The sequence below is a fragment of the Coptis chinensis genome, chromosome 1 (genome assembly GCF_015680905.1).
Source record: "Coptis chinensis isolate HL-2020 chromosome 1, ASM1568090v1, whole genome shotgun sequence".
NCBI lineage: Eukaryota > Viridiplantae > Streptophyta > Magnoliopsida > Ranunculales > Ranunculaceae > Coptis > Coptis chinensis.
Genome location: NC_141456.1, coordinates 11,093,536 through 11,164,807, shown reverse-complemented (window position 1 = coordinate 11,164,807; position 71,272 = coordinate 11,093,536). Strand labels below are relative to the sequence as shown.

The following is a 71,272-nucleotide window of genomic DNA, read 5'->3' as shown; positions in this document are numbered from 1 at the left end:
GCCTATAAGCGAATGCCTTTTGGCCTTTGTAATGCTCTGGAACCTTCCGGTGGTGTATGCTTCATATATTTAGTGACATGGTAGAAGCTTTATGGAAGTTTTCATGGATGATTTTTCTATCTATGGAGACTCCTTCACGATTTGTTTGTCTAACCTATCTAAGGTTTTGACACGGTGTGAAGAAAAGAGCCTTGTTTTAAAGCTGGGAAAAGTGTCATTTCATGGTGCAAAAGGGCATAGTACTAGGTCACATTGTATCTAGTGATGGCATCGAAGTAGATAAGGCCAAACTAGATAAGATAGCGACTCTACCTAAACCACGGATTTGTCAGGTGATATTAGAACCTTTCTAGGCCATGCGAGGTTTTATAGGCGATTTATTAAAGACTTCGAAAATAGCTAGGCCTTTAACTAATCTGCTTTTGAAAGATGCAATCTTTGATTTTAATTTTAAGCGTAAGCGGGCTTTTGAAACTTTAAAAGCGCCTAACCTCTGCACCAATTATACTGACCTCGATTGGTCTAAACCTTTTGAACTCATGTGTGATGCTAGTGACTATGCGGTTAGTGCGATCTTTGGGACAAAAACTAGATAATAAGTCCAATGTTATTTATTATGCTAGTAAAACATTAAGCGATGCTCAATGGAATTATTCAACTACCTAAAAAAGAATTCTTAGCCGTCATTTATGCTTTAGATAAGTTTAGTCCTTATTTGGTTGGTTCTAAAACCTTAGTTTACCGAGACCATGTAGCCACCCTTAAGTACCTTCTTGCAAAGAAGGATGTTAAGCAGATTAATCCAATGGATCCTTCTCCTACAAGAGTTCACATTAGAAATAAAAGGACAAAAAAGGGTTGAAAGCGTAGTTGCCGACCACCTATCTAGACTCACAAACAACGATCGATCGATTCGAGTCCATATCGGACTTTTTTCCGATGAGCATCGTATGCCATTTTTCAAAGCACCATGGTATCGCGACATTGTAAATTATTTAGCGGCTGATGTTATGCCTTATAATTGGTCAAGAAATGAACGTAAGAAGTTTTTAGCCAGAGTTAAGTTATACTAATGGGATGAGCCCTATCTTTTTAAGTATTGTGCGGATCAGATTATTCGTCGTTGTATTCCCCAGTGGGAATACAATGAAGTTCTATCGTTCTGCCATGACAGAGAGTGTGGTGGCCATTTTAGTGGGATGAAAACAGCCGCTAAAGTTCTTCAATGTGGATTTTATTGGCCTACCCTTTTTAAGGATGCCCAAGTGCATATATTGCAAGACGTGTATTTGTTGCCAACAACTTGGGCGAATCACGAAGCGTAATATGATGCCATTAAATCCAATCTTGATAGTAGAAATTTTTGGCGTTTGGGGCATTGATTTCATGGGTCCTTTCCGGTTTCCCCGGTTTCATTTATATTCTAGTTGCCGTGGACTACGTGTCTAAATGGATAGAGGCCCTAGCTTGTATTGTAGCAATGACCATAAGACCGTTGTATTTTTTATTAAAGAATATATTTTCTGTCGGTTTGGCATTCCTAAAGCCATCATTAGTGATGGTGGAACACATTTCTCGCAAATGAGTTGTTGCATCCCTAGTGAAAAGTATGGAGTTACACACAAAGTAGCAACTCCTTATCATCCACAAACTAGAGGACAAGTAGAAGTTTCTAATAGGAAATCAAAAAAGATTTTAGAAACAAGCTGTAAACCCCGATAGGAAAGATCGGTCAAAGCGTCTATCGGATGCCTTATGGCGTATAGAACTGCTTTCAAAACTCTATATAAGTATGTCTCCCTTTAGACTTGTATTTGGGAAACCATGTCATTTGCGGTTGAATTAGAGCACCGTGCTCTCTGTGGGCTATAAAAGCCTTAACTTCAATTTTGATGAGGCGGTGTCAAGCGAAGTTGCAATTGAATGAGCTTGAAGAAATCCGTGGCGATTAAATGCGATCTCGCGAAGGATTATAAAGCTAACATGAAGCGTGTTCATGATAAACATATCTTGCGCCAAAGAGTTTGTGGTCGGTCAAAAGGTCTTGCTTTATAACTCCGCTTTACATATTTTCCCGGAAAACTAAAAACCCGTTGGTCGGCCCCTTTCAGTTCTTGAAGTCACCCACTACGGGGCAATCACCTTGGTAAATCCAAATGACAACAGTACCTTTCAAGTTAATGGTCAACGGTTAAAACATTTTCACGAAACCGTCACGATGTAGTAGGAAGTCCTTTTACGGACCCCGTCTATGATGAGGGTGACCGTTGTCATTTGGTTTACTTACTTTCAATTCTATATACTAATAAGTACACCATTCAGGTAACGGGCCCTCCCTATGGAGTGTGTGGCTGTAAGTACGGATCCTAAGTCCACGTTTCACATAATTCACGTTTTTCCACTTTTGCATGTTTTCTCGGTTTTGAGTCATCTTCCTCTATGGGGTGAATTATGTATTTATTGTTTTTCGTTTTTTATAATAAACTAATAAAAATAAAAATAAAAAAATAATAATAAAAATAAAAAAAATTCTAAAATTATAGAAATAGCTATCCAACAAGTCTTGGGAATCTGACTTTAAACGACCCACGTTTTAAACAAATTTTGTGTTAAAAATTTGTTTGGGGGTTGGCAGTCGATCTTTCCATCTGGATTGCTCGAACTTTCCATTTGTGTTGCTTAGGCCCATTACTTGTAGTTCAATTGGGTTGACGTAATCTAAACTTAGATTTCCTTCGTTCGCATAACTTACGTCACACACGCACTTCGAGGCGTTCCTCCACCCTCTTATATGCCACCCATGGTTGGAATTGAATATTTTATGGATCATTGGATTGGAAATTCTCTACTGATCATTTCCATAACTCATTAGCCAAAAATCGGACGATGCGAAGCGGCAAATTGAATTTGAAGTTGTGAAAAATCGAAAAATTTCAGAATTCACATTGGGCTTGGGGCCCAAACCGCCGCATACGATCGTCGTCTCCTTCCTTCCCAAAACCGCGCTACAGTGTTTCCCTTTTGAATCCCACCGGTTACCAATTTTAAAGCAAACCTTGAACACCAAAATAAAAATAGAGATAGAGAAGAAAACCTAACTACACCTACACCAAGAAAATCAAATCCACCTAAAATCTTCTCTAAACCATCACCACCACCAACCCAACTCCGAAAAACAGCCACCAATTAAAGTCTCCACCACCGCCATCACCGCCACCAACGTTGTTTTTAGTTGTTTTCTTCAAACTTCGCCTCCCCACGGTCTACAAAACCATTAGTTGTCTAACAAAACTTCAATGGCGCTTCTGACGTAGAATTTTTGCGGGAACACGCGTTTGCTTCGACGGTTTAAGCCATTTTATGGCGTGAAGATGATTAAGAGGCATTGGAATTTGTGGTATTTTTCGTGAGGAGTTCTATCACTATGATTTGGTAGAACAGTTTTATAAAAAGCGAGAATTGGAAGGGATAGGATTTTCATAAAGTTAGCGAGGAGCGAGGAAGGAAGTAACGAGGCGGTTGTTGGTGAACTGTTAGGAATTACACTTGAAAGCAACACAGTAGCGACAATTCGGGAATCGATATACTAGAGTTCTGCTTTGATGAAGGATCTTGTCGTGGAGGGTGAATACAATCCGACATCTCATTCGTCCGCGGACCACCTCGAGAACCAATCAATCAGGCGTAGCCCGGTGGATTGGTAGGAACGCCCTTCGGGAAAGACAAAGTCGGTGATATCGGCCTGCAATGATATGCGCGTTCTGCGGATTTTGCAAACAAATAAGTATAATTTCTGTATCCTCGATTTAATGTTTAATGTGATTCGAGGGGGGAAGAACTTTGGCCTCTGCCCGTATTGATCACTAAGATCATGCTCTCCTTTAGAGCTGTCGCAAGATCTGCTCCTATTAAGATCAAATTGCATTCTAATGCAAGTATCTATCTGGATTGCATCCAAGAGACTTGGCGTTATCGAAGAAAAATGGTTGAGTCGGAGGATGAAAGGGAAGATATGACATGTGCGGATGAAGATGCATTAGATAAGTGTAATTCTAATTTAGAACGCATGCAAGTGTTGCAAACTGCCTTGCGGTGCGTTTATGGTATTTGTGGAGATATCGAGAGATAGGCGGATGGTAGTTCAAAAGAAGCAAAGGGAACCTTCGGGCGAGATTTGAAATGCTCGAAGGGGTTACGGATGATATCTTGTCTAACATGGAGACTATCCACCAAAGATCAACAAACCCGATTATCGCGATTTTCGATGATGAGATGGAAGTCCAGCTTGTTCGAATAGAGATGCTACGACGTATGCCACCCGTGGAGGACTCTGTTTTCAGCCGAGTCCGACGGGCATGAGCGTCGTCGCCAAAGCGACGATGGTTCAAGCCAATCTCCATCCAGGGGCCCATCATCATCATCCGAGAACTAGGTGTTCACCATCGGTTGTGTTATTTGTTATTTCATGATTGTTTTATTAGTTGAATTTTAATTCATGTAGTTAAATTTAAATAGTAATGTGTTTATTTAAGGTTGTTTGGATTTAAATTTTATTTTTAATATAATTGGTTATTTTTGATCTTTGCTTGTTTTATCATAAATCCCACCTTCCGAGCTTGTTTGGGGTGGAAATATTTATATCGAGCATAAGTCGTTATATGATCATCTGCTGTAAAGTTGTATTGGAGGAAAGGTTGATAATTTGGCCGATATCGGCATATCTATGATTTTTGTGGTGGTAGCATGAAATCTAGGAGAGTTTAGAAGTTACTATTCTAAATCAAGTATGAAAGATACCGGGATTTATAGAAAATCATGGAAATGGTTTGTTTCCATTTTCGGGTTTGGAATTTTTCTATTTCGGAAATTGCCTTCAAACAATTTGGAAACTTCCCGATTCGTTTTGGTAGCTCAGAACCTATTTAAACTCTTTTCTTTCTACACTAGCAAACCACACTACATCCCACCATCATCCCGCACCTTCCACTCCAAGTTTTTCTTTCTTTTTGCTCTAAACTCCGGTTCAAAGCCCAGAGCGCTGCGCGCCCTTTACATTTTCGAAAAATTTAGTCGAAAGCGCGACCGCCCTCCTCGAGCTTGACCAGCGCCAAAAACAACTGTAAAAGCATTAGCACACGAAGCGCGACCCATACGCCGCCTTACGTTAACGCGGAAAATTCCAATTTTTCGAGAGAGATCGATCCGAGATTTTTGGAACTGTTCAAAGAGTAGTTAAGATGACATCTCCTATAGTCATACACGAACAGTCTTTTCGAAGATGTGTTGGGGCCGAGACCTATGGACATTGGTTCGAACCACGGGATCCTCGCGATTAGGATGGCGTCATCGCGGTAAGTGATGACAATTCATATTCACCACGACTTATTGCTTATTTCTACGACCATGTTAAATTCTATTATAATCAGGATGGAGAACAAGAATTCTCCGTCGTAGTCGAAAACACGGCACATCAATTCGATAAAAATGTGGTCGCTCTAGTTTCAGGATTACCAATACGATCCTGTTCACACATGGGCATATATGACCGATAATGCATATCTTTATGATTATACATATTTCCATGAGTATTATGGGGGAGGGGTATTTCGAGTAATGGACCGGGGAGATATAGCATTGCCTTGGTAGCCTTTCCTAAGCGTAGGCACCACCATGTTATTCATCCCGATGAATATTTTGGGGAATGGCGGTTCATTTTCGCAAAACATGATCGCTGGTGACATTTTCCTTGCTCTAGCTGAGGGACGTCGCCGATATGACATTCCCCGAGTATTAGTCGCTAGTCTTAAGAGAGCCCAAACCATGAGGCGTAAGTATCTTCTTATGCCTGTGTTAGTAAGCCACATCATGCGTAATTGTTTACCTGTATTCTGTGCACAATTCATAGATTGGAAAAGGGTTGAAGTCATGAGACCCACCAATCGGGTGGTTCGCTCGTTGCGAATAATGACTTTGCCGGGATGGCAGGTGCAGCCTCATTTGGTTGCCCCGTACATCCCATCAGACATGATAACACTTAACAGGTTAGCATTAGTAGATGATAACTGGCGGCAAGCTTGGCAAATTACAATGGACTGGCAAGATGAGAAGGAACCTCGTCTCACTAACGAGGAAGAGGATGCTTAAGCGGGAGATAAGGTAAGTTTTTAGTTTTGTTAGTAATGCGCTTATGTCCCAAGCAATTTAATTCATTAACCCCATAATGGGTGGAACTCTTATAGAGTTCGCGTCGGTTTTATTTCCTATATTAGTATGTTTTAACCTTGTTATGCAGATGTTCTAGAATTTCACGCGTTTTCATGGTATTTTTCTACCCTCTTTATTTAAATGCTTTGAGGACAAAGCATGCTTCTTGTTTGGGGGGGGGGCATAGAAACACGTGTAATTAAGGCATCTGTTAGGATATAGATATGTATAATATGCATTTGTGTTCTAGTTAAAGTTTCAAAAAATTTCAAAAAAATATAAATAAATAAGTTTATGCTATACACTTAGGAATATTGGTATTGTTTTCTTTCTCTATGCTCTTAACAACCTAGAAGTCTCACGTAGTTTTTGCATCAGAATAATTGTTAGAAACTTAGGTTAATATGTAGGTAATAATCTTTGCATCTATCTATAAATATATTACATGAATATCTATGATTGTTAGCGATAAGTTTATGAAATCTAGGCTAGAGTACTTATTCTACAAATCTGTGAGAATATAGCCTAAAAGCCTTATATGAGCGAAACATTTGAGAAATGACACAAGGGAGAAGTAAAATCCGGATAGAGAAATCACACGCCCCACTTGCTTGATCACTATGCCATATCCTAAGCGAGAATTTAGGCCCTCTTTGGATCGATATAGCCGAAATTCAAACCTATGAATTATTTCCGCTAGTTGCCCCCTCGAGCCTTTCTTTAGCCTTTCATAAACCACAAATCCTTTTACCCCCGTTACAAACAAAACAAAATAAAAAATTCAACCTACCCAATTTAGATAAGTCTGAAAATAGAATGAGGAAGAAAGAAGAAGAAAAAACCCTGTATACAAAAGTTAGTTAATTGCTTGAGAAAATAAAGAAAAGAAGTTTTCCATCCAAAGAAAAGAAAAATAAAAATAGAAATAAAATAAAAACTCCAAAAAAATAGAATAAAAGGGAGTCAAAAGCCAAAGAAAAAAAAAAAAATATGGCTAAGGATGGAAACAAAGTATAGAAGCAAAAGTAAATAACAAGGTTTTCTCTAGTTACATAATATGAAGACTCTATTATCTCGGACTTGTCCTTTTGAATATCCATTTCCTTCCTTCTTAAACCATCTCCTAATCCCATGACACCTAATAAAGACCTCTAGCTCAATTAGGAATAAGTTAGTGTGATAGTAAGTGGCGGATGTGTTTGATCGACTCCGCTTCCTTGTTTGTCATTGAGATTGTAAGGTAAAGTGTGCCTTACTGACATGCTTGGAGTAATTAAACTTGAGCGGAAAAATCAAAGTGGTTTTGTCTTGACATTTATGTGAGGACCTACTTAAGGACGCTTATTCGAAGTTTCATAAAAACGAACCGCTAGGCATTTCATAGTATTACTCATAGTATATATATTTGTATCATAGATGATTGATTATTATGCATATATTAGTTTAGGTTTTTAACTTGGTTATTCTTATTCAGTTGCTAGTGAGATGTATAGATAGTTGGGACATGAATGAGGAAACGATAGTTTTATTTCTTAGTCGTTGTAGTATAGTTGAAGTTTGTGAGTACCTTCACTGGAAAACTCTCACGAGGCTATAACTCGTCCCCTAGGGAATTCCTAGTGGTTTAAGGCCTTGTTGCATATAGTCAATGCAATCGCACTCAGCGAAACGAGAGTAGATAGAATTCCATTTTTGGTCACTTATTCTAATTCTCATCTCTGCTTGAGGACAAGCAAAATGCTGTTTGGGGTTGGTTTGATAAGAGCCCAAAACTGTAGTTTTAACCCTATAACAGTCATACTTTTAGACCAATTATATGAGTAATAATTAAGAGTTAACACCGATTACGTTTTTATGCATTTCGGGTTTCAAAGTCCATTATGTGCAGAAATGTGCCACTTTAGCGAGATAAAAGAGCAAAAGGGTCGGTTACTAAGGAGTTCCGTGATTAAAGGCCTAGATTCAAGAAGACAAAGCCTTCCTAAAAGCCGGCCAAAAAGCTGAAAAGTCAACACGCGTAAAACAAAGACACAAGTCATCGAAAACTTTCGATGGCTGTATCTTTGGACTCGGACATCAAAATGGGGCCTACCTTATGTCAAAACAACCGGCTCGGAAAAAGAGTTTTCCAATGGTCCAAGCCTTGGCCCAATCAAAGGAGCAGAAGTGGACGAAAAGTCTGTTGAAGCCAACTGTTTGAAGAGGCCTTTTTGAATTTGAAAATATTGGGTTTTGGGCACGATTCTCACGGCCAAAAACATGGCTCCAAGCCCATGCACGATTTTTGGATCTGGACATATAAAAACAAAAGCTTAGCTCTTTGTTAATGGTAGCTAGTTAGACCTAAAACAATATAGATAATTCTAGATCTAGTTTAATTAATAAAATTAAGTTTAGTTCCATTTTCAATTCTTGTTTTAGATTAAGTCTTTGAATCATTGTTCTTGATTGATTAGATAAATAAAATAGTTATTTTATCAATTTTGAATTGTGTTATTTCAATCTATTAGATCTAGTTTTAATTATTGTTGGTTACCATTTCTTAGTTGTTAATTAGAATTTAATCATTGTTTAATTAGATTAGTAAATTTCGAATCTTGATAATATGTTTAGTTTAGATTCATATGGGAATGATTGCGGAATGATTCAAGGCTAAAACCTCCATTAGAGGGGTTGATGAAGCCTTGATGAAAACTTAGTGGTATAGTGTAGAAGCATTGTAGAGTCTATTCCAATCTAGAAGGTTGTGATTAAGCCATGAGAATGGGTGGGCTGACCTCACATGCTAGTTAGTACTCGGTAGAAATGCCATGAACACTAGGGATTAGAACTTCGAATTTCTTGCCCGTAAGAAGCGTAAGAATCGAGATACAAGAATCTATGCTAGGCTATTAAGTTGGATTCGAGGTGGATTCAATTCCCCCTCTAATCCTTTATCTAGATTAAAATAATCATATTTCCATAGCATTAAGTAGTTAGATTCAACATAATCAATTTCATATAGGTATCGTAGTATAACACACCTTCGTAAAGCTCTCATTGACTTAAAGACCGATTAATTAGATTAGAAAATAATTCCATGCTAGAGCACTAGGAGTGGAACGAACTTCCTACTCCACTATATCTCATAGGATTGAGAGTAGAGAAATCTTTGATAAGCATATAGGATCATAATTAGTTTTAGTTTACTTACGTTTTGAGTTTCATCGTTCATTTCTTAGGTAAGCTATTCAATTTTATCATTTATCACGGGGCCACAAGATTGGATGAGTCATCAATCATGGAGCATGTCAAGACAAAAATAACAAATTATTGGTGCAAAGTTGACACCTTGCATGTAATAAATTAGATTAGGTGTTAATAGTGAAAAAAAGGCAAGGTGTCACTTTGTTTTAATGTGGTGGATAAAAATGAATTAATGTGGTTTGATGATTCACGTGGGAGGAAATGAGATTTCTCTCAAATGGAGAAGAAATTAGACAAGGGTGGGGGACACTCCATTTACTCCCTTGACTTATTTTCCTTACATGGTATTATTTTAGTTCCTTAGTGGAAAAAAAAGGAGTTAGTTAGTTTTTAGTTTTTGGTAAGAAAGCTTGTAATAGTTTTAATGGAGGAAACATTTGTTTTTTCTAGAAAATAAAAAGCAAGTGAGTTTGATTGTTTATCTTCTTCCTTTTTCTCTCTCTTTTTGTTTTTCTAGTTGTAATTTCCTTGTCCCAAGGATCATGAGCTAACTTCCCTTTTGGGGAGTTAATCCAACTCATGTGAGGGAAAAACAATTGTTGTTGGTTTGGTAGGTTGTTAGGAAGAACAACTAGCTCTACATCCTATCCCAAAATAATAGTTGGTGTAGTGTCTAGTTAGGAATCAAAGCAATGAGCTTAGAGATAAGTCATTGCTTGATTCCACTTGCTAGCATGTATGAGCTCTTAAGTGAGCCATACATGCTAGGGATCAAGTTTTCTTCTATTAGGGGCTTGTCTATGAGTCTAGGAAGAATCAATAAACTTTTCAAATCAACAACTAAATGTTAGTTTCACATGAGGAGGATTAGCTCTCCATTTTTTTTCTTTAGTAATTTGTCTTTTGTATTAAGTGCATGATTTCAAACTTTAATGTTTTTCTTAATGTTGTGTAGGAAAAAAACCTAGAATTAGTATTATAACATTACTCATTAGTTCCCTAAGAGTAACAAACAATTTGTAGTTGTCCTAGACTTTAGGTTGGTTCGAATCCTTACTTTAGCTCTACGAAAACGAAAATCGTGAGTAAGGAACTTTGAGTTGCTTTTGTACCAAATTAGAGATTTTAATCTCTAACGTAAGGAAAAGCTAATATCACAAGGTAGCGGTTGAACTTTCTGATTCTAGCTCGGAATCTGCCATGGAGAGGGAGAGTCAAAAGAAAGCACCTGTTTTTGGAATGAAAAGGAGTGGAGGTGCTGGTGACAACCGTTCTAGTGGAGCTAGGACGTCTGGTGGGGTCACTGAACACCGTTCTGGAGCGGTGAGGACGGCTGGAGGGGTGACGCCTTCCAGACGTCTTGAGTTGGGTGACGCAAATCGTTTGTTATCCCAACGTTCTGAGTTGGGTGATGCAAATCGTTTGGCGCCCCAACGTTCCGAGTTGGGGGGTGGAGGGTGCTCTGTGTCCAACCGCTTCTCCTTAGGTGATGCAGATCGTTCTGCATCCAACTGCTTCTCCTCTGATGGAGATGCGGGTGCTGGAAGTGCTAGTGGTGTTGCAAGTGGCAGTGCTGGTGGGGAGGGTGATGCTCTCACTTTATTCCGGAAGCCTAATATGAAAAGGTGTTCCTAAGTGGTTGAGTCGGAGGGGGCTAAGAAGGCCCGAACTGAGTTTGAAGACCGACCTGGTTCTGTTGAAGGTCGGGTTCCTCTGAAGAGGATGAACCTGATTGATTTGGTGATGACGCTGGGTTGGCTGAGTCCCGTGGAAAGAAGAAAGTTGGTGAGTGTCACACCCCGAATTTCGACAGAATTCGGAAAAACAATATTTGTTCCCGACTCTTCAATTTTCGAGGTGTGAGGCACTCTCAACTTCCAAAAACCCATAAACAGTTTAAACATGCGGAAAATTTAAAAACCAATAAAAATTTAACTTAAACAAAAGTCCTCTTCATTACAAAAATTCACAAATAATATTAGGTTACAAATCTCTTTTCAATAGCTCTTTATTTAAAATTATAAATGAAAATACAAATAACATTGTCTCAACTGAAAATCTATATCACCTCAAAGGAAAACAAAGCCTATCTTGAAATGCGACGCTAACGCAAACCACAAGCAGCAACCAACCTTTTTCAATACTAAACCTGTCAAGACTTATCAACTATGTTCATTTAATGAACACACCCGATAAGCAAATATGCAAATCGGGTCAGCATTATAAACAATGCTGGTGTGAGTAGCCCTAAAATACAATATATATTTATACATATATTTACACACTAAATAAGGCAATTAGTTCCTCTACCGAGACGCCTTAACATCCAACGAATAATACAACATCCTTAAGTACCATAATTAAGGCAGGTAGTTCCTCAACTGAGGCGCCTTAGCTTTCCGACAATAATACAAAAGCATTTAGTTCCTCCATGAGGCGCCTTAGGTTCTAACTAAACTAATAAACAGCCAAACATATTCTATACTTACCGCATTTCATGTTCAATTACAGAGTGGGTTGTCTCTGCACAAGTAATTAGTTTGACCCACCCTTATGCAAAACCATATACAATCATCTGTCTAAAGATATATCATTAATCAACATATTACCATAATTATATTATTTAAGGCTTTCTTTGCATGTCTCTAAAATCACGTCGTATCTATGTCTTACCTAGTTTCCCTGGCTACCACAATCGCTTCCCAATGCCGAACATGTACATCCACATGCCTCCCCTCACATAATGAACCACTCCATGCGTAACTACCCTGAGCGGGATGTCGCACACCAGGTAACCCTCACGCGAAAGCCATTATATGAGTACTGCCATTATTCAGCATAAAATATCGAGCATCTCGTTCTAATTTTGCGAACATAATAATTAAGCCACTATTCGGCTACGCCAGAAGGGCCATTCAGATTCACTGAAACGCCAGAAGGGCCAATCACATTACTTACGCCCGAAGGGCCATTCAGATTCACTGAAATGCCAAAAGGGCCAATCATATCACATACGCCCATCACCAAGGCAAATCCCATGAGTTATGGTAGCTAGGTTCTAGGATTTTCGTTATGTAATTTATTCAAGTGTCAGACATATATATCTCAGAATAATTCTTATTCTATCCTATGCTAGTATACTTAATTGTACTGAAGCTCAACGTTTCTCATTATAATACAATCTACATTATCACGTGTCAATACTATTCATTGCACGATATCCAAATATCTCTATATCAAATCTCGAAACTTATTATTTCACGTGCCAATTATATATTGCACTACACCATATGGAATATCTCAAGCCTTCATAAATACTACAATTCATTTAAGTAGTAACTCATAATAGTAATCAATCATGTAACGTATTTGTTCAATATATTTATGTGAACTCAAGTCACCATCAAAGCCCAATACTAAAGTCCATGAATCTAAATCTATATATAATTTAATTCTCGTAAAAACGTATATATCTAAGTCTTATAAGAATTCCCCTCTTGTTACATGCCAGTACTTATATTCTTTACACACTACTCACGTCAAATCTAAATTAGATAATGACAAACAAAGTTATACAATTTTTGACAATATTTTATTACTACATTTGTCCATATTCTTAAATATGTGAAAATCTGGAAAAAGTGAACATTCCACAGTCAACGGTCAATGGTCAACATTCAATGTCAAAGTCAACCTGTCATTGACAAAGTCAAACTGTCGTTTCCATGTTCAACAGGTTCAGGGTCATAGCCCTAGTTCATGGCTAAGGGCAAAGGTGCATGGCTCATGGGTTCATGACTAAGAAAATGGTTCGGACCCAACTAGCCGAGCCCAAACCCAAACCTTAGAACCCGGCCCCAAAACAAACTTGAAACTGGCCCAAAACTTTAATTGGTTCGCCCAAAGAAAACTAAAGTGGTCGGACCCAAGAACAAAATAGAACTGGCCCAACCAAACAACTAAAACCGGGCCCAAAGAAACAAAATAGAACTGGCCCAACCAACCCAAATAGAATCGGGCCCAAAGAAACAAAATAGAGCTCGACCCAACAACTTAAACTAGCTAAGGCCCAAGCCCAACTGACCCAAGATAGGTCATCTTCCTCCTCTAGCAGCTCTCTCCTCCACCACTTCCAACCACCATCCACCACCCACCGGCACTCCAAACCAACCTAAACCAGTTCGGTTTTGCAACCCCTGAAAACCCGACATGCCGATACCACTCAATTAAATTTTCATTCCTCTTCCAAAATCGCGTTTTTACACCATTAATGGACCTCCAAGCTTCAACAGTACCTTACCACCCATCGAAACAGTTGGGTTTTGATCCCCACCAAAACCCAACACTATACTATACTAAAAAAACTTGATTCCTTGCCTCATTCACCCCTTGTAGAAAAATTCGACCACCATTGACGAGTCTTCGAGCTTTTTGTCAAAGCTTCAACAGCTCCATCCGACCAACATTCAATCACCCATCACTAATCACAGTTTAACAGTTCAACCGCATCTACCAACCCAACAACATAATAGTTCATAATAAACATAGAGAACCGATTTCTAATGGGGCTGTCGCCTCCATTAACGAGTTCTCCGAGCTTGAACAACTCCCTAATAATGTACCAACACAACCCAACGTTCATCCCTAAACCCCGACATCAGCCAAACATCAAAACTGTATACCAGTTCAACCCATTTACTAAACAATATTTTCTTTGGGCTTTAGTCGCCATTGACGCTCTTTCGAGCTTCAACAGTTCAAATCCAATTTCCGAGTTTCAACAGAGTTTAGTCAGTTTAATAACGACAGTTTTAATAAGTTTTAACAATGACAGGATGAATATTAATAACAAAATAATTAACATGTTTCGTGAAATAGAAAACTAATCTACTCACCTTTATTAACAGCTCGACGAATCCCTCCTAGTCCGAATCGTCGACCTCCAACGGTCTAGCCAACGAGCATTTATCTCCGCCTCCATTTTTATTTTATTTTATTTTTATCTCCAAACCTTATTATTCTCTAGATAAATATGAATATATACTCGGGTTTGAAATCTAAGCCCAACACAGACTCGGGCCTAGAAATCAGGCCCACATATCCCAAATCCAATCCAACAAATTTTAAATAAATAAATTAATAAATAAATAAATAAATAAATAAATACATTATTTTAAATACTGAATTCTGATGAGGTTGAGCCTGCTGCTGAGCAGGGCAAGGGGTCAGAAAGTACGGACCCAAGTAAGAGGAGTGACAGTTGTCATTAATAGAATGGTTACGTATGAGGACCCCTACAGTTTGTTGTGAATGGTGACTGTAGCTTCAAGTCCCCTTTGGTTGGTGGGGCATTATTGGAGAGTATTGTGCTTGTCGGAGATAGGCACAAGATGGAAAATAAGGGCCTGGAAGTGAACTTGGTGGAGATGGAACGGTCGTTGTGCTATGTGAGTATTCTTTCGTTCTGATCTTGTTCCTTTTGGGTCTTGTTGATTTTGATCCACTCTAATATCTATATTTGCTATCTTGTTTGCTAGGTTCTGACAATATATAGGAAGCTGAAGGATATGGCGTCCACCTCCGACCGTTACAAGAAGGAGCTGGATGTCAGCAAGCAAACTTGTAGTAAACCGGTGGCTAAATAGCAAGTGGAGAGTGCGGAGGTTGTAGGGCTGAGGGATCAAGTGCAATAGCTGGGTGGTAAAGTGGCTCTGTTACAACCCGCTCTGGATTCTGCAAAGCTGGAGGTTCAGCAATGGGTCGATGAGTGCACGAGGCTGCGCTTCATTGCTGAACGAGCTGAGACTGCATATAACGACTTGGTGGACACGGTGGAGAGTGGCGATGTTTACTTGCTGCTGGATGATTATATTGATGCATTGGATAAGTATGATCGCCTTAAGATGTCTGTTGAAAGTGGGGGCAGCAAATTAATCCGCCGCATGAATCTTTGGTGTATATGTTAGTAGACATCTGATTTGCCATCTGACCAAGTTGTTGTGCCACCGGTTGCTCCAGCTGTTCCTTATGTTGTTTCTGGTTTGGATGTTTCTGAAGTTGTTGTTGATCAGGTTATCGGTTCTGGTGTTGTAGAGGGTGGTGATTTGGACCCTTTGAATGTGGATAATCTTTCTTGTGTGAATCGATTTTGAACATCTTGTGTTTATTCTTGGGTTGGGAGGTCTTTGAACAATATTTAAACAGCTCTTTGTTCTTGATACTAATACAATATTATTTTTTATGGGGATACTGAGGTTGTTTTCTCGGGATAACTTGGGGGCCTCGGTATCTAACCGACTTTGTAATTAAAAATATTTAAATTACTTACTTGATGAAGTCGGCTTGAAGAATGTATGTGATTGCTTTTGTTTTTTACTGGTTTGTTGTTTGACGACTTGTGCTGCGTAGTACTAGTCCTAATGGACTGCTTGCCTTTAGCTAGGTCGTATTTTGTCACAGGTCGTAGAGCGTTTGAGTACGACCTGATGCATTTGCGTAGTTGGCACCTAGGCTTCGTCTTGTCCCTAGGTGTACACCCTGATTCGTTCCTTTTGGGGGAACTTCTGATTGATATAATTAGCCTTTGAGTGGCCATTATATTTGAGTCTGTCTTAAACCTTTTGTGAGGTCGTAAGTTGACTTGGGGTCCTTTTGGGGGTCCCCTACATTGAATTTGTCTGATAATTGGCCTTTGAGTGGCAATTACAGTTGAACCATATCTAACCCTGGCGTTGGTGTTAAGTTGGTTTAGGGTCATTTTGGGAGACCTTGATTTGAATTGATTGAAATTAACCTGCGTGTGGCTGTTGTTGTTGAGTCGTTTTGAACTCGGCTTTGATATCCAACCTGACATTGTGATGTCTTAGGTCGGGCTACGTAGTGTGAAATGCAAGGTGCTCATGTAATGCAAAAATGATAGCTGCTCTCAAAATGTTGATGAGATTTCATTCACATTGACTTGTGTACTTGGAGAAAAAAACTTATTGATAAAAGCGCTTGAGGAGAGCTGTATTCCAAGGTTGGGGAAACCTATCACCGAGCTGGGTTTTGATCCAGTATGCGCTATTTCCAACGACTTTGTCAACAATGTAGGGGCCTTCCCATGTTGGGTCGAGCTTGGCTAGTGCTAAAGTCTTTTTGAAGACTAGGTCGCCAGCTTGAAAAGATCTTGGGACGACCTTCTTGTTGTAAGAACGTTGGATTGTCTGGTGGTACCGAGCTAGGGATATTGCGGCAGTTTCTCTACGTTCTTCTAGGAGATCAACTTATTTTGCCAAGATGTTGTCATTGACTCATAATTCAACAATGTCAGAACGTGTAATTGTGATTGTGAGTTCTGATGATATCACTGCTTCCGTTCCGAAGCAAAGTGTGAAAGGAGACTCATTTGTACTAGATCTAGCTATTGTTTTGTATGCCCATAGAATGTTTTCGAGTTGCTCTGGCCATTGGTTTTTCTTGCTCTCAAGCTTCTTTTGGAGGTTTTCTTTGATGGCCTTGTTGGTGGTCTCTGCTTGGCCATTGCTTTATGCATATCTAGGTGTAGAAAATGCTTGAGTGATGCGCTATTTTTATAGAAAATTCTTGACTTGTGTGCCAGCAAATTGTGTTTCGTTGTCCATGACTAGGGTGTGGGGTATACCAAATCTAGTGATGATATTAGTCCAGATGAAGTTGATTACGTTGACTTCCTTGACTTGGACTAGTGGGATTGCTCCAACCCACTAGGTGAAGTAATCTATGGCTGCTAGGACGTATTTGAGCCCTGATTTCTTTTGCGGGATGAATGGTCCCATGATGTCTAGCCCCTACATGTGGAATGACTATGGGCTGGCTATGTTGATCAATTCCCTTGCTGGACTTAGGTGATTGTGGCTAAAAGTTTGACATTGGAGGCATTTAAGAACGTACCTTTTTCCTCGATATGCATGCCTGGCCAATAATACCCTTGGGCGATTACTTTGTGTGCTAGTGATCTTGTTCCTGCATGGTTGCCACATTCACCTTTATGGATTTTGTCGAAAATAAGTTGTCCCTCCCTTGGAGTTATACACCTTAAGAGGGGTCCTCCTGCTAATTTGCGGAGCAGTCTTCCTTTGATTACTGTGTATATTGGGGATCAGAGTTGTATTGCATGAGCATGCTTTGTTTCTGATGGGATCTCACAATGTAAGATAAGCTTGAAGAATGGGCCCATCCAAGATGGATTGATCTCTTCTTTGGATGAGGGTTGGAAATCGCTGTTGATATTTTATTTCTGGTAAGCAGGTCATTCCAGAATGTCAATGTAGACTATGGTCAGACATGCCTCTTGTGTTTTGGAGGCTAGGAAAGGCAAGCTGTCTACATGTATGTTATCTTCTCGAGGAATATGGTCTAAGGAGAATATTTTGAACGAGCTGATTATGTCATACACGACTTGAGCATACTTTGCCAAGTTTGCTTTGTTGGTGACATATTCTTTGGTGATCTGCTTGACGATTAGCTGGGAATCGTTGTAAGCTTTAAGCTTTGAGACTTGTAGTTGCTGTGCCATTCGGAGGCCGGCCTGTGATCAATGCTTCGTATTCTGCTTCGTTGTTAGACGTTGTGAAATTGATTTTGATTGATTTTCAGAATGGGCTCCTCCGGTGAAGTTATACTAACCCAAATCCACTACCATCAAGTTATTGCATGCGCCATCTACGTGGAGGTGCCATGTGTCTGAGGTGGCTTGTTGATGTAGTGAAGTGATTGGTTCGGGTTCTTAGTTGATGTCTTCGACGGGAAAATCTTCTAAGAAATCAGTAACGACCTGGCCTTTGCGAGACATTTTGGGAACGAACTCGATGTGATATTCTCCGAGTTCTTCAGCCCATTTGGCCATGCGGGCTGTTTTGTTGTTAGAACTTAATACTTGTTTAATGGGTACGTCAGTGATGACTTTGATGCTGTGAGATTGGAAATAAGGTCGAAACTTTCGAGCTGAGTAAAGTAAAGAAAACATTGCTTTCTCTATTGGAGAGTAGTGCTTTTCTGCATCTGCCAACGTCTTACTGGTGAAGTAGACCTACTTTTCGACTCCATCATGGTCGCGAAAGAGAACTGAGCTGATTGCAAAGTTGGTAGTTGCAAGGTATAGCCCTAGTGTTTCTCCTTCTTCTGGTTTAGACCTGACGGGTGGAGTTAATAAATAGACTTTTGGGTCGGTGAAGGCTTTATGGCACTCGTCTGTCCAAGTGAATGTTGCTCCCTTTTTGAGTATTTGCAGGAATGGTCTGCATTTGTCAGATGCTCTTGAGATGAACCTGTTGAGGGATGAAACCATGCCAGATAACTTGTGGATTTGTTGCTTTGTTGTTGGTTCTGGAATTTCAAGGAGAGCTCGTATTTGTTCTGGGTATGCTTCAATATGTCTTTGTGAGACGAGGTAACCTAAGAATTCCCCTGAGGCTACTCCAAATACGCATTTGGCTGGGTTGAGCTTCATCTTGTTTTGGCGAAGTCGTTTAAAGGCCTCTTGTAGGTGAGAGATGCGATCACCTGTCTTTTTACTTTTGACCACCATGTCGTCTATGTAGACCTCCATAGTGTCTCCTAGCAAGTCTTTGAACATTTTGGTGACAAGTCTTTGGTAGGTCGCTCCTGCATTCTTCAAGCCGAAAGGTAGGACGTTATAGCATAACGTACCTTGCTCGGTTATGAAGGATGTCTTTTCCTGATTTTCTTCTGCAAGTGGTCTTTGGTTGTACACACTGTATGCGTCCATGAATGACAAAAGCTCATGGCCGCAAATTTGGTCTACCAGTATGTCGATTCTTGGTAGGGGGAAGCTGTCTTTTGGGCAGTGTTTGTTGTCGTTGGTGAAATCTATGCAGAGTCGTACCTGACCATTCTTCTTTGGAACGGCTACTATATTGGCAAGCCAGGTCGGATACTCGACTTCTCTGATGAATCCAATATTTTTGAGCTTTTATATCTTTTCGTTGATGGCTTTTTGAAACTTGAGTGCTAGCTTCCTAGGTCGTTGTTTGATAGGCTTGATGGTTGGAACTACATTTAACTTGTGGCAAGCGACCTGAGGGTCGAATCCTAGCATATCGATATACGACCAAACAAAAATATCTTTATTAAGAGATAGAAATTTGACAAGCTGCTCCTTGAGCTTGAAGTCTAAGTCAGCCCCTACATAAACAAATTTTGGGTTATCAGTTGTGCCCAAATTGACTTTTTCTCCTGGTTCTATCTGAGCTTGTTTTCCTGTGAGCTATTCTGATGTCGTTGCTGGAGGGTTGGATGTTTGAGGATCCTTCCTTTTTGGGACGTCCTTGGCTTTGACGACCTGAGGCTTCGGTGAGGTCGTAGTGCTGACCTGATTGCATCGTTGAGCTTCTAGTTGGTTACTTCTGAGCTTCATGCCTTTGGGGCCGGGATATCGTAGGACCTGGTGTAGGGTTGATGGAATTGCTTGGATTTTGTGAATCCAACGGCGCCTTAGAATGGCAGTATAACGACCTGACATCGATCACACTGAAGCGGGTTGAAGTTTTGACCATGTCCTCTTTTTCACCAATATAGACTGGTAAGATTACATCTCCAATGACATCTGTACAATCTCCGTTGAACCCATAGAGCGGTGCATTGGATTCTATCATCACCGAGTTCGGCAGGTGCATATTCTTGTATGTTTGATAGAACAATATATCGCATGAGCTCCCTGGATCGATGAGGACTCTTTTGACTATCCAACCGTTGATTTTGACATGCACTACCAAGGCATCATTGTAAGGTAGGCACACCTTGTCTAGATCCTCTCCTGTGAATGAAATTGTTGTTGTCCTCTTAAGGTCGGTAGGGTTGATCATCTCGGCTGTGTGTGAGAGGTGATAGATTTCTTGGATTGCTCCTACTCGTCTGCGTTTCTCCAGACCTGAGGTTTCATCGTTTGAGGTGTCTGTAATCATGTTGATTACTTTGTCCTCATCTTGGTTGGAGGAGTGCTGTTTCCTGTTGTGCCTTGACCGACCTGGAGACTTAGATCGTCGAGTTAATCTGCTCCGCTTCGCTTTTTCTATTGTTGGCGTGTCGTTCATTGCCGCTCCCCGCGCTACGTGGTGTTTGGCATCCAGCTTGTGCCTCAGATCGCTTTCTGGCAAGAACTCTTTTAATTTGCCTTCATCCACTAGGTCTTGGAGGTAGTGCTTGAGGCTCCAGCAATCATTGATGTCGTGGTGGTGGAGTTTGTGGAAATGGCAGTATGGACGCTCTGGTATAGCTATCACCTTGTTGATGTTTGGTTTGAAGTATGGTGTTGTATATATTTTCTTCAGGATTTGACTTGGCGTCCTAGAGAAGTTAGAGAATTCCCTTTTTGTGTATGAGGATTTGCTGGCGTTGGATCTCTTGTTGTTTGTTGTTGTTGTTGTTGTTGTTGTTGTTGTTGCTTGAATATTATTTGCTTTCTTTGGGGTCTGGCTCGTTGCTAACTGCGAGGACCTCTTTACCTTTGCGTTTGGCCATCCATTCTTCGTACTTGATGTATTTGTCGACCTTGTGATACAGGTCGGCTGAGGTGTCTGGTTTGTTGCGCACGAGGGACCCTGCTAGGTCGGAGTCGTCCAAGAGGGCATTTGTGAACGCAAAAATTGCAAAACCGTCGCTGAGTCCTGACTTCAGCGCGCGAGAGGAGGTCCTTCTTAAAACGTTCTAGGAAGGCTCGGATCGTTTCTCCATGAGCTTGCTTGAGTTTAAACAAGGAGTCCAGGTTGGCGCTTCTTTTCATTTGTGGATCGCTCTCGCGACGCGTCGCCGCCAAAAGGCCGCCGTAGTTGTTGATCGAATATGGAGGGAGTGTGTAAAACTAGTCTATTGCTCCGTCTTTTAAACTGGTTGAAAAAAGTTTGCATTTCAGGTAATCGTAATCAGGATGGCTGTAGAGTGCTAGGATTTGGCTAAAACGAGCTCACGCGTGTTCCCCCGGCAAAGAAAACCGCCGCATAACCAGAACTTTGGTTGGATGAACTCGAAGGAGGTTGTTTGCCTCGGATATCTTGGATGAATGGTGATACTTTGTACATCTCTAGCATCTTCTAAGTGATTTGGATCGCGTTGGCTCTTTCGCTTGACTTATCTAGTTTTTGCGACGAAGTCTTCTAAACGCTGATTGGTGGTGTTGGTTAAGGCTGCAACATTGTTTTGCTCCCCGGCTTCTGTGGTGTCATTGTTGGCGTTGGAGTTGGCATGTTCTCGCATTGTCTAGTTTTCTTGTTGCAAAGTGATGAAGGCTTCTTGGAGTGTCTTTATTTGGTCTGCTAATGCTTGTAGGTTGAGTTCCATTGTGGTTTTTCTGACCAGCTTCGTGGGCTTGAAAAAAGAGTGGTTGTTCTTTTCTTAAGAAAACGAACCGGCAGACAGCACCAATATAGATGTTGGTTATTTTGGGACTACAACCTGATGATTTGTTGGATAGAAAATGGATGCACTCTTCTTGGGATAAGAGGTGCCTACGTATCAAGTTTTTCGGGCTAAACTTGAATCAAGCCTTACGTAGTTCATCTCTCTCTATTTATAGATGTGTGCTTAAACCGTTATGGATTGCAGATCTACCTTGTGTACTATCTTGGTGATTCACTATTAATGTGCTGTTACAAAGTTAATATTTCTTTGATTGTGGCGTTGATTGAGCTCAAAGATTGTACTAGTTGATATTTTTTCATGAATGGCTATAACTGCTACTTGTGATGACCTAGATGCTGGGTTGTTGGTACGATTTGATGTTGAGAGATGAACTAAAGTAAAACGTCCTACCTTGTGGACACGTGCTCTGTAGTGTAGAACGAAAAGTACTTATATATAATAATCTGATTATTAGATTTCATGAACAAAGTGATTTTTAGGTATGGCAAACTCGCCAAGACGCCAACGTTTAGATCATTCTCGCAAAAATGACGACTTAATTCACAAATCACAATTCCAACGAAGTTGGACACTTCAATATTCCAAAGATGAATTTTTTTAATTAAACTAATATAATATTTGTATTACTAATTAACTAATTGAAAGGAATTTCCATGATCACTAGCTAGGAATAGATCGATTAATGTGAAGATCTATAGAAGACGTGTTGAACATGCCAAATTGTAATTAACAAGAAGATTTGCACACATGGAAGCATGTGTGTAAGTAAGAAATTTAATTAAAGTCACGTGTGGGAAGTGTTAAGTTAGCTAATAGAAATAAGAAACTGAGAGTGGGAGTGAGAAAGTGTAGCAAGTTTTATCAAAAAAGAAAGAAAGTGTAGCAAGGTGGTGGCACAAAATCAAGAGGATGCAGGGAATGTGCAGAACATGCAGTACATTACTTGTTGGGATTGAATGTCCCACCGTGTCACATGCCTCCTCTTAAACCTACACTCACTACCCATGTCCCATGTGCACCCATGTGATGCATTCTGCCCACCTCCCCACCCTTACGTTAACTTCCTCTCATGAACTGCAAGCTCCTCTCATGCCTAGGGCTGTCAAACGGGTTCGATAATCCGATAACCGATTTGGTTAAACCGATAAAAAATAATTTGGGTTTTAGAAATTTAATTTGTCCTTTATCAAACCGAAACCGAACTGAATCAATAAAATATTAGTTTGGTTTTGAATTTGCTCTCTAAATAACCGATATGAACCTAAAACAATAATATGTCATTTTAATAATTTTGTATAAATTTTATCAATTGTGTGTCTAAAATTAATTGATTTGATTTAGAATTTAATTGATTTTATAGTTTTCGATTCGGATCGATTCGATTTAAATTTGTAATATATCTTATCAGTTTGGTTCGATTTTAAATGAAATATAATGTTATCAGTTTGGTTCAGTTTCGAATGAAATATAATATTATCAGTTCAGTTCGCCTTCTAATTTTTTGAATCCACCCAATAAGTGATCCGCTAAGTCAGCGAGTCAATTTCAAATCGGATTCACAAACAATTTGTATGTAAAATATTTAGTATTTCACGATTTTATTTATCATATATATATATATATATATATATATATATACATTAATTCTCTAAAACCATCCATAATTTAATTATATATTAATGAAAATTAAATAATAGAACATATTTTTATCGAATAAATCAATATTACAGCTAATTCTTATTTTTTTAGTCATTTATTTTAGATAATTGGGATGATAGATAAGATTTTAGATCAGTTTTGGATCGGATTCATAAACAATGTGTATGCAAAATATTTAGTATTTTACAATTTTATTTATAAAATAAATATATTTAAAAATAAAAATATATATTATTCTAAAAAATCATCTATAATTTAATTACATATCAATATATTAATAAAAATTGAATAACAAAACATATATTTATCGAATGAATTAATATGACGGCTAATCTTTTTCTTTTTAATTTTATTTTAAGTTGTTGGGATAATGAAACTTATCTTAAAATATGTTATACCGGTCACGGATTGATGACCCGATCTATTAGACCCGAGAACTAATCAGGTATATTAATATGCTACTCGGGTTAATATATGTGATCCTAACCCAACCCATTTGATAAGTTTGACAGGTCAATCTTTAAATGACTTGAAAACTTTTTTTTTTCAATCCAAACCCGCTAATTTCGTGCAGGATTCTTATGGGGTTAGAGATATGTACAAAACTGCCACCACTATATTGATAGGCCTACTCATGCCTCTTACTCTAGTGTGCAATACTGCAATGTGTGTGTGCGCATGAGAGAGAATGTGTGTGATATGTTTCATCCAACGAAGACTTCGCTGGCCATACCGCCTTCACATGCTCCCTTTTACGGAGGCCACGCCACCCAACACCTAGGACACTGCAACACACTTACATCACCCTTTTCTTCCACTGGTATCACCATTTTGGCCTGCAGAATGTTCAATTATATCATAACTACCATCAGAGTAATTGTTTCCTAAAATTATCAATTATGTTCACAGACGCGATTTCAAATACGTTCTAAGTTTACTTTTGTTATTTGATATAACCTGAATGATGAATTTCGATTCTCATTATTGCCCATCTTCAAGCAAGTGCATATTTTATTTACAATCAATAAACTTTGCATCATTGAATATTACAAATGAAGCCGATGTTTACCAAAAAAGTTATCTAAATGCAATGTATGTACTGACGATGAACTGATGAAGTACTTATGAAGGGAAATTACGTCCAAATGTAAAATTCAGAAGATATTAGTTAGCCAAACATATATAAAAATTAAAATATACTGTAAAATACAAAAAGGGTAATTTAGGGACAAAAGAAGCATGTGAAATTCTAACTAGACATGTGCTTCTCCAGAAGAGCAGGCTTTTGCCAGTACACCCTCACTCCATAATATCTCAAAACACTCGCAAGTTGTGCCCCTTTAGCCAAACTTCCCGTCCTTTAGGCTTTATGCATTCAAATTATGGAGAGTACTCCGTTTAAAGAAGAAAAAGAAAATCTCAAGTATATAGTGCCCATATCAATTTCATGGTCCACACTTTGGTGCTGGTATGCATGCATCTTGTTCACCAATCAAGACCGTTTAATTAGTGGACCACATATTTTCATCACATCATCATTCTTGCCTTAATCCCGTACTTATATAGTTTGCGTTCATTAATATATTTAGATCTTATTAATTGATTACGGTAGACTCATTAGTAGAGACCTTGAGGAGACTTGAACCGAGATATTCTGATCATTCAAAATCATGAACTTGAATATGACTGGTTTATGCTAAAAATGCTAACCTCGCACGATATTAGATTTGCATTTTCCTTTATTTAGTTTAATAGTTGTGGGCGTAACTAAATTGGTATGAGCCATTATTGTACAGAGTGTGCGAAAACATGATTTGCAAAATAACATGACAAACAAACCTAATAGTGTGCGGCAGTCACAATTACATGCTCTATCAACTGCTGTCTGCTGTTGGCCACAATTATAACATGATAATACTTGTACCAAAAAATTCCTTTGCAATAATACTGTTCTTATTCTTTAATCATATACTACAAAACTTCCTAACTTTTTCAAAAAATTTCAAATTTTACCACTGAACAAAGGTCCCATATCTGTGATGAATCAAATCTTTCACATGCATCTTAGATTAGTGGACCCCAATCCCACATTAAGGTTTCAATTTTTCCTCTCAGATAAAAAAAATGATAAGAAATTACACACGAACCAATTTGGAAGCAAGGGAATACTTCTAAAATCAATGGCATTACCGTAGTTATACCTAAAAACCAGTGGCATATTACTACGACTCTGCTACTTAAACCCACACCATTCTCTCGCGACAGTATTCACGCCATGAGTTCAAAACAGAGAAATAAGCTCATTCCTAGTCTGAAGAGAAAATGTTCAAGAACAACAAAGCTTCATTCTCGTCTTTGCAATCGTCGGAACACGTACAAAAACTTTGTTAATGTTGGAAGAAGGGAAGAAAAACAAGTGGGTGTTTCAGAAAAGTTGGAAGCATTGAAGAATTTGATACCTACGAAGAATGAAGAGACGAGGAAAGCTGACCAGTTGTTTGAAGAGACAGCAGATTATATTGTGTTTCTTAGAACTCAAGTTGAAGTTTTGCAGAGATTGATTGATATTTATGGTTCTAATGAGCAGAAAAAGGTTGTATAGTTAGTTTTGTAGTGTAGTTTCTTTAATGGGGAAAAAAAATGTTTGTTATCTTTTTCTTATGTTTTTGGTTTATATGTTCCATGACTATGGTTCTTCTTGCTATTTTACTTTGTTACTTTTTGTTGAAGATTTTACTCTTTTGTTGTTGAGATGAGTAAAATGATTTTCAATTTTTTCTCTTGAACTAAGCAAGCATTATGTAGATTTTTTTGTTTTTTCGTTTTTTTTTTTGAGGGAGAAGGATGTTTCATGTTTGAGATGCGAGTTCTGTTTGATATTTGCAATTATGCTTTCCAGTAGTTTTTTTTTGAAATTTTGATTTTTTTATATAGACAACAAGAGTCCATTTTTTCGTTAGAAAATTTGATCCAGCATAGTTGCGTAGTGTCGTTGTGCTCTATTTGATGGTGGTCAATTGGTCATGGACTCATGGTTACCAACCAAAAAAAAAATCATGGACTCAGTGGCTTCTTTTATGAACCAAATTTACATTACCTTTCATGGGAATCAAAATTCAGCACAATGCTTACACAAATCCCAATGCTAATTTTATTGGATCAATGGGTTTTTACTCTTGGGCCTTGTCAATTTGGCCTGGTTGTGTACATGTGTATGCCATTAATTTTAAATAAATTGCACCGTATAATTCCAATTTTTTTTTTTTTTTTTATTAGTAAGTTTGTTTTAAATGAGATTAATAACTTTTTAATGTTGGCGGAATTCGAGTCCCAAACTTCTAGTATCATTACCTATAAATTTTAGGGATTTTACTAGTCGGCACCTGTTTGCAACTCTAAAATTGCTCGGCAGAAAGTCCAAATAAGGCAACTGTAGCTTTGCTAGTTTGCTAGGAAACAAAGCGCGTCTTTTGTCTAGATCTTCCGTTCAACTCACAATCTCACAATCGTATGTCGGTATGTCGGCTGTTAGTATCCAGTTTAATTAACCACTAACTTGCATGTGAACCAAATGTATAGATAGAGAGAGGGGGTAATGATCATGTAATAGCCTTTATTTTTTTTATGAGATCATGTAATAGTTTGATGATGAGGTAGTAAGTATACTGATTGACAGGAATTGAATGGTCCAAGTTGATGGCTATTGCTTTAGGGGGACAGCTGATAAACATTTTTGCATTAAGAATGTTACAAGAATCTGGCGTGCTTGTTTTCCATGTTTTTTGTTCCATAGTGAAAATATGATAATTGTACGAACTGTCTGATAAAGAGGACAAAAGAAGTACATTCAAATTCTTATCCACAACTCGCGAGTTAATCCATAGTTCCATACACATGCATTTCTGGCATTTAGAATTGGTTGGGAAGAGTGACATCGTATGTTGAATTCCAATTTAGAATTCTAAACTCTATAAGAGCATCATAAACTCTATAAGAGCATCCTCAACGCATTTGTATTTTTGGTTGGAAAATCTCAGCAGTTTTGGTACTTTGAAATTTCTAAAAGGAAGGGAAGAACCCAATATATTTTGGGCTAAATTTGCTTTTTAATTTTGGATGGAAATAGTTGTCCGGTGCCAAATTATAAAATCCCAACAGTCTAAAAGCCCAACGATACAAAATCGAGCAATTTGGAATTTTTTATTAAAAAAAAAAAAAATCTGAATAGCAAAAGTAGTTCCTTCCCACTTTTGGACGGGTCAAGTTGTCCTATGCGAGACATTTCTATTTTGGTTTAAGATTTGATTTTTTTATTAAAAAAAACAAAAAAATGATAGACAAGTAGTCCCGTCCCACTCTTGGACGGGTCAAGTTGTCCTGTGCAAGACATTTCTATATTCTTCGCTATTTTGGTTTCAGAATTGACAATTGTTAAAATCAAAACGATGTTTTCACAACACAATGGTAATGAAAATTGCTAAATAAATTGTAACTATCACATTGGAAACGCATTATAATAATGCGTTGATGATGCTCTAAAATACCAACGATCCCAATGGGCAATAGTGTTGGTTATATACATCAATTTTCAGGTTTATGGACCTTAATCCAAAACAAATGATTTGAAAATCTAAATTTGTAATAGCAAATTAATGCATTCACCTAGAGCACTTTCAACTTTCCTGGAAGTCTGGAAGCAATTGAATTGAAATCTGGTTCAAACGTCCAGTGAATACGTAACGCCAATGCAAACTTTGGTGCCATCGTACCCGGCAAAGGCTTTAAAATAAAATATGACTTTCCAAAAGACTTTGGGCTGCATGGATATATTTTATAAAAACACGTAATAAACTCAAAATGGCTAGGGTGTTTATAAGGTTTAGATGAGATTAATTTTTTGTAGATATGATTTCTTAAATATTGTCATAAATAATCAAAAAAATAAAAATTTTCTAGACTTGCCAAATATGATATCAAATGGTGAAAATAAACTGTCCACAATTATTCAAATTTTGTAATTTGTTGATTTGACAAGTTTAATTTTTTAATTATTTGTGACAATGTTTAGAATAATTATGAGAACATGTTTACAAAAAATTAGTGTAATCTGAAACTTATAAACTCCCTAACAATTTTCTGTTTTAGTTGAAATATTTGCTACAAAGTTACGAAAATTTGCACATCGGTCAAGCAAGCGCAGCCAAGATAATACAACGAAGATCTTTATTTATATGCTATGTACAACAATCAATCCATATCAGCTTATCTAACATGAACCAGAACAAATTAATACTACATACTAGGGACCCAAGGAAACGGTAGGAGTTTGTGGAACCAATGTTTTGAGTTTTGAGGATGGATCCAGCCTGAGAGAAAAAAGTAGTCACTGAAAGCCACATTCGTCCCAGTTTTTCCTGCCAATGCTGACCAACTGTAAGTTTCATCCTTGTAGTTTTTTAACTTTAATTTTCTCTTGATTCATTTACTTTTAACTGTGTGAACTATGAAGATTGTGGAAATTTAGTATTATATTTCTTCATTATGTTCCATTTTTACTCGAGTACATAATTACTAGTGGGAAATAAAATTACACATGAAGCAATTCCAATTATTGTGGATCTAAACCTTGTCCGCATCTTTGTGCTAGGTTGTGATTTTTTTGTGTTTGAGCATTTATTTTAACGCTTGTGTTCTCTTTTTGGTTGTAATATAAGTTAAACCACCACAATTCACTTCTGGTTTTAGGTTTGCATTCATCTACTAAGAAACAAAAACTGAAGAAAAGCACTATTTGTATTCCATTTGTTGTTGTTGCCTGTTGGTGCTTGTGCTTTCTGAAGTCCGAACAATTACTGGTGTTTATATGTAGGAATGGTGAAATACATTTACGAAGAGTTTAGGAACCAAGATGTCCAGTGCGGACTTAAACGTAAGTAGCAGCGTGCATAATGAGTATGAGTGAATACCACAATGGCTTGAAAAATCAACAGTATTTAACATCGTCAATTCGTTATCATTTCTGTATTCCATTAAGGAACTTGTTGAAATTGTTAGAGGAGCTTCCGCCATTGCTAAGACTCTTTTTCACAATCTCCTTTAGTTCTAGGATCCTTTATTTTATTTCTTCATTACGAATCAGTTCATTCACTTTTTCCTTGATTTCTTCCCTTGCAACGATTCCATTTTTGGTTTTGTTAAACTCCAAACCAACCTTCCAAACATCACAAATTTGGCTTTGATTTTGGAACTGGTCAGCATAGAAAGGGAACCCCATTTCTTATGCTTTTTCCATGGTTGAGTTCCATCCACAATGGCTTAAGAAACATGCGATAGATGGGTGACTTAGAGCCTTCTGCTGAGGTTCCCACCCTACCGTCTTTCCTTGAGTGGCTACTCTAGCTTTAAAGCCTTCTGGATACACATCAGATGATTCTTTGGTCAATCTGGACGCACAACCCAAAGGAATGGTTGTTTGGAAAGTTCAAGGCTGAACGCTAATTCCTGGAACTGGACCTGGTCAAAGATTGTTAAGCTTCCAAAGGCAACATAAACAACTGATCTGGCAGGCTGTTCTGTTGATTGAGGCAAGTTGAGTCTTCTGGCCAGAAGTGTCCAAGTGACTGTCCAAACCTACTGCCTGCGAGCAATGGGTCAATGGGTAGGATATCTGGGAGTAACTCAAATGCTGCAAGCTCAAGTTCAAAAGTTGAGTTGCAAACATGCCAGTTGGCTGCTTTGACCATTTCGTTGCTTTTAACAATGCCATTGAATGTGATTTTCTGCGTCTTCAATTCACCAAGGCAGAGCCAATGAAAATGGGCCGTGTATTGCTGGTGATAGCTGGATCTTCTCTAGTGCCTGAATGAAAAAAAATAAAAAAACAGTTGCCCAACGGAATCAAGGATTTAGAGCAACCTTAATCAATTAGGATTAAGAATGTTTAAACTTCATTATTAGAGTCTTACAATATTCAACTGGAGTAACTGTACATGCTGTGCAACTCCAAGGATTGAACTGAATACTTGAGTGTCATTGTTCGCAGTTCTGAATAGTTTGATATATTGGCCATGCATATAAATTATTAATTAATTTTCGTTTTGTGGATGCAACCATTCAAACAAGTTGATTTCTGCCTGCATTTTACTTCAGATGATGCGTGCTTGATTGTCTAACCATCAATGTAAATGATTCCAGTGTCTATTAGCTTAAATACCAAGGCTAAGACTCCAGCACCTGAAGTCCATAAAGCTATCTTGTTGATTCCCATCCTCTCACCAACCTCTAGCACCCATCCCATGTCACTGATAATGCATGTGATCTTGTCTTCATTTTCTGAACCATTGATCTTTTTTATAACATCCCTGACCTCATTGGGCAAGACACACATCAGTCCTCCATTAATCTTTCCTAAATCATTCCGGTCTTTATCAGCTGATAACCCATCTTGAACTGAAACCATATGGATCTGACTTTCCATGTCACCTTTCTTTAATGCGCCTGCAATGCGCTTGTGGTTAAACTCCGTGTTCACAAATGTGTTCTGGAAGTCACACTTGACTAAACAGTGCGAGAGTTCCATGTGAGGTATGATATAGCCTTGCAGCGGGTAGGGGACAACTATAGTGTGTGGGTTTCCCATAGTAATGGTGCCTCACTATCACTTGGAAGATCTAGCTTATGTTGTGTGTTCACACTAACAATTCAAAAGGATATTTATGTTAGATTTGGGTTCTAAGGCTGAGGATCCAATGTCTGCTATTTTTTCTAAAAGTACCAAGTCAAAGTGTTTCATTGTTTGTCTTAGTTTGTTTGATGATACTCCTTTGTCTTCTACTCTTTAGTTCTCTCTGTTTTACTATATCCTAATATGCTCTGTTCTTATGTCTTTGCCTTTTTAACAACTACAACAATAACATTGTGACATTCAGTAAAAGACATTGTGCAAGTATGCAACTCATGTGGTGTGTGCTTGCATTCCTCGGCTCAGAATGGGATAGCTTCTAAATGTCCCAGCCAAAGCACATTTGTCTGTGGCTGCTGCCCTGCATTTATTTTTTCCCTGTAGACAACGCGAATTGTAGCTTGAATTTGAACACTTAGTGGGGACAAATACCTGGTTGCTAGAACTGGACTGTCAGCCTATGATCCGGAGAACAACCTTATGGGGTCCCATGGAGACTGAACAAGTGCCTCTCACAAAGTGTGCAATCCAACCAGACACCAATGTTCTTAGGATTTGTTGAGTTTTGAGGATGCATCTACCATGATGTGCCTCTTGCACGTGATGCTGAGAGCCTGAGAGGAAGAAAAACTCACTGAATGAGAAGCTTCAATGGTAAAATTATCAGAGATTGTAAGGTTTTATATGCACTCAAATTCGCCCCAACTTTTCCCGCCAGTAGGGGTTTTCTATATTTATCTCCTCATTCTCCTTCTTCTTTTGTGGGACGATGTTGACCTGGAAGACCAACTGAAGGTTTATACCTTTGATCATTGCCGTTTTTTTTTAGTTTCTTCGAGTTTCTGTTGATTTATTTCCTGATATTTTACTTTGTGAACTATGAAAAATGGTGGAAATTTCAGTCTTATATATATTCCTTCTTTACGTTCCAATTGTACTCAAGTACATTATAAACTAATAGTAATTAAATTACAGATGAAGAATGTTGATCATCAATGTGAATCACGTCTCTATTTTAATGTCGTGTACCACATCTTTGTGCTAGTTTGTTTCTTTTGTGTGTTTTTGCATTTGTTTTGACCCTTGTGATGTGTTTTTTTAGGTTGTAATCTAAATTGAAACACCACACTTAGCTTTAGGGTGTAGTACTGCATGCACCTATTATATAAAATAAAAACAAAATTAATCAACAAAATTTTGTCTGAATTCTATTTGTTGTTATTGTCGCCTGTTGGTGTTTGATTTATATATGGAATAATCTTGTAGGGGTGTGATTGTGCTTTCCGAACAGTTACTGGTGTAGTGGTGTTTATGCCTAGAAGTGGTGCAATCTTTTATATTTTGGGACCAAGATGTCCTAATGATTACTTTTTCACAAGTTGCGGTATGTTTACGTATAGACAAACCAACCATCATTTCTGTATTCCATTAACAAACTTGGTGAAATTATTTGCGGAGCTTCCCCCATGACTGAGACTCTTCGCGACTGTCTCCTTTAGCTTTGAAATCTTTGATCTGATTCCTTCATTACCTAGAAGTGCGTTCACTTTTTCTTTGATTTCATCCCTTGCAATGATACCATTTTCGTTTTTCTTCAACTCCAAACCAACCTTCCAAACATCACAGATTTGGCGTTGGTTTTGGAACTGGTCAGCAAAGTAAGGCCAGCATAGAAAGGGAACCCCATTGTGTGCACTTTCCATGGTTGAGTTCCATCCACAATGGCTTAGAAAACATGCAATGGATGGGTGACTAAGAACCTTCTGCTGTGGTGCCCACCCTACCATCTGTCCTTGAGTGGCTACTCTGGCTTTGAAGCCTTCTGGATATGGTTCAGATGATCCTTTCGTCATATCTGGGCGCACAACCCAAAGGAATTGTTGTTTGGAAAGTTCAAGTCCGTATGCTAATTCCTGGAATTGGACCTGGTCAAAGATTGTTAAGCTTCCAAAGGCGACATAAACAACTGATCTGTCAGGCTGTTGATTGAGCCAGTCGAGGCAAGTCGAGTCTTCAGGCCAGAAGTGTCCAAGCGATTGCCCCATCCCACTGTTCGCAAGCAATGGGCCTATGGGTAGAACATCAGGGATTAAGGCAAATGCTGCAGGCTCAAGTTCGAAAGTTGAGTTGCAAACATGCCAGTTAGCTACTTTGATGGCCTCGTTGTTTTGAACTATGGCATCAAAGGCTATTTTTTGCGTCTCCGAGTCACCAATGCAGAGCCAAAATAGTTGGGCTGTGTTCATGACTGGCATTGCTGGTGATAGTTGTATCTTCTCGTGTTTTATTAGAGTTCCTGTGAAAGAAATTTAGTTGGTCAATCGCAACAAGGATTTAAAGCACCCTTACCGAATAGGATTAAGAATGATTAAACTTTGGTATTAGAGTTTAAGAATACTCAAATGGAACAGCGGTACATGTTGTGCAACTCCAAGGGGTGAAGTGACTACTTGAGTGTCATTTTTTAAAAAAAATTTCATGTACTGGGCATGCTTATAAGTTCCTCACTAACTTTCTTGGTGTGGCTGTCTGTAGCTCTGTAGTAAACTGGAAATGGAAATGATAAATGTTAGATTGTCTTACCATCAGTGTTAATGATTCCTGTGTCAATTAGATTTGGAATGTTCAACATCTGGGCTACGAGTCCAGCACCTGTTGTCCATAAAGCTACCTTGTGGATTCCCATCCTCTCACCAACCTCTAGCACCAATCCCATGTCACTGATAATGCAGGTGACCTTATCATCATTTTGTGAACCATTGATCTTTTCAATAACATCCTTTACTTCACTGGGCAAGAAACGAACCACTGCTTCAGTTAGCTTCCCTATATCGTTCCGTTCTTCATCAGCTGATAACCCATCTTGAATTGAAACCATATTTATCCGACCTTCCTTGTTATCAGTCTCTAGTGTGGCCGCAATGCGCCTGTGGTTAAACTCTGTGTTCACAAATGTGATCTGGAAACCACACTTGACTAATTGGTGCGAGAGTTCCATGTGAGGTATGACATGGCCTTGTACTGGGTATGGCACAACTATAGCATGTGGGTTTCCCATCGTAAGTGTGTCTGCACGGCTTCACTATCACTATGCAGATCTAGTTTTTATTGTGGATTGACACTCACAACTCAGGAGGATATTTATGTTAGCTTTGTGTGTTAAGGCTGAGGATCCAATGCCTGCTAGTTGTTACCAAGTCAAAGTGTCTCCCCTTTGTCTTAATTTGTTTGATGACATTCATTTGTCTTCTATTTCTTATCCCTCTCTCACTGTGCACGGTTCTATTACTTCCTAGTATGTTTTGTTTATCCTCTTTTTTTCTTGTTAACAACTAAGCATACAACAAATACTTTTTAACATACAGAAAAGACATTGTCTTGTTAGTAGCCTTTCAGTGACAAGTATCTAACATTTCTCTCTGGTTTGGGGTCTAACCCATTTTATACACTTCGACAGGCCCACTTGAAGAGGAGTTAATGGCAGGCAGACATTTGGAGGTGAGAGCCTCTTCAACATGGACAACTAACATAAAATAAGCCGACTACCCTGATTATGAGATATGTTGATGTCTTTCTTCTTACTTTTCTTTTTTTGAACTTTCTCTTAGACTATTCTTGTTTGGTCTGTGTGTGTGTGTTTAGAGCAAAACGTGCAGGCGTTATACATTGTTGCAGACTATGATAATACCATGCTTTTCTGTTTTTGTTAAGTGTATAATATTAAAAGATGCTTCTTTTAGGTAAATGAGATATGCCATGTCTGTTTCTTGTCTAAATACCAAAATTAAGTGTGATATGCCATGTCTGTTTCTTGTCAAAATACCATTTGGCCAGAATGTTAGAAGCATGTTAACTGTTACCTGCTCTTATGTTAACAGTTAGTGTCAAGTAGAGATTGTGTAAATATTTCTGTCATGCTAAATTCCATACACGCGGCACTTCAATCCTCTATCTACCACACTTTACGGTTCTTGTAATTGGTGCCTAGCTTGCTATTACATTTATGCTCGTTCATGTCATTCCTTGGAAGGCATATTCGTTCAGTGCTGTTACTTTTCCCCTGTTTTTCTCATGCTGAAGGAATTCAAATTCTTCACAGGTTCGACCATGAAGGGGGGTACTGCTTTGTCAAACTGAAGAGTACAGTTGGAAATTGCTGCAATTTCATTTCTTCTATCATAATAGAGTTCCACTTTCGAGTGCTTTGACTCTTTATTGAATTTGTTTTTGTTTATATTTTTGACTGGATAATATCGAGCGCATGAATTAGTTGCATCAGTCGTTAAAGATGTCTGGATGAGAGGTTGAGGAATGTGGATTTTTACTTTACTTATTTGAAGTTCAACTGCGACATTAGCCTTTATTATGTTTTACCCATGTTTTCATGTATATATATATTTAACTGATACAAAGAAGGGAAGAAAAAGCACAGTGCAAATTTTCATCCTTTCTTTATTCCATCAACAAACATATCAAAGTTTCTCGAGGAGCTTCCACCCGGGCTAAGACTCTTTTTAACAATTTCCTTGAGCTCTAAAATCCTTGTTCTTATACCCTCGTTGCCAATAACTTCATTTACCTTTTCTTTGATTTCTTTACTTGAAACTATCCCGTTTTCATTTTTGTTCAAGGCCAAACCAACCTTCCAAGTGTCACAGATCACACTCTGGTTATAGAACTGGTCTGCAAAGTAAGGCCAGCATAAAAAGGGAACCCCGTTGCTTACACTCTCCAAGGTTGAGTTCCAACCACAATGGGTTAAGAAACAAGCAATAGAAGGGTGATTAAGAACCTTCTGTTGAGGTGCCCACCCTACCATCTGTCCTCGAGTGGATACCCTAGCTCTGAACCCATCAGAGAATGCATCTGATGATCCTTTGCTCATATCTGGACGCACAACCCAAAGGAATGGCTGGTTGGAGAGTTCAAGCCCGGAAGCTAATTCTTGGAATTGGACCTGATCAAAGATGGTGAAGCTTCCAAAGGCAACATAAACAACTGATCTGGCAGGCTGTTGGTTAAGCCAGTTCAGGCAAGTTGAGTCTTCAGACCAAAAGTGCCCAAGTGTCTGCCCAAGCCCACTGCCAGCTAGCAATGGGCCAATGGGGAGGATTTCTGGAAGTAAGTCAAATCCTGCAGGTTCAAGTTCATAAGTTGAGTTGCAAATATGCCACTTGGCCACTTTGAGAGCTTTATCGTTTTTGCTTGTGGCCTCAAAGGCAATTCTCTGCGTTTTCAAATCACCAAAGCAGAGCCATACGAGGTGGGTTGTTTTCATGGATGGCATTCCCGGGGATAATTGGATCATCTGGTCTTTTATTAGAGTTCCTGTAAAAGTTTTCATTTAAACAACTGAAATAAGGAATTGAAAATGGTTTCGGCAGATAAGCAAGATAGTTTCTATTGAATTTTTAGCACAGATGATATGCACTTCCACAAGCTGAACCAGTGTGAGTATCTTAGATGAGGTTCTGTCTAGTTTTATTGATCGATGCTTGCACTAGATATTCGTTTCGATGACTTGTTGTGTTCTTTTAGTAAGGTTTAAATCACGCGGTTGCTACCTATCAATCCTGTTAGCATTGTCTATATACAGTATCTGTTTGGCAGGTGCATTTTTAATGATTAGTGGCTCTGTTGCATCATGTCACTATTGTTTGCAATTCATCACCTTACCATCAGGATTGATGATTCCAGTATCTATTAACTTTGGTATGTTTGATATCATGGCCGATAGTCCCGCGCCCATAGTCCCATATGCAGCTGTTTTGATTCCCATCTTCTCACCAACCTCTAATGTCCATCCCATGTCGCTGATGATGCATGTGATATCATCTTCATTATCTGAGTCATTGATATGTCTTAGTAGAGCCTCTATCTCTCTTGGCAAAACGCTAATTATTGATTCAGTTAGCTTCCCTATATCATTACGATCTTCCTCGGCTAACAGCCCATCTGGAATTGAGACCATATTTATTTGACTCTCCTCTTGCTGATTATTCAGTGTGGCCAGAATGCGCTTGAGGTTAAATTCTGTATTCACAAATGTGATCTTGAAGCCATGCTTGACTAAACGGTGTGAGAGTTCCATGTGAGATATTACATGGCCTTGCACTGGATATGGTACAACAAGGGCATGCTGTTTTCCCATGGTAAGTGTAAATTCAGTCTCACTAGTCTGATCGAGCATATACTTTGTTATCACACTCGTAACTCACAAGGAAATTTATAGTAGGTGTTTTGGTTCTATGGCTGAGGAGCCAAAGCGTGTGGTTTTGGCTTTAAGTGCTTTAGTGAGCATAAAGTTAAGTCAATGTATTATGTCCTTATTTGATATATATTTTCTTAAGGAAGTTCCTATGGCTTTTCTTCTTTTCACTGTCTCCTTGTCCAATGTTTAGATGGTTTTTCTGTTCCTTTTTTCATTCCTTCTTTAAAGTTTAGCACACCACACAGATACTTGCGTGCCGAAAAGAACATGCTCCTCTCAGTACAGTTTCGCTTCCAAGAATAAGGATCGAGCATCTCTTTCACTGTGCGTGTCACACACACAGGCATATACCGTGGATTGGATGGTAACACTTTCAAAAATCCCCTTCACATGTTCTGCCCGTTGCTTCCCGTGACATTCATGCACGTTTGGCATATGTCGTTGATCATCTCGAGTTCACGAACTCATAAGGATGATATTTCAAAATGAAATGTATTGTGAATATGTAGAGAAAAAGACGTTTTTCTCTCTATGGTGTTAAGGGCGTGCCCGCTCTATTTATGCCTGGACAAGCTGCGCGGCGCGCCCATGCCTTTGGTGACTTCTAGTGTTTTAAGCGCACCCGCGCTCCACTGTTACTCTGGACATCTAGTAAAATTTGGAACTTGCAGTGTGGACGTAGGCAAATTGCCGAACCACGATATATCTCGTATTGTGGTTTGTTCTTCCTTTACATTAATTATTTTACTTTATATGTTTGTTATTTGATATTGAGAAGTGTTGGGATATTACTTAAAGGGTGTTGAAGTCTTGTTTAGTGTGAAAGATCAATTTTTGTGTATGATTGATCTATTTGTTGTGGATAACGTTGTTTCCGCATTGTTCTATTCACAACAATTGGTATCGGAACGAGATATACGACCTAGGATTTTGAGTTTTGGTAAATAACTATAGTGCTTGAAATTTGTGTAGACAAGGTGTTCGATAAAATTCCGAAGTGAAATTATTTTTGGGTTATTGTGTGTAACTTGAAAAATGGCTCCCAAGATGTCAAATGCTAAGTTTGAAGTAGAGAAGTTTAATGGGAAGAATAACTTTGGGATTTGGAGAGTCCAAGTAAGGGACATACTCATCCAACAAGGTTTGCATAAGACTTTAAAAGGGATTAAATCTAAGGTTGCGACTATGAGTGATGATGATTGGGAAGAGTTCGATCTACATGCTTGTTTATTAATCCGGTTGTGTCTTGCTAATGAGGTCATGTATATTGTGATAGAAGAAAATACAACTGCCGGTATTTGGCTCAAGCTAGAAGCTATGTATATGACCAAGAGCATGATGAACAAGATGCACCTTAAGAAGTGTCTTTATCGGTACATGATGGTAGATAGTTTAACGATGCAAGAGCATGTTAGTGAGTTCCGTCGACGCCTAGCGGATTATTTGAATGTTGGTATGTAGATGGATGATGATGATCAAGCGGCATGTTTAATATTCTCTTTGCTTGATAACTATGAGCATCTAATGACCACATTTATGAACAGAGAAGATGTTGATCTTGACGAAGTTCAAAGTGTGCTACTTTCTTATGACTTGATAAAAAAGACAAGAGTTGAGAATAACATTGATGCAGGTCAGGGGCTAGTGGCAAGAGGAAGGTCGCATGAAAATGCTTCTACAAGTAATGAGAAGTCTAGGTCCAAGTCAAAGAAGCCTTTGACACATGTGAAGTGCTACAATTGCGATGAAAATGGACATTACGCAAGTAATTGTCCTCACCCGAAGAAAGAGAACAAGAGAGATGGTAAGAAGAAAGGTAAGACAAAAATTGAGGCAAGTTATGCTTCAGGCTCTAAAGGGGACGAGTTGAGTCTCTGTGTATCCACATAAGACTATATGGCCGAAAGATGGATTCTTGATTCCGGATGTTCATATCATATATGCTCGAATAGAAAGTGGTTTACTTCTTATGAGAGCATTGATGGTGGTTCCGTTTTAATAAGTAATGACGTTGCTTGTAAGACGGTAGGAATTGAAATTATACGAGTCAAGATGCATGATGGTGTAGTGAGGACTTTAACCGATATGAGACATATTCCTGAGCTAAAGAAAAACCTTATTTCTCTTGGTACCTTGGATTCCAAAGGCCACAAATTTGTGGGGGAAGGTGGAGTCCTAAAGATTGTTAATGGCTCTTTAGTTGTTATGAAGGGTCAAAGACATGGAACCTTGTATACTTTGATGGGTAGTTCGGTGATAGGCGATGTAGCAGTGGTTGCATGTAGTGATGATTCTGAGTGCACTAAGATGTGGCTTATCGACTACTAGCATATGAGTGAAAAGGGTTTGTCCGAGTCAGGCAAACGAGGGTTCTTAAAGGACTTGAAGAAGCCAAGTATGGGGTTCTGTGAGCATTGCGTCTATGGGAAGCAGTGTAGAGTCAAGTTCAAGTCAAGCAAGCACACGACAACAGACATCCTTGACTATGTGCATACGGATGTTTGGGGACCCTCCAGAGTGGCTTCAAAGGGAGGTAATCGCTATTATGTCTCATTCATTGATGATCATACTCGCTATGTGTGAGTGTATATGATGAAAACAAAATATGAAGTGTTTGAGACATTTAAGAAGCGGAAGATAAGGGTTGATAATCACACAGATAGGAAGGTTAAAACACTACGGTCTGACAATGGTACTAAGTATACCTATGGGCCTTTTCAAGAGTTTTGTCAAACAGGAATTGGAATTAATCGACCGGTCGGGGGGCACATCTCGAGTAGAATAATGGAATGAGAGGATGAATAGAACCTTGCTTGAAAGAGCGAGATGTTTGTTATCTAATGCGATCCCCAGGCAAAGAGTATCAAGGCGATGTAGTGTCCATGGCATGTTAATGCATAATAGGTCACCCGCCCAAACTATAGATTGCAAGATACCCTATGTGGTGTGGTCAGGTAACCCAGCTGATTATAGTATTTTGCGAGTGTTTAGATCGACTACTTATTACCATGTGAGGGAAAACAAGCTAGATCCTAGAGCTAAGAAAACCATATTCCTAGGCTTCGCAAATGGGGTAAAGAGATACAGATTGTGGTGTCTAGAAGACCACAAGTTTCTGGTCAGCAGAGATGTTACCTTTGATGAGACTTCCGTGTTATCTTTCAGTAAGTCGGAAAAAGCTGGGCAGAATGGTGAGTCTATAGAAGTTCAAGCTACTGATTCTTCTTTCAAGACAAGACTTCAACACCCTCAAAGTACTATCTCAACACTTCTCAATATCAACTAACAAACATATAAAGTAAAGAGACTAATGTAAAAGAGAACAAGCCACAAGACACAGATATAACGTGGTTCGGCAATGTGCCTACGTCTACAGGCGAGATCCAAGCTTTACTAGATGCACAAAGTAACAGATTACAAGAGTTCTCAATTCACTCACAAAGAATGAACACTCAAACACTCACTTAGAATGCACTCTTCAAGGTCTGTCTCTCTTATAGTATTGGTTAGGTTAAGTTGAATAGAAAACCTAACTTCTGTTTTTATACTGGGCCGAAAAAATCGATGTGTCTGTGAAGGGGTCTGAGTGCGAGTCGGCGGAGTCGCGCCTTGCCTTAGGCGTAGGTGAGCGCGAGCGTGCCTAATAAAATTTGTACACAAAAGTCCAATAACTTTTCCTTCGCTCGACCCAAAATTGGGCTAAGTACAAATCCTCCAAGGGAGCGCGTGTCGCACTGTGCTCCAAGCTAATGAGGGCGCAAGTCGCGCCTTACAAGAAAAAAATGCAAACAACCCTTTTTCTCTACAAAATGAATATTGATTAAGAGTTTAGATTTCGAGTCTGCGAATTGTAACAAGCATGCCCATCTAGTAGCTAAAACGGCATGGCAATCAGAGTCCTTTGTTGTGTGGTTAGATGATATTCCTACTGAATGGTAATGTCCGGAAGACAAGTAGTTAGGAACTTAGGACTGGTAGTAATCTTCTGAGTTGAATTTAACTGAAAACTAATTCATCGGTGATCACAGAAACAGGATTTTGATTCATGGAAATCAAGCTGTATTTTGGTTGTACTTGTACATTTAAAAGAGATTCAACAGTTCCGGTGACGAGTTCTTATTCACAAATCCAATGGTTTAAGTGAGGAATTTCAACAGCCTAAAAACATTTATGGTCTAATGAGGCGTACACTTCAAGAACGCCTCAACGCTTCAGGAACGCCTCACACAGTAAAGCGTATGCTTCCAGTGCATATACGCCTTACTCAACGCCTGTACGCCTCTCCTTGAGGCGTATGCCTCAAACGCCTTCTAAAACAATGTTCCAATCCAGCGTAGAAAACTCCAGTGCACTCCTGCGCACTCCGTTTAACACAGATGTTACTATGTCAGGTAGTTAATTAAAATGTTTGAATTCCAAATATCTAACTTACACATGTTTACTAAGCACAAGAAGAGCAATTTGTAGAGAGGACTTTATCTAAGAGCATTTATCATTCTTAACATGCTTATAGTTAGATACTTAGATGTACATCTCCATGAGCAATAAGGTGCATGATGTTCATGTCTTCAATTCCTCCAAAAACAGCTCCAGATTCTTGGAGGAAGAACCACCTTTACCAACACTTTTCATGGCCATTTCTTTCAGCTTCAGTGCATTTTCTCTAATCTCTGCACTTTGTAGAAGTTGATTCGATTTTCTCTTAATTTCATCCTTTGAAATGATCCCATCTTCATCTGGATTAAGTCCCAAACCAACTCTCCAAGTATCAGTAATGTAATCCCCATCAAAGAGCTGGTCAGCAAAATGTGGCCAACATAGGAAGGGAACTCCCATACTCACTCCTTCAACGGTTGAATTCCACCCACAATGAGTTACAAAACAGGCAATGGAAGGGTGAGCCAGTACCTTCTGTTGAGGTGCCCAAGCTACTATCTTCCCTATCTGGGCTACTCTATCTTGAAATCCATCTGGGAAAGTTGTAGTTGGCCTGCCAAAGAGGTCTGACTGTGATCTAAAAACCCACAAGAATGGTCTACCAAGAAGTTCCAGCCCGAGCGCTAGTTCATCAAATTGGCGTTGATTGAAGATTGCGATACTTCCAAACGCAACATAGACGACTGAGCGTGTAGCTTGTTGATCAAGCCAGCTCAAGCAAGTTGAGTCTTCTGGCCACAAGTTCCCAACTTGATTGGTCGAAAGCAATGGGCCTATTGGTAGGAGATTCCGAACCAATGCAAGTGCTGCAGGTTCAAGCTCTTCAAACGTGTTGCATAACACCCATTCTGCGGATTTTGAACTTTTGTTGGCGTCAATTACTGTTTGGAACATAATTTCTGGAGACACCAGGCCAGCCATGCAGTTCCACATAAAGTGAGCTGTTTTTAAGCTTGGCATATTTGGAGACCACATAACTGTTTCCTCCTTAATTTTTGTAGTTCCTGCAATCGAGTAAAGTAATTACCAATACTGTGTATGTATGGATCATAAGAAACATATATAGCGACAAAAGAAACATATATTACCATTGTACTTTTGGTCAATTATCAGTTTCCCCTTTTACAAAATTATCGACTCAATCAACTTTGTACTCCAGTCTACTTTCAATTTCCCCCACTCCTCGTTGACTCTGATTCAATTGGGTCACCAAAAAACACACGTAGCCATCGTTTGGTTGATGTGTTACATTAAAAAATGACACTTGATTGAAACTTTCTAAGTGTGAGTCAATGATACATTAGCTAAATAGGGCTACGCGTGTTTTTTGTGACTTAATTGAGTCGGGGTCAAATCAGTTAATGAGGAAGGGAAATTGAAAGTAGATTGGGAGTGCAAGGTTTTTTGAGTCGATAATTTTGTAGATAGTGACTCTCAAGAACAAAACAAGTGAAAAAGTAACTCTCAACACCACATTTTTTTTAATCACTCACAATAATCGGGTAGATGAAATGTCAAGTATACCCTTGATACGAAATAAAAAAAATGACTCGGATAAATGAAAAGTCAAATGTACTCCTGATGCGAAATAATAAACGGCCCGACTCAACCGAAACGACCTGGTGTATGTATGAACTATGATTGTTCATACCTATGTACCTCAACATAATGTATAATCAGTAAAAAAACCTATTGGAGCATGAACAATTATTGTTAATAGATCAACATTGTTCATACCTCAAACATGAGCCCATTAATTGTTCATACCTATTTGCGGTATACCTTAACATGCATGAGCTATGAACAATCACTGTTCATATTTCAACATGAGCTATGGGCAATCATTGTTTATACTTCAACATGAGCTATGAATAATCATTGTTCATACCTCAACATAATATATGATCAGTAAGCTAGAACACCTATTAGATGGAGTATAAATAATGACATAACTATTTGGGGTATGAACAATCATTGTTCATACATCAACACTGTTCATACCTCAAATATGAGCTATGAACAATCAAAGTTCGTATGAACATTAATTGTTCATATATAACCTCGATATGAGCTAGCTATAAACAATCACTGTTCGTAATATTGATTGTTCATACTTCAACATGAGTTATGCACAATTACGTTTTATCAATACAAATTTTTGCTTACTGAGAAAAAGAAAATGCACAATCATGTTTCATGCCTCAACAGTACATGAGTTATGAACAATCATTGTTCATATCTCGACATAATGTATAATTAGTAAGAACACCTATTTGAGGTATGAACATCATTGTTCATACATCAACACTGTTCATACCTCAAACATGAGCATTGATTGTTTATACCTATTCGGGTATGAACAATCATTGTTCGTACTTCAACATGAGTTATGCATAACCACTGTTGATACCTCAATATAATGTATGTATGATTAATAAGAACACCTATTGGAGTATGAACTATCATTATTCATGCATATTTGGAGTATATCAACATAGTGTATGAGATATGTTCACCTATTTGGGTACGAACAATCATCAAATTTCTATGTTTTATATCTATAATAAATACGGAGGGGTAAAATTGGTATTTAAAAAAGTAAAAGGCCGGGCCAACTTATTTTGGCTTTGACGGTTACTAAAATTGAAATTGTGAGTTCGTGGGTAATTTAATGCTGGAATTTGTCTTTGTGAGTTACTAAAAAGAAACGGTGTCCTCTAGAATTGTTTTTCCTCGAAATTGGTCCTTTAGACTCTTTTCTTGATAATTTTGTACAAGGGTGACTGGGTGAGACGATAGTTGACAGAAAGTACAGAGGGCAAAACCATAGTTTACGCCTATATAAATTCACTGGTTTTGGAGTACACCAACACCAACCTGAGTTTCTCGGGGATCCTTTCGTATTGGGGAAATGCTGCTATGACCAGAGGGGTGTGGTGCCTAGCCTTCATAGTAAGGGTATAACTCTCTCAGATGCGAGCTTAATTGCCGGACACTAAATAATTATAGTAAAATAAAGAGAAAATTTTAAAAACAGTAACGTCGTAGTTACCATTTTCATCTATAACACCAGATTCAATCAGCTTTGGGATGTGGTATACAAAAGCCTTGACTCCTGCGGCCACAGGGATGAATGATGCTCGCCGTATTCCCATCCGCTTTGCTACATCCAGTGCCCATGCTAGCGTCTCATCAGCTATGACACAAGCAATCTTGCCACTGTCACTTGATTCATTGACCTTGATCAGCTTCTCTAACTCTGCAGGTAGGTTGCTATAGACAGCATCATCGGATTTGTTTTGATCTTTCCTTTCATCAAGTGTAAACTCTGAGATTGTTACGAGATTTATACCAACCAGTTCTTTGCCCTTTTCTGGCAATGCGTTGATGAGCCTATCATGAATGAACTCTGTGATCACAAATGTGATTCTGAATCCTCGTTCAACCAAGCAGTTTGAGAGCCTCATAAGAGGCATTACGTGACCTTGAGCTGGGTAAGGAATAACTAGGACATGGGGTTGGTCATTGATAATAGTCATAATTTTTGTATGACCTTCAACAAAAATTACACTAGTGAGTTAAAATCACTTGATAGCTATAAAACAGGCATTTTCCTTGCAATACACGTATAGATCTGAATTGCTGAAGTTGTTCTGTTTGAATTTTGAATGCTGCATCATTATTGTTGTTTTTGTATGGTCGAGGAACTCCCACATGACTTCCAATTTTTCTTCCTCTCCTTCATCTACATGTGCTCTTTTGGCGTTATTGTCTTTTCGCCATGTGGCGCAACATCCTTGTTTTGTTTGTTCAGGGTGAATCGGGCTTAATGGCTTCAATCACACAGTGGTCAAGTTTTAATAATTGAGAATTCTATTAATTGCTATTTGTCATTGGCCCTTGTACCCTCGTCATGCGCATTTAATAATCAAATGAACATTGATCTCGAATTCTCGATGTGCTCTTTCGGTATTGTCAGTAGAGTCCGATTCCTCTATACCCGGGTACAAAAATTAATATTTGTAACCGTGTTATTTAACCGTTGGATCATCTCGGAATACACACATTTAAATATAAAATATTGTTAGAAATTGGCTTTAATAAAAGTATAAACAATATAGTTGTACGTAAACACAATTAATTGTGATGGAGCAGCAAAAGGTACCTCGGGGAATGCTGACCTCAGAATTGTCTATAGAAATACAGTTTTCTAACTTTACCCCCAACAACTTAGGCCAATTAGTTTTACCCTCCCCCTCCAAGATCACACCACATCCAAGTTAACTGTTATCTTTTTGGTCAATATATGTAAAAAGACTTCATTGCCATTTGCCTTTTTAATAGTTTTCTAGTTTTACCCCCTCATAACTTAGGACAATTAGCTTTATCTCCCCAATTTTTTTATCTAGAGGTTTACCCCCCAGAATCTAGGCCAATTAGCTTTACCCCCCTAATACTTTCATTTGGAGGTTTACTCCCCTCTTTGAAGACCACAACACATCCAAGTCAACTGAGTTTGACTGTAATGTTTTTGGTCAAGACAAATGAAAAGACTCTAATGCCTTTTTCTAGGTATAATTACATAAATATCCTGTGACTTTGGCAAATACAAAATTGAAATTCAAATCATCTATAACACATGTCATGATCTTGTGAACTACATCGACGGTTATACACCATCACTACCATCTAGGGGTGCAAAACAGATATGTTCTGATTCGGATATGACTGTATCTGAATCGAAAATTTATACTAGTATCCGAACCCGTACCCGAATCCGACGAATATTAAAAAAATTATCCGAATCCGATTTTGGATATCCAAATCGGATATCAGATAATTTATTCGATCCGAAAATTAAAATCAATTACAATTTTATTTGCTTTGAATAATTCATTTTACCACTATAAAAACTAGTATAAATATATATATTTATCATTTATTATTATTATTTTGTTATTACAATTTTATATTATTAGTTTATGATTTTATATAATGTTTTATACAATAAAAAAAAATTATATATTTTATATATTTTGTGATATACCAATCCTTATCAAATGACATCCACACCCTTAGAGTGGTGTATGACTGTCGGATAGAGTTTACAAGATCATGACATGTGTCATAGATGATTTGAATTCCAATTTTGTATTGCCAAAGTCACAGGGTATTTATGTAATTATACTTAGAAAAGGGCATTAGAGTCTTTTCATTTGTCTTGATTAAAAAACATTATCAATCAAACTCAGGTTGACTTGGATGTGTTGTTGTAAGCAGTATATTATTTTTAATCAATTATTTTTATATTTTATTAATTAATTAAATTATTGTATTTTCAAAATTCGGATCGGATCGGACTCGGGATACGTGGGGCCTGGTTTTGGGCCGAAGTCGGTGTTGGGCTTGGGTTTGGGACCCAGTATATATAAACACATTTTTCAGAAAATAGGGTTCGAGAAAAATAATATATTAAAAAATGGAGAGAGATGAAAATTTGGATTTCTCGGAGGGTGGAAGTTGACGGACGGTTTCGGAGAAATTAGTGGAGTCATTAGGGACTGTGAGTAGAGTTAACTCTCACCACTACTAGAACTATGATTTTTTATCTCTTTAGAATTTACTTAATTCTTGTCTATATAAACCGATATTTGTGTAGTTAGATTTTTTCCCCGAAACTTCGAAAGTGCTTTACGCATTATGAATCCTTTCTTGTCAAAGTTTTCTTCTGTTAGATTTCTTTGGTTTAGTTACGTTTTTCGTGTTGTTATTTTTCTTATAAATGGAAAAGCTCGTTGGAACTGTTGGAGTGCTTTCGAACTCCCGGAGGTCGGCATGGCGTTAGTGGAAGCTTAGAGCAAGTTGTTGATGGAGGCCCAAGTAAAATGCATTTCGCTTTTAAAATCGTCGAATAGCAGTTTATACAACCAATTATTATTGTTGGTTTTCGTTTTTATTGTGGATGATGGGGTTGAAGTGTTGGGGTATTTGTTGGTTGAAATCGGTGTGTTTGAGGTTGGAATGGTGCGGTCGAAGCTCCCAAAATGGCGTTAATGGCATTTCGCCCAAAAGCGACCCTCTGAAAAAAAAATGGGTTGAACCTGTTAGTTGGTTGATTTCGTTGGTTGATGGACGATTGGTTGTAATGGGGTGGTGTAGTGTGTGAGTAGCATGCCGAGTGAGGACGGGGAGCTTAGGGGAAGCCATTAATGGCGTGATAAAACTTTTAGATCTAGTTTGGTGAGGTTTGGATTGTATGAGTTGGGGTTTTGCTTTAATTAATGTTGTTTGGTTTTGGATTTGGGTAAAAATCGGTTTGATGAAGTGAGGGTGGTGGCGATTTGGGGTGGTCGATTTTGGTGGTGGTGGTGGGAGAATGGGTGAAGGAGATGACATCAGTAGCTATGGTTGGGCCTTGGGCGAACCAATTAGCTACTGGGCGGATTCCTTTTGTTTTAGTTTTTGGGCCTTGGTTATTTTGTTTGGGCCCGATCTTATTTTGTTTTAAGTGGGCGGACCACATCGGTTTTGTGTTGGACCAATTCTTTTTAGCCTTTGTTTTGTGGACGGTTTATATTAAAGTTTTTGGGCGAATCCACTTAACTTGTTTTGGGCGATTCGATTATAAGTTTTGGGCCGTTTTCTAGTATTACTTGGGACCGGTCCATAGGACTTAAAATATATCCAATCGGGTCTTCCAATGTTTAGACTTTCGGGTTCTAAGGTTTGGGGCTTGGCCATTAGGTCCGAACCATGACCTCGGGTCACGAGCCCATGAGCTATGCACTTTGTCCTAGCCATGAACCATGGCTATGACCCCGACCGAACACGCCCTTAAAACAGCAGTTTGACTTTGACGAGGACAGTTTGACTTTGACCAGGATAGTTTGACTTTGACTAGGACAGTTTGACTTTGACCATCGACCGTTGACTTTGACGGTTGACTTTGACCTTTGACTATGGACGATTGACTTTGACCTTTGACCATGGACGGTTGACTTTCACCTTTGACTTTGGCGATAGCAGTTTGACTTTGACCATGGCATGTTGAGTTTGACCTTGACCATGAGGTGTTGACCTTTGACCGTTGACTGTGGATGTTGACTTTTCCAGGTTTTTCATATGTTTGTTTATATGGATATATATAGTAATAAAATAATCGTCGGATATTGTATAACTTGGTTGGTAAATTATCTAATTTAGATTTGGCGTGAGTAGTGTGTAAAAGCATATTGGGCTTTGATTGTGGGTATGGATTGTTTAATTGTACTCACGTTTTATGTTGTATATTATATGGACATATATAGTAATAAAATCTTTGTGGAAGCTTGTACAACTTTGGTTGTCATTATCTAATAAAGATTTGACATTGATATTGTGTATTTTTGACCGTGGACGATATTGAGATGTTAGGAGATATTATATTCTAATCACGTTATAATATATGTGATACGTTGAAGCATTGTGACATGATATAATATCTTTAGGATAGTTGTATTAATGCAATATCTTGGAGAAATGTATATACACTCCATTATTTTATATGTGAAATGCTAATATAGCATTGGTGAATATTTGCCTACTGGGAGTGTGGTGTAGTGCAATAAGATATTGGCACGTGAAAGTATGAAATATGGTTATATGAGATATATTGAGATATTTCTAGAGATTGTGGCTTAGTGCAATAAGGTAATTGACTGCGACGCATTGATATAATGGAATGTTTATGAGTCATCAATGTATGACACCGAATAAATTACGAACGAAAATCCTAGAACCCGACTACCACAACTCATGAGATTTGCCTTGTGTGGGCTTATGTGATATGATTGACCCATGTGTTGGGTGTATATATGAGATGTTGATTGACCCATGTGTTGGGCAATCGTGAGCTTTAATAGTGGCTTGATATATTCCGTTAAGCAAAATAGAACGATGATCGCTAATATTTTATGCCGAATAGTGGCAATGTCTTACATAGATTTGGCTTCCGTGTGAGGATTTACGGTGTGCGGCATCCATTTCGAGGTGGTTACGCACGGAGTGGCTCATTATGTAAGGGGAGGCATGTGGATGTACATGTTGGGTTGGGTTTGCGATTGTGGTAGCCAGTGGAAACTAGGTAAGACATAGATACGACGTGTGATTTTAGGGACACACAAAGAAGCTTTGAAATAATCTAATTATGGTAATATGTTAGTTAATGATGTATCTTTAGATAGATGATTGTATATGCTTGGGCTGGTTATAGTTTAGTTAGAACCTAAGGCTCGATGGAGGAACTACATGCCTTATTTATTATGAGTATAGGTTGTTGTGTGGTTAGTGGGAAGTTAAAAGGCGCCTACCGATTGGAGGAACTACGCCTTAGTTATTGAACTTAAGGATGTTGTATTAGTCGTTGAAAGTTAAGGCCTCGATGGAGGAACTAAGCGCCATATGGATTGTGTATGTATATGTATAATTATATGTTGTATTTTAGGGCTACTCACACCAAAGATTTTATAATCTTGACCGATTTGCATGTTTGCTTATCGGGTGTGTTCATTCAATGAACATAGTTGATAAGTTTTGACAGGTTTAGTGTTGAAGAAGATCGGTTCTCGCTTGTGGTTTTGCGTTAAGCGTTGCATCTAAAGGATAAGTTTTGTTTTCCCTTGAGGTGATATAGATTTTCAGTTGAGATAAGGTTATTTGCATTTTCATTTGTAAATTGTTTTGGTAATGAAGATGATTGTTTAAGTTAAAATTTTTATTGGTTTTATTATCCGCGATATTTTAAAACCGCTGTTTATGGGTTTTTGGGAGTAGAGAGTGCGTCACACCTCGGAGATCGAAGAGTCGGGGACAAATAATGTTTTTCCGAATTCTGTCGAAATTCGGGGTGTGACAGTTTGGTATCAGAGCATTTGGTTAGCTTAGACTAGGGTGAGTCTAGGTGATTCTCGGATCGTGGTTTATGGGTAGTGTTTAAGGAGTTTTATTTTCAAAAACTATTTCCGCTAGTTGTTTTATTTTTACAAAGAAAATAAAATAGATATAGAAATAAAGAGAGTCAATATTTTTCTTGATTTGTTTGTACGTGTGATGTGTATATTTATATTAGTTACTCTTGTGGAGTGCATATGAAATGCTTTTATTTTTCCTTATCATATGAGGAGTGGTTATATGTATAATATGTTAATTATTAACGGGTTTGATCAAAATGATGTGTGCTGTTATAATATTGTTTTATTGTTTGTGTTCATAATCACATGGATTATGGATTAAGTGTGATAACCTGTCTGTGGACTTTGTATTTGAGTGTTAGGTTATTATTCAATAAATAATAAGATATTTTTTATCTATATTGAATGAGTTGTATTATCTGATGGCTTTGTGACGTACCGAGTAAGGAACTAATTGCCTCGGTGTTTGAGGAACTATCTCGCCTCACACGTACATTGTAATGGATGAATAGTATTTTAAAGTATAAGAGATTAATCTGTTAGAGGTGATTAGTTAGAAATAGATTGAATATAATAATAAAATATACGTGTATTCTTTTTGAGACATGTATCTTGCGATACACGTGTTCTTTTTGAGATGTGTATCCGATATACATACATGCTTTTTTTCGAGATGTGTATACTTACGATACACGCGTGTTTTTTGAGATGTGTATACTTACGATATACACGTGTATTCTTTTGAGATGTGTATATCTTCGTGATACACGTGTATTTTTGAGGCGTGTATACTTCATGTATACGTGTGTTCTTTTGAGATGTGTATACTTGCGTATACACGCGTTGTTATATTATTGTATATAGGTGAACTATTACCGTGCGTATATGATTGATTAATATCGTTAAATTAGTTTCACATGATTTTTGCATATTCGAGTATTTATTCTGAATTGTTTTGTTTCAGTCTATATGATTTTGATAGATGAATATGATTTTTTTTTTTTTTTTGATACGTGCTATATTTGATCTAGTTGCAAGCATGAATTAGGATTCAAGGATTGTTTTAAAATTTAATATTTCTGAGAGCATGACTAAAGTAAATATAAAGTTTTATTATAGTATCAATGACATGAGTGACATTTTGTTTTAAGTGTATCAGGACACTAATTTTCTTTTATGCATGATAATGAAAACTTCATAATGTTTTATACAGGGATGAACTTATCCTATATTATTGATTAGTTACGTAGGATATTATTTTTTTTTCGTAGGGTTTGCTACGTGTCAAGAAATTGCATGCTAAAAAGATATGATATGTTTATCTTGCGTTTAAGTGACCATAATAATTGTTTTAATATAGACAGCTAAACTATAATAGGTTTTGTAATGGCATGAGGATATATATTCGGGTATTATTTAATAATAATTAATACCAATGTTATCTTGCTTAAGTTTAATCAACGTGCATTCTTGTATAGGTTCTAAGTTAATAACCAACGTTTTTGTTTATATAGTTTTATTTCCGAATCTCGGGACGAGATTCTTTTGAGATGTGTATAGCTGTAACGCCCGTATTTTTAAATACGTATTTTTATATTTTATTAATTAATTAAATTATTGTATTTTCAAAATTCGTCGGATCGGACTCGGGATACGTGGGCCTGGTTTTGGGCCCGAGTCGGTGTTGGGCTTGGGTTTCGGACCCAAGTATATAAACACATTTTTCTAGAAAATAGGGTTCAGAGAAAAATAATATATTAAAAATGGAGACAGAGATGAAAGCTGGATTTCTGGAGGGTGGAGCGCGACGGCTCGGACTCGGAGAAATTCGTGGAGCTGTTAGGACCTGTGAGTAGAGTTAACTCTCACCACTACTAGAACTATGATTTTTTTATCTCTTTAGAATTTACGAATTTACTGTCTATATAAACTGATATTGTGTGTAGTTAGATTTTTTTTCCCCAAACTCGAAAGTATGCGCGCCACGTATGAATCCTTTCTTGTCAAAGTTTTCTTCCTGTTAGATTTCTTTGGTTTAGTTCTGTTTTTCTATGTTGTTATTTTTCTTATAAATGGAAAAGCTCGTTGGAACTGTTGGAGTGCTCGAACTCCGGAGGTCGGCATGGTTAGTGGAAGCTTAGAGCAAGCCGTTGATGGAGGCCCAAGTAAAATCATTTCGATTTAAAATCGTCATCGAAACGTTTATACAAACCGTTATTATTGTTGGTTTTCGTTTTTTTATTGTGGATGATGGGGTTGAAGTGTTGGGGTATTTGTTGGTTGAAATCGGTGTGTTTGAGGTTGGAATGGTGCGGTCGAAGCTCCCAAATGGCGTTAATGGCGGCTTCGCCCAAACCCTCTGAAAAAAAAAAAATGGGTTGACCGTGTTAGTTGGTTGATTTCGTTGGTTGATGGACGATTGGTTGTAATGGGGGGTGGTGTAGTGTGCTTGAGGGCTGTCGAGTGAGGACGGGCGGGAGCTTGGGGAAGCCATTAATGGCAAGAAAAACTTTTAGATCTAGTTTGGTGAGGTTTGGATTGTATGAGTTGGGGTTTTTGCTTTAATTAATGTTGTTTGGTTTTGGATTTGGGTAAAAATCGGTTTGATGAAGTGAGGGGGTGGTGGCCGATTTGGGGTGGTCGATTTTGGTGGTGGTGGTGGAGAGAATGGGTGAAGGAGATGATGATCAGTAGCTATGGTTGGGCCCTTGGGCGAACCAATTAGCTTCTGGGCGTTCCTTTTGTTTTAGTTTTGGGCCTTGGATTTATTTTGTTTGGGCCCGATCTTATTTTTTTTAAGTGGCCGGACCACATCGGTTTGTGTTGGACCAATTTTTTTTAGCCTTTGTTTGTGGACCGGTTTATATTAAAGTTTTGGGCGAATCCACTTAACCTGTTTGGGCGATTCAAGATAAGTTTTTGGGCCGTTTCTAGTATTACTTGGGACCAGTCCATAGGACTTAAAATATATCCAATTGGGTCTTCCAATGTTTAGACTTTCGGGTTCTAAGGTTTGGGCTTGGCCAGTTGGGTCCGAACCATGACCTTGGTCACGAGCCCATGAGCTATGCACTTTGTCCTTAGCCATGAACCATGGCTATGACCCTGGACCTGTCGAACACGAAAACGACAGTTTGACTTTGACCAGGACAGTTTGACTTTGACCAGGATAGTTTGACTTTGACTAGGACAGTTTGACTTTGACCATCGACCGTTGACTTTGACGGTTGACTTTGACCTTTGACCATGGACGATTGACTTTGACCTTTGACCATGGACGGTTGACTTTCACCTTTGACTTTGGCGATGACAGTTTGACTTTGACCATGGCATGTTGAGTTTGACCTTGACCATGAGGTGTTGACCTTTGACCGTTGACTGTGGATGTTGACTTTTCCAGTTTTTCATATGTTTGTTTATATGGATATATATAGTAATAAAATACTGTCGGATATTGTATAACTTGGTTGGTAAATTATCTAATTTAGATTTGGCGTGAAGTAGTGTGTAAAGCATATTGGGCTTTGATTGTGGACCCGTGGATTGTTTAATTGTACCACGTTTTATGTTGTATATTATATGGACATATATAGTAATAAAATCTTTGTGGAAGCTTGTACAACTTTGGTTGTCATTATCTAATAAAGATTTGACATTGATATTGTGTATTTTTGACACGTGGACGATATTGAGATGTTAGGAGATATTATATTCCTAATAACGTTATAATATATGTGACACGTTGAAGCATTGTGACATGATATAATATGCTGGATAGTTGTATTAATGCAATATCTTGGAGAAATGTATATACACTCCATTATTTTATATGTGAAATGCTAATATAGCATTGGTGAATATTTACGGGGAAGTGTGGTGTAAAGTGCAATAAGATATTGGCACGTGAAAGTATGAAATATGGTTATGAGATATATTGAGATATTTCTAGAGATTGTGGCTTAGTGCAATAAGGTAATTGACCTGCACGTGATATAATGGAATGTTTATGAGTCATCAATGTATGACACCTGAATAAATTACGTAACGAAAATCCTAGAACCTGACTACCACAACTCATGAGATTTGCCTTGTGTGGGCTTATGTGATATGATTGACCCATGTGTTGGGTGTATATATGAGATGTTGATTGACCCATGTGTTGGGCAATCGTGGCGAATAGTGGCTTGATATATTATTCTTAAAAAATAGAACGATGATCGCATAATATTTTATGCCGAATAGTGGCGGTGCTTACATAGATTTGGCTTCCGTGTGAGGATTTACGGTGTCGCGCATCCCGCCAGTGGTGGTTTGACGGAGTGGCTCATTATGTAAGGGGAGGCATGTGGATGTACATGTTCGGCGTTGGGTTTTGCGATTGTGGTAGCCGTGGAAACTAGGTAAAGACATAGATCTGACGTGATTTTAGGGACACACAAAGAAAGCCCTGAAATAATCTAATTATGGTAATATGTTAGTTAATGATGTATCTTTAGATAGATGATTGTATATGCTTGGTTGGTTATAGTTTAGTTAGAACCTAAGGCCTCGATGGAGGAACTACATGCCTTATTTATTATGAGTATAGGTTGTTGTGTGGTTAGTGGGAAGTTAAAAGGCCTCGATTGGAACTACCCGCCTTAGTTATTGAACTTAAGGATGTCAGATTAGTCGTTGAAAGTTAAAAAATACTCGATGGAGGAACTAAGCGCCATATGGATTGTGTATGTATATGTATAATTATATGTTGTATTTTAGGGCTACTCACACCAAAGATTTTATAATGTTGACCCGATTGCATGTTTGCTTATCGGGTGTGTTCATTCAATGAACATAGTTGATAAGTTTTGAGCAGGTTTAGTGTTGAAGAAGATCGGTTCTTTGCTTGTGGTTTTCGTTAGCGCAGATCTCGGGATAAGTTTTGTTTTCCCTTGAGGTGATATAGATTTTCAGTTGAGATAAGGTTATTTGCATTTTCATTTGTAAATTGTTTTGGTAATGAAGATGATATTGTTTAAGTTAAAATTTTTATTGGTTTTATTATCCATATTTTAAAAACTGTTTTTATGGGTTTTGGGAGTAGAGTCGTCACACCCTGGAGATCAAGAGTCGGGGACAAATAATGTTTTCAGATTCATTAAAAATTGAGGGTGTGGCCGATTAATGGTCTTGGGGGGTAAAACCTCTAAATAAAAGAACTAGGGGTAAAGCTAATTGACTTAAGTTCTGGGGGGTAAACCTTTAGATGAAAGAACTGGAGGGATAAAGCTAATTGACTTAAGTTCGGGGGGAGGGGGTAAAACTAGAAAACTATTAAAAGGACAAAGAGTAATAAAGTCTTTTTACATGCATTGACCAAAAAGATAATAGTTGACTTGAATGTGGTGTGATCTTGGGGAGGGGGTAAACCTCTAGAGGAAATAACTAGGGGGTTGTAAAGCTAGAAAACTGCTATATAATAGTGGTGATTTTATGCTAGTAATACATAGGAAGTTGGGAATCAACACCAATTACTTAGTTGAATGTGCCATATACTTGAGGGTATAGAATGTGCAGTACAAAGGGAGTGGCACAGATTATGGGTTGAATCTGACTCGAAATCCGACATAGCTGCATTTGGAACTGAGAACCTACCGTAGCACTTGCGGAACAGATGAAATGTTTGCAAGAGAAAACTAATTTTGAACCTGAAAATTACACCTACGTGGTGGGAAGCGAACTTCTCCGCTTATTAGGCGGCAAACCATGCAATAACCATGACTGACAATAGGACCTTTGAACATGAAGGCAAGCCCCATAGTTATCCAAGTGGGAGGTCCCTAGTTTGAATTACTTTAGATTTGCACACTAGAGTGAGAACTGATGTCTCATGTCTCTCCAGTTTCTGTTGTACTTTTTATTTTCCCTCGTACATTTCCATTTCCATGTAACTTCTTTCTCATTTTTAATACAAAATCTTGCTCACGTACTTAGTTAAAAAAAACAGAGCTGGGCATTCCCATGGACTTGGAAGTTGGATGTACTCTGTAAATCTCCATGAGCAAAATGTCATGTTTAACGCTTCAATTCCTCCGAAAACTGGTCCAAATTCTTGGAGGAAGACCCACCTTTACCAACACTTTTCATGGCCATTTCTTTCAGCTTTAGTGCATTTTCTCTAATCTCAGTGTCTCCTAGAAGTTGATCTAACTGTTTCCTAATTTCATTCCTTGAAATGATCCCATCTTCATCTGGGATGAGTCCCAAACCAACTCTCCAAGTATCAGTGATGCAAGTCCCATCAAAGAACTGGTCAGCAAAATATGGCCATGAAATAAAGGGAACTCCATTACTAACTCCCTCGATGGTCGAATTCCACCCACAGTGACTTACAAAGCAAGCAATGGAAGGGTGAGCTAACACCTTATGTTGAGGTGCCCAAGATACAATCTTCCCAAGGTGAGATACTCGTTCTAGAAATCCATCTGGATATGTTGTAGCTGGCCTACCATAGAGGTCAGACTGTGATCGAAAAACCCACAAGAATGGCCTACCAAGGAGTTCCAGTCCGATCGCTAGTTCAACAAACTGGCGCTGACTGAAGATTGCGATACTTCCAAATGCAACATAGACGACTGACCTTGCAGCTTGTTGATCAAGCCAGCTCAAGCAAGTTGTGTCCTCTGGCCATAAGTTCCCAAGTTGATTGTTTGCGGGTAATGGGCCTATTGGCAGGAGTTTCGGAACCAATGCTATTGCGGCATGTTCTAGCTCATCAAATGTGTTGCAGAAAACCCAGTCTGCAGATTTTGAATGTTGGTTATTCCTAAGTATAGTTTGGAAAATAATTTCTGGAGATATAAAATCACCCATGCAGTTCCACGTGAAGTGACTCGCTTTCATGGTTGGCATGGTTGGAGACCAGACAACCATTTCATCTTTCTTTGGGGTTCCTGCATTCAAGTCAGATAATTGTTAGTTGTCCATTCATTCATATTGAATACACTCAATAATATAATGTTAGTTAATTTAGCTTGTCATGGTTTCAAATCTTTTTAAAACATTGACTCAGCATGAGACCGGTCACCGGTGGCTAGTCCAGTGGAAACTATCTGCATTCTCGGCGATGTTTTTTTTTTTCATAATGGCCCTGTTTGGTTCACCATTAAACACAGAAAAATGAAACCACAATTAGTTATCTCATTTTAAAACCCCAAACAAGGTCCAAAGGTTAAAGAATTTCTCATTTCCATGTCTTCTCAACTCTATTTCTATTGGTTGTAGAGTTTCAGTATGTGCAGGGTTAAGCCGCATAAAAATTTTCTGGTGGAATGTAGCTAGGTAAAGGTGCATGTTTCCAAGAAAAAAAATTAAGTCATTACCATTTTCATCTATAATACCCATTTCAATTAGCTTTGGTATGTGGTGTAATAAGGCCTTGGCTCCTGCAGATGCAGGGAAGAAGGCGGCCTGCCTTATTCCCATCCTCCTGGCTAGATCCAGTGCCCATCCTAGCGTGTCGTCAGCTAGGACACATGCAATCTTCCCTTTTTTACTCGAATCATTAGTCTTGATCAGCTTCTCTAACTCTGCAGGTAGAGTGCTGTAGACAGCATTGTCTAATTTTATTGGATCTTTCCTTTCTTCAGGTGTAAGCCCATCTGAGATTGTGGCTAGATGTAAATGAGCAAGTTCTTGTCTCTTCTCTGGCAATGCATCGATTAGCCTTGCATGGATGGACTCTGTGATTACAACTGTGATCCTGATGCCTCGTTCAACCAAGCAAGATGAGAGCCTCATAAGAGGCATAACATGACCTTGAGCTGGGTAAGGAATAACTAGGACATGAGGTTCGTCACCCATAGTCGTCAACGTCCCTCAGTGTTTGGTATGATCTCACCTTTGCCTCTTTCTCAATTTTGCGTCACCAATATTTGTAGTGGCGTTCAATTCTCACTGGTTTCCCATTTAGATTCATTTTAAGGTTATAAGACATTTGTTTGAATGACCAAGGCATCATTATACTTGTTGTTTTGTGGATGGCAGAATGTCCTAAATCCTTATCTCACCATAAATCTGTCGCTAAAGTTTTATCTCTTCTTGATCGTAACGCTTGCCGTTTGACGTTATTGTCCTTTCCTCTTGTAATTGATGAATTTCAACTCAGGATGACATTGTTTTTAGTTCTAACGGAACATTGAGTTTATCAACTGTAAGATCAGCAGAACAACTAAATGAAGCAACTCACAGTTATATGTACTAACCCATTTCTCTACCTCCGATCTTATAGGTCTTTCTCCAGGAATAGTGCTCATCCTCACTGACCGGCTGAACCTGAGTGGGTTGCCTACGTACCCCTTCTTTGGGGGATCAAGCAGAACCGTAGTTCTCCCTCCTCTATCTCCCCTTTTCTCCTATTTTATATATCTCCTAACCACCTCTCTCTCTCTAACCGCTAACCGCTCCCTTATCCCATGATCTTCTTTCTAGTTCCACGACCACTAATTGTCCAACTATCTCTTGATATATCGCGGCTTTGTTATCGTACTCCCATATGCCCCTTCACTATTCTGCCTCCCTTTGGGTCACTGAAACCACATTGGTCCCTATGCCCCTCTAGATTTCGCGTCCCTCCATATTCCGCACCCCTTACATGATTCGCGGACTGGTTCACGTGCTCCCTCTTTCTTCTACCTTATTGTCGTCACCGGAAGACATGTCATCTTGATGGTCATGAATTAGGTCGATACTGAGATGCCCCCTCTCGGGTCCGTCGACGAAGACGGTGGACCCGAGAAGACCTTGACGTCCCCTGTATATGTACTTGAATTCCAAACCTTCGCAGTATCATGACGTGATCTCATAATTTTGTGTAATCCTCTAACACTAGCTCTATGCCATCTCGAATTATCTAATAGTTTGAATATGTCTCCATTTATATCATTCTGGCTCATATTGATATTTTCTCAGCTCATCTCTTGAAGGTTTTCGCCCCTACAAGTTTAAGGGTGTGTCCAACCAACGCTTGTTTTGGACAAGAGGGTCCACAGATGGCTACTCCCACCTGCTCCACTCAGATAGCACGGAATATATTCAGATAGCTTGCCCCCAGTTTGTTTTTCCATGGCCTTGAACTAGGCGGTGTCATCAACGGTGACTTCGGTTTCTCTCGGCGTTCAACCATTTACTTGCCCTGCTCTCCTTTATTGAACTCACTAGCATGTCCGCGATGTGTCTCAACCCAGCCATCAACTCTCATTCACATAACTCACCACTATGTCCGCGATGTGTCTCATCCCAGCCATCAACCCTCCTTCACATAGCTCACTACTATGTCTGTGATGTGTCTCATCCCCGCCATCAACTCTCTTTCAAAGAATTCACTGCATAAGTTGATTTAGACATACAGTCCGCGAAGGGCTCATCCCCCCGCTTTCTTTGATCAGCTGTGAAGTTTGGTGGGGTTGCCCCCAAGATTGATTCTGACATCTAGTCCGCGAAGGGCTCATCCCCCCCGCTATCTGTGATCAGCTGTGAAGCTTGTTCTGGTTGCCCCCAAGTTGATTCGGACATACAGTCCGCAGATGGCTCATCCCCCCCGCTTTCTTTGATCAGCTGTGAAGCTTGTTAGGGTTGCCCCCAAGTTTGATTCGGACATCTAGTCCGCGAAGGGCTCATCCCCCCCGCGCTCTGGCTTATAGGCAACTCATTTTGCCCCAAGCTTGATTCGGATACTGCGGTCCACGAAGGGCTCATCCCCTCCGCTCTCTGGCTTATAGGCAGCTCATTTTGCCCCAACCTTGATTCGGACATCTGCGGTCCACGAAGGGCTCATCCCCCCCGCTCTCTGGCTTAGAGGCAGCTCAATCTGCCCCCAAGTTTGATTCGGACATCTAGTCCATGAAGGGCTCATCCATTTGTCTTTGGTGGATTCGCGAGCTGATGGGGGCAGCTCAGTTTGCCCCCAAGTTATTTTTGTTCATAGCCCAATACTCATTAAACAATTTGAAGAAGTATGCTCTCTATTTCATTGATACAACATTTAACACAAACTATCATTCCTCAGCTCACTTAGCAATATTTAAAAACAAGCTTCCTCTCTTTTAATTGAAAAACTAAACAAAAACTCCGAGGTTCCCCGTATAGCTAGCATGGGGCTCGACTCTGGTCTTACTCAATGTTATAACATGCAATATACATTTAATGCAGACAGTAAACTCTTTGATGATAATATAGTGTATGCAAATAAGGTAGTAAATGTGGTGAGATGGATCCATCTCTCAACACCGGCTCAAACAAATTTCGGTTCGGTTCGGTACGCTAATTCTTTCCCCTTTCTCTGTAACCTGAAACTTTCATGTTCGAGTATTGTCAAATAACATGTGAGATATAATGAAGGACATTTAGCAGAAGTGTATGTATACACGAAATAACAGCAATCATATGCTTAATCCTATGTATAATCCCTCTGACCCCGAGGTGTACAACCACGTTTCTCATTCATGGTCCGCGACCTCCTAGAGCGAATAGGTTCGCGGAATACCACGAGGTCTCGGGACAATCCCAATATGTCCCCTCACACATCTCTGCCAAGGATGGGGACAAGGTTTGCTTGCTCCCAGTGTAACTATGGCTGACGGCCGAGTCACTACTCGCCCATCCACTATGTAAATGACGGTAAAAGAAACAAGTTACCTGTCGCGGTGTATGCCTCTCTACATTTTTTGTAATTCTCTTACCATCCGTATTTAGACGCTCTAAGCCGTTGATCTCAGCCCCAATCTATTGATCCCATTGCTCCTTTGTCTCCAACTTCCTCGTTGTCGATGTTGTTATGTTGAACGCTCTACAAACACTAAACTCACACATAACACATGGGGGACGACAACTATGCTACCCCTTATTAGACCCATCACCATTCTGGCAATTCTCGGCGTGATTGTCAAACCACTTTTTACCATCCCGCTCAAACCCGAGATGGTACACCCATCCCGCTACCACGATCCACACACTACTCCACATCCCAAATAGCCAAGAGGCCCAATACCCTCCAAATAGCCCGTGTCGCCAAGATCTGAAAATCGCATAGCAAGGCGTTGCATGCATGTGAAATCTAAACCAGGACACTTGACTACTAAATTCGGCCAAACTTCAACTAAGAGAAAATGGCCCATCTAGAGCCCCATACACGACATCAACCCATAAAGAAAACAAATCCAACCATTTTGAAGAATTCAAAGTAGGCCCATATCTCATATAAATATAATCGGAGGCTAAAGTAGAGCCTAATACACACTGAAACCAAACAGACCCATATCATCACCTCTTGCACCCGTTTCCTTCATCAAATCAGATCTGAGTTGGTGTTGCCCATATTTAATAGAAAACAACCTAACCAACTAGAAACAACTACCTCATGTGCTTCAATTTAGTATTTTGATTCTCTGTATCTAATTAGTTCTATGAGAACAGTAGAGCTATGAAAAGAATTTCTCAACGCAGTTTAATGTCCATAAACAATATTGTGAGATACGACTTATCTTCTTTTTCTCTTTCACCACTCTCTTTCAATTTTTGAAATTCTTCACAGCCAACTCCAGAATGCCAAGGTACCTTACATTGGGCGCAGAACATTCTTCGGCAATGTGGACACTCAGACTCTTTAACATCCATCCCTCCATCCTTAATCAAGAGAGCCGAGCAGTCCTCGAAAGGACAGTAAAACTTATGCGCACCAAGGATCAATGACTCACATAGAGCATTACCCCACCTATCATACACTTCTTTTGGTAAAATTGATCGACATAATTCAAATTCTAGCTCCGAGAGCAATTTGATTGAGGGCACTTGATCGTAATAACATTGTCTTGAATCTTGACGCCACATACTTTGCCATGCGGTCATGCGGTAGGAGTGTGTGCAACCGTTTATGCTAAAAGACCGGTCTTGAGAAAACTAGGATGCCTTTTCTTTGTCTTTGTTTGTTGAATACAAAGGGTATTCGTGGCTGCCACCCTCTTAGCCTCATCCTCTCTATCGATCATCCGTGTTTAAAATCTACTTTGGTGCGTGATGTGGTCTTGATGTGAGCATCCCAGTGGACGGCCATTGGGAGTGGGTTGCCATTTAACCCATTTCTCTACCTCCGATCTTATAGGTCTTTCTCCGGGGAATAGTGCTCATCCTCCATTTAAATATGAATGAGTAGTTTGTTCGATGAAATGGGGGTTGCCCCAAAATGACCCATTTCTTTGGGGATCAAGCCGAAAACCGTAGTTCTCCTCCTCTCTCTCCCCATTTTCTCCTCTTTTTATATATCTCCTAACCACCTCTCTCTCTAAAAGTGGCTAACCGCTTAACCCCCTTAGTTCCCATCGATCTTCTTTCTAGTTCCACGACCACTAATTGTCCAACTATCTCTTGATATATATTGCGGCTTTGTTATCGACATACTCCGATTTAATGCCCCTTCACTAGTTTGGTAATTGGTAAAGAGCCTCCCTTTGGGTCACTTCTTTTGAAACCACTATCTCTTGGTCCCTATGCCCCTCTAGATTTCGCGTCCCTCCAGATTCCGCACCCCTTACATGATTCGCGGACTGGTTCACGTGCTCCCTCTTTCTTCTACCTTACGCTGTCTCGGTCCCGAAAACATGTCATCTTGATGGTCATGAATTAGGCTGATATATTATACGTATCTGTTCTTGGAATACATGTTACTTGTAAGAATCATCAATAATTCAATGAATTGAAGCAGAACAGACACGTGATTGAAGTTGAGCATTCATCACTTTCATCAGCAGAGCCAACTTTAAACAACATACCGGCAGCCGCCCCTCATAATAAATGACTTTAATTACTAATAACCATTGAGAACATTGATTGCTCAGTGAAACATGTAGAGCAATCCGTGCTTGCTTAGTTATACTAATTAACTAGTACTTAATTGGTTACTATTGAAAGTCCATCAACTGACCAAAGACCATTGTTGGATCAGTATTATCACAGGATGACAGGATTCGGGTATTTGAATATAGAAACACTTGTCCCCTATGGCTAGCCAAATTTCTTTGGGTTGAGTCACATTGTTTTTAGACATTTTGGACAAACACTTTTCCACCCAAATACCAACAAGATAGTTAGTATTTGGTCAAATGGGGGGAATGAAGTTTTCCATGTAAAGTTGCACTAATGTCGAGTTTTCTTCTTCCTCACCTTTCCTCAAACTAATTTTTACTCCTTTTTGAGAAGCAACTATAACTTTTGAAGACGCCATTTTTGGGTGAAGAATGGAGCAGAAGAAGGATAGATGAAGAAGAAAGTGCGGAAGTGTGGTGTGTTATTTGCGGATTCGTTTTTTATACTTTTAAAAAAAAAAAAAAAAAAAAAAAAATCAAATTGGATTGACCGTTTTTATTTTTATTTTTTATTTTTTATTTTTTATTTTTTATTTTTTATTTTTTATTTATTTTTTATTATTATTATTTTTAGGAGGAGACCTTAATTTCCCATCTAGGAGGGAATCCTAATTGCAGTAATTGGCTCGTCTAATGGGGGGGGAGGGGGCGCTTTAGTGGTCGGGGGCTTTAGTGGTCTATATTAAGGATATACAAGTACGGTATGGGTTTAAAACGGCGTATTTGAAAAAAAAAATTAGTTCATGTTTTAAACGGAACGTCTCGGAAAAAAAAAAAAAAAAAAAAACGTGGAGCATAAAAAACGGGTTTAAAACGTATAATACGTAAAAAAAAACGGTAAAAACCGATAATAAAGAATACAATAGATAAGGAGTTTGATTTTTTTTATAAGAGTGGAAAAAAGAATAGGCACAGAAAATAAAAATAAAACTAATACAAATGAAAGAAAATTCAAATACATGAAAGTATCAATTACTCATCCAAATACTAAAAGTTTTAGATTCATCAGTACCAAAACACGATCCCTAAATAAGATACTACTAATTACCAACCATAATTGCATAATCAATTACTACAAATAATTAAGTGAATAATTTTAAAATTTTCAAGTAGTAATAGTCCAAAGCAAAATAGAATTAATTTAATGCCCACTCTTCAAAAAGGTAAACTCTAAAACCCATTTTTCTTCTCATATTTTCTTTTAAAAAAAAAAAAAAAAAAAGATTTTAATAAAGTTGTAAATGGGAGATTTTCAAAATCTCGGGTTTTAAACGTTTTTTAAGTTTAAAATGTTTAAAACGCGATATTTTGAAAAATCTGGGTTTTAAACTGGAACAAGACGCCTTGTCAATTACACGGGTTTTAAACATGTTTTTTTTTCTTCAAAAAAACACTGAATTTGGTGACAATGATACACAGTCACATTAATAATTAGGTCTAACTTGAAAATTACTCTCTTGTAGGAAAAACAACTCTAAAATATGGTTCGAAAAACAAAAAGCAGATAACAGACCGATTATCAGTAAGCAGCCATAACCATCTTATTTAATATATATTCGTATTCTACTATTCTATTAATACATACTAGTTTTCAAACCTGTCCTACGAACGGGTGCCGTTTATATTAAGTTATTTGCAATGCTGAAAACCCACTCTCCATAAAATTGAAGAACCTAATAAAACTTTATGACTTTTTGTTGTTGTCTAATAATAGAAGTTTGATTGAAGTTTTGTGAGAATGGCCAATGAGGAAAACATTATATTGAAGATACTTGAATAGCAAGACATTCCTGTTCATACGAAAAGAGATGTGATAAACGCACACCATTTTAAATGCAAAACTATACTTGTTGAGACATTCCCACTACATAGAATACAACTATGTTTGAGTTTAGTTCAATGCATTTGCATCCAATTTTCGATTTTTTGTTAATTATATTCTTTGAGGTTAAGTCAATGCATTTGCATCTTGAAGTTAGTTTTGTGTAGTTGCATCTAGTTTCCAATTTCTCATTAATTATTCTTTGAGGTTAGTTCCGTGTAGTTGTATCCAGTTTCCGATTTCCCGTTAATTATTCTTTGAGATTAGTTCAATGCATTTGCATCCAGTTTCTAATTTCCCATTAATAATTTTTTGAAGTTAGTTCAATTATTTGTCTCAAATTTTTGATTTATTGTAAAGTATTCTTTGAGGTTAGTTCGATGCATTTGCACACAATTTTTGATTTTCCCTTAATTATTCTTTGAGGCTAGTTTCAAACAGTTGCATCCAGTTTCTAATTTTCCGTTAATTATTCTATGAGATTAGATCAATGCATTTGTATCAAGTTTCTGATTTTCCTTTAATTATAGTTTGAGGTTAGTTCAACGCATTTGCATCTAGTTTATGATTTCCCATTAATTATTCTTTAAGGTTAGTTCAATGCATTTGCATACAATATAATTTCTGATTTCCCGTTAATTATTATTTGAGGGTAGTGTGTGTATACATTATATTTCCAGTCCAAAGTGTACTCGGACCATGGACCGGATGTGGGACCACCGGCAGACCAGTCCAGTGGCCGTCCAAATAAACACTTTTGGATCATTCGGTCTTCTAATCCGTCAAAGTTCAGAACAGGTCCAGGGCCCATCAAGGTGGCCCAAGTTCATGGATCCAATCCGTTAGGATGATTCTGATCCAATAATCCGATCCGCGGAAGCCAGAAATCTTAGTGCAATCCGATAAGATCTTGCACAATGATAGAATGGAATCTTGGGGAATGATCCTATTTGAGATAGGATCATACTAGGATTCATCAAGGAAGGCAATCTCCGAGAATCACTTTCTTGGCCGCCAAGGCAGGAGATTGTTATATATACGGAGGCTTCTGCAGCCTCTAGAACTACGTTTTAAGAGACTTGATCCCAGATTCTTCACTGGGTACGTAGGCAACCAGAACGTTGGTGCAGTCTCTCTTTCTCAAAAATCCCAATCCCCATCTCTTTCGAGCTTTCAGAAGCACCATCACATCGAGAGTGTCGGGTTAACTTTTTGCCCCGACATTCTTTGGCGCCGTCTGTGGGGACCAAATCCACGACCACGTGGTTATTTTTCATACGTCTTTGTTACCATGACTGAACAAATTGCGATGAGTAACACAGAAGTTGCCAATCGGCACATATCGACTCGACAGAACATGGAGACTGTTCCAGGCACCACCACAGAGGTGGGGCAGTCGAGTTGTCGTAGATCTTTCTCTCAGAACGGAGGAAACAGACTATTTGAAACAGTTCCACACACTCTGGAACCACTAGGAATTCGGGAATCTAATCTCGATGTCCCTCGCCGCAACGCTGTGTGGAGCACAAGAGCTGCCAGAATACACGTCAGGGATGGTCCTACTGAACCCAAACGCAATGTTACCACGCGACGTCCTGGAAGAGGCCGGGGAGGCCGGCATGGTAACCCACGTGCCTCCATCAGGAACCCGCAATATCAATCGAATCCAGCTCTTATCTCTCTTTTGACAAGAATAGTTGCGGAAAATGAGAGTTTGAGAAATCAACTAGGCAAACGGCCCAGAGACCCTGAGGAGCACCAATCGGTCGAGTCCCCTTTGTCTGAATGTAGGCAAAGGCAAATGGCCGAGCCGGGGCAGCGCGAAGATCCTGACAATGGCCAAAACCTCATTCACAATAATGGTCACATTAGAGATCCAAGCTAAAGCCGGACAATCCACCCTATCGTGCGATCCCCCTCATTCACAATCAAACAATGTCTGGGATAGTTTGGGCACAAATCCTCGGACACACCAGTCATAACAATCTGGAACGCCAGCAGCTGCATTGAGTTCCAGTTCAGAAACGCCACCATCCATAGAGGTGTCCGGATCAAGATATGAATCCCAACGCACGAATTGGAATAAAAGTCCACTACCTGCTAACATAGTAGCAGGCAAAAGGCGGGGTAGAATCGAACGTCGGCAACGACTGAATCCCAATCGAATCTTAGCCCGTGATGAATGGATCTGGAGAGAAGAGAATCAAGATGAAGACAACTATGAGAATATGAATGAACAAAGGGTTAAGGAATTGATTAACCAAGCCGTGACCAGGCAAACCATCCGAGACATTCCACTCTTGGAGAGGGCTGTGCGAGGTCTGAAATTTTCACCCTTTGTAAATGACATTAGGGACTGTGTTCATCTTGAGGCATTCAAACAACCCCTCTTCCAACTTACGATGACGTGGATGGATGTCTAAACGAGCACGTCATGAGCTACCAAGCAGCTATGACCTTATGGGAATTTCATGAGTCATTAATGTGTCGTAATTTTCCATCAACATTGAAAGGATACGCACTGTCCTGGTTCAACAAGTTGGCTCCGCGTTCAATTGATTCATTTACCAAGCTCAGTGATATGTTTGTTGAACGTTTTTAGTACAATATGAAGACAAAAAAGAGTCCGAGCACACTGTTCAATCTCGCTATGGAGAAAGGTGAAACAATCAAGAGTTTGGTATGACGGTTCATGAAGCTTCATGCCGAAGTTCAGGATGTGAGTGATGCTTTCGCAATACAGTCATTCCATCAAGCCTTGCATTTCGACAAAGATGGACTTTACAACTCTCTTACTCGAAAGCCGCCTACCACCCTCTTTGATTTATTCACCTTAGTGGAAGGGTACGTTCGAGTGGAAGATGATCAAAAGTCTCGATAGAGAAAGGATGGCGCAGATCCCGTTTCTAAGGACTCCAAAAAGGATAAGATTACCAATCAAGGTAACAAGAGGAGTACTCAGAATAATACAAAGGCCCCAAATCTAGATGAAAATGTATTCACCCCTTTGACTCTTGGCCTTGCATACCTGTACGAAAAAATCAGAACTAAAAAAATGTTATGGCCATTTCGGCATTTGCCGAAAGATCCTACGGTGAAGGCGGATAAAAATCAAAAATGCAAATATCACGATGATATTGGGCATGAAACAGATCACTGCAGAGCTTTATAGAAAGAAGTTCAACGCCTCGTTGACGAGGGACAGCTGACTAAGTTTGTTCAAAACAAACCTCGGTCATTATATCAACTTGGTCGACCACAACATTATCGATGTCATTATGCCCGCACATGTCGATAAGCGTCTCCGCGTCCGTCGGCAAGATAGAAACACGCTTGAAACTTTGTCATATACAAGATCATTACCAGGTCAACAGTTTCAATTTTGACCAAGGTATCAATATGGAGACCTATGAAGGCCACGAGTTGAAGTTCACCGAGAATGACGAAAAGGGGGTTTATTACCCCCACAATGACGCTGTTGTCATTACTGCATGGATAGGAATCTTTAGGGTGCAGAAGATTCTCATCGACACAGGAAGCTCAGCTAGCGTGTTATTCACCAGGGCTTACTCCAGAATGAAACTGTCAGCGGACTTGATCATAGAAGATCGTAACCCAATCATTGGATTCAACGGAGAACCAGGCCATGCCACTGGAAAGTTTCATCTCCCTGTCATGGTTGGGCATCAATCTGTCGGGATAAATTTCCTTTTGATAGATTGTGGTTCTTGTTACAATGCAATTTTCGATAGGGATTGGATCCATGCAAATCAGGTTGTTGTATCCACCTTCCACCAGGCGTTGAAATTCCCCACGCATATAGGAGTATGTAAGATCCACAGTGACCAGATGATGTCACATCAATGTCATGATTTGGCACTAGAAGATACAAGGAAATCTGAAGTCCGGGACAACACGATCCTCCAAGTTGATCATGCCAAATAGCAATTACAGAAACATTGGGCTTATCAGGTACGAGAAGCCCGACGCTCTGAAGAAGGTCCCTCGATCGATCAGTTGGAGGAAGTTCAGATAGGGGGTGAGAGCCATGAAATTACTTTCATCGCTGCCGGCTTACCTCCAACCGAAAAAAGAGCTCTAATTCACTTGTTATGGGATTATCAAGAAATATTCGCCTGGGATATCAACCAAATGCTCGGAGTCGACACCGATGTCGCTTGCCACAGGCTCGATATTGACCCGAGATTCAAACCGGTTCGACAAAGACCAAGGCGGATGGCTCCCGAGCGAAAACTAAAGATCAATGACGAGATTGGTAAACTGCTTGGAGCAGGGTTCATTAAGCCCGTCGAATACCCAACTTGGGTATCCAATATCGTCACGGTTCCAAAGAAAAATGGGAAGCTCAGGGTTTGCATTGATTTCACCAACCTAAACAAAGCTTACCCAGTGCATCCATACCCATTACCTCACATCTCAGATCTAGTAGATGTGACCTCGGGTTTCGAGCGTCTGTCGTTCATGGACGCTTCCTCTAGTTATAACCAGATACCTCTGCTTGAGGGAGAACCGGGGAGCACACGACGGCGTTAAGTAGCGGACCCGTCAATATTGTTTTAGAGTCATGCCATTCAGTCTGAAAAATGCAGGCACTACCTATCAGAGGATGATGAATACAATGTTTGCCGATCTGATTGGGCGTATCATGGAAGTTTACATTGATGACATGGTGGTCAAATCCAAAGAAACACCTGACCACCTTCAGCATTTACAAGAGGTATTCGATAGGCTCATACGATATAAACTGAAGTTGAACCCTTCAAAATGCTCTTTTGGGTTAGCATCTGGAAAGTTCTTAGGATTTCTGATGACTCGACGGGGTATTGAGGCAAACCCTAAACAGATTCGGGCCATTCTCGAAATGCCCCCCACCCTTGAATAAAAAAGAAATTAAGCGGCTCGCCGGTTGTTTGGCAGCCTTGAATAGATTTATATCAAAGTATTCGGATCGATGCAAGCCATTTTTTCAAACGTTGAAAGGTGCCTCAGTTTAGAATGAGGACTGTGATAGGGCTTTTAAAGAAATTAAAGCATACTTGGTATCACCCCCCGTCCTAGTTAAACCGCTAACTGGCCAAGACATTGGAATTTATTTGGCAGCTTCTGAGATCGCAGTAAGCGCAGTATTGTTTGTGGACAACCCGAGGATTTCAATCTACTTCATTAGCAAAATGTTGACTGGATCAGAGAGTAGATATTCTAAAATTAAGAAAATCGCGCTTGCCCTGGTGCATGCAGCACGCAGACTTAAGCCATATTTTCAGGGACATGTGGTTAAAGTGTATACAAAATATCCCCTTCGCAAGGCACTTGGACGAGCCGAAGAGTCTGGCCGCCTTGCTGATTGGTCTAGCTATCTAAGTGCTTACCACATCTTATATGAGCCTTGCACTGCAGAAAAAGGTCATGCTTTAGCTTTTCTGATGGCGGATTTCCCGGTAGAAGATATCATGGTTTCACCCGAGTTATTCGAAGAAGAACAACTGCAAGATTTTCCCAACCACCAACCTGACTCCGTCGAAGAGAATTTCACCGGAGGCGAGGCGTGGGTTGTGTATACAGATGGTTCAAGTAGTAAGAAGGGGTCCGGGATCGGTTGTGTGATAATCGACCCAAACGGTAGCCGAATCGAGAGGTCCGTCCAACTTTGCTTTCCTGCTTCCAACAATGAAGCAGAATATGAAGCCGCAGTATTTGGAATGAGAGCGGCACTCGAAATGGGGGAAAAGACAATCAACATGGTAACGGATTCTAAGTTAGTTGCTTGTCAGTTTGGCGGGTCATATCAAGCACGAGATGAGCGAATGGCGG

General features: G+C 39.0%; 6 protein-coding genes across 8 annotated transcripts; 2 read left to right on the top strand and 4 right to left on the bottom strand.

Moving 5' to 3' along the window:
- Positions 1–25,703: 25,703 nt before the first annotated feature.
- On the top strand, positions 25,704–26,149 carry LOC147522098 (uncharacterized). Its single transcript, XM_086559742.1, has one exon. It carries the CDS (start codon positions 25,721–25,723, stop codon positions 26,045–26,047), a length of 327 nt encoding a protein of 108 aa, XP_086415868.1. The 5' UTR covers positions 25,704–25,720; the 3' UTR covers positions 26,048–26,149.
- A 3,071-nt stretch (positions 26,150–29,220) lies between these two features.
- LOC147522097 (UDP-glycosyltransferase 83A1-like) lies at positions 29,221–31,359 on the bottom strand. 2 transcript variants are annotated; one of them, XR_015212180.1, is made up of 2 exons: positions 30,411–31,359; positions 29,221–30,303 (listed from the first exon to the last, which is right to left on the bottom strand). XR_015212180.1 is itself a non-coding variant. In XM_086590962.1 (2 exons), the coding sequence occupies exons 1-2, from the start codon at positions 31,082–31,084 to the stop codon at positions 30,233–30,235; spliced, it is 537 nt and encodes a 178-aa protein (XP_086447088.1). In that variant the 5' UTR covers positions 31,085–31,358; the 3' UTR covers positions 30,024–30,232. The 2 variants fall into 2 exon arrangements, 1 of the variants encoding a protein (XP_086447088.1); XM_086590962.1 differs by having other exon boundaries at positions 30,024–30,303; positions 30,619–31,358.
- A 1,089-nt stretch (positions 31,360–32,448) lies between these two features.
- LOC147522096 (UDP-glycosyltransferase 83A1-like) lies at positions 32,449–34,253 on the bottom strand. The gene is made up of 2 exons (XM_086590960.1): positions 33,710–34,253; positions 32,449–33,422 (listed from the first exon to the last, which is right to left on the bottom strand). Exons 1-2 carry the CDS (start codon positions 34,182–34,184, stop codon positions 32,539–32,541), a joined length of 1,359 nt encoding a protein of 452 aa, XP_086447086.1. The 5' UTR covers positions 34,185–34,253; the 3' UTR covers positions 32,449–32,538.
- A 635-nt stretch (positions 34,254–34,888) lies between these two features.
- LOC147522095 (uncharacterized) lies at positions 34,889–45,522 on the bottom strand. Its single transcript, XM_086567159.1, has 4 exons — positions 44,827–45,522; positions 41,899–42,778; positions 36,803–37,332; positions 34,889–36,454 (listed from the first exon to the last, which is right to left on the bottom strand). The coding sequence occupies exons 1-4, from the start codon at positions 45,311–45,313 to the stop codon at positions 35,568–35,570; spliced, it is 2,784 nt and encodes a 927-aa protein (XP_086423285.1). The 5' UTR covers positions 45,314–45,522; the 3' UTR covers positions 34,889–35,567.
- A 10,974-nt stretch (positions 45,523–56,496) lies between these two features.
- Positions 56,497–58,742, bottom strand: LOC147522094 (UDP-glycosyltransferase 83A1-like). 2 transcript variants are annotated; one of them, XM_086590950.1, is made up of 3 exons: positions 58,084–58,736; positions 57,571–57,654; positions 56,497–57,501 (listed from the first exon to the last, which is right to left on the bottom strand). In XM_086590950.1, exons 1-3 carry the CDS (start codon positions 58,562–58,564, stop codon positions 56,777–56,779), a joined length of 1,290 nt encoding a protein of 429 aa, XP_086447076.1. In that variant the 5' UTR covers positions 58,565–58,736; the 3' UTR covers positions 56,497–56,776. The 2 variants fall into 2 exon arrangements, with proteins under 2 accessions (XP_086447076.1, XP_086447068.1); XM_086590942.1 differs by having other exon boundaries at positions 56,497–57,654; positions 58,084–58,742.
- Positions 58,743–68,839: 10,097 nt separating this feature from the next.
- Positions 68,840–69,994, top strand: LOC147522093 (uncharacterized). Its single transcript, XM_086567151.1, has 2 exons — positions 68,840–69,214; positions 69,413–69,994. Exons 1-2 carry the CDS (start codon positions 68,840–68,842, stop codon positions 69,992–69,994), a joined length of 957 nt encoding a protein of 318 aa, XP_086423277.1.
- The last annotated feature ends 1,278 nt before the right edge of the window (positions 69,995–71,272 follow it).

What these genes read in the sequence shown, in the direction of transcription:
- LOC147522093 (XM_086567151.1), top strand. Translation starts at nt 68,840, where the DNA reads ATGGAGACCTATGAAGGCCACGAGTTGAAGTTCACCGAGAATGACGAA. An exon ending in ATTGGATCCATGCAAATCAG is followed by an intron (nt 69,215 to 69,412) that starts GTTGTTGTATCC and finishes TGGGCTTATCAG; the next exon opens with GTACGAGAAGCCCGACGCTC.
- LOC147522094 (XM_086590942.1), bottom strand. Translation starts at nt 58,564, where the DNA reads ATGGGTGACGAACCTCATGTCCTAGTTATTCCTTACCCAGCTCAAGGT. An exon ending in GGGTATTATAGATGAAAATG is followed by an intron (nt 57,655 to 58,083) that starts GTAATGACTTAA and finishes ACTTGAATGCAG; the next exon opens with GAACCCCAAAGAAAGATGAA.
- LOC147522095 (XM_086567159.1), bottom strand. Translation starts at nt 45,313, where the DNA reads ATGACTATTATCAATGACCAACCCCATGTCCTAGTTATTCCTTACCCA. An exon ending in TGGTGTTATAGATGAAAATG is followed by an intron (nt 42,779 to 44,826) that starts GTAACTACGACG and finishes ACTCGATTGCAG; the next exon opens with GAACTACAAAAATTAAGGAG. An exon ending in TTGGAGGAATTGAAGACATG is followed by an intron (nt 37,333 to 41,898) that starts AACATCATGCAC and finishes GTGAGTTACGAG; the next exon opens with TGTGATAACAAAGTATATGC.
- LOC147522098 (XM_086559742.1), top strand. Translation starts at nt 25,721, where the DNA reads ATGAGTTCAAAACAGAGAAATAAGCTCATTCCTAGTCTGAAGAGAAAA.
- LOC147522096 (XM_086590960.1), bottom strand. Translation starts at nt 34,184, where the DNA reads ATGGGAAACCCACATGCTATAGTTGTGCCATACCCAGTACAAGGCCAT. An exon ending in AGGAATCATTAACACTGATG is followed by an intron (nt 33,423 to 33,709) that starts GTAAGACAATCT and finishes TTTCTTTCACAG; the next exon opens with GAACTCTAATAAAACACGAG.
- LOC147522097 (XM_086590962.1), bottom strand. Translation starts at nt 31,084, where the DNA reads ATGGGAAACCCACACACTATAGTTGTCCCCTACCCGCTGCAAGGCTAT. An exon ending in TGGAATCATTTACATTGATG is followed by an intron (nt 30,304 to 30,618) that starts GTTAGACAATCA and finishes TTTTTCATTCAG; the next exon opens with GCACTAGAGAAGATCCAGCT.